This window comes from Sardina pilchardus, chromosome 14 (assembly GCF_963854185.1).
Source record: "Sardina pilchardus chromosome 14, fSarPil1.1, whole genome shotgun sequence".
Taxonomy (NCBI): Eukaryota; Metazoa; Chordata; class Actinopteri; order Clupeiformes; family Clupeidae; genus Sardina; species Sardina pilchardus.
The window spans coordinates 30,898,225-30,970,313 of NC_085007.1; the positions used below are offsets into that span (position 1 = coordinate 30,898,225).

Genomic DNA, 72,089 nt, shown 5'->3' on the forward strand with positions numbered 1-72,089 from the left:
TGAGTGTGTCGCGTTTCCACACCATGTCAGCGAGTCAGCTCAGAGTCTCAAGACCCAGACGGGATGAAGTCACACACTCACACACACACATATGGACAAGAGACAGAAACCTTAATGCAAACCAGCTGTGCCTTTCAGCTCCTGAGATAACCTCCATTGGAAATTAGCTTTTTTTATCGCCATATTTCTGCTCATCATTTATAATATCAGACTTACGAAATGCACCTTTCTTGCAATTGACAATAGGAAATCTAAAATGATGGCTGGTTATGATGCAGCTTTAGCTAAACATGCTGCAATACAGTAATACCCAGTTGAGATGTTACACACAGACAGCTGCGTCTCTGCTCCAGGAATATGTTACGCTTTATATTGTGCAGCAAAGCAATATAGTGGAAAGAAGCATAGCAAATTCAGTTATATATATATAGAACCATCTTATATATTTCTGATCCTGGGACAAAGACAGCGGATCCTGTTCACACCAACACACAAAGCAGTCATCAACAAACGAGTGACTGATAAAAGCAGTAATTGGAAAAAGGAGAGTAGAAAAAGACATTTAAAGGCAAGTGACAGTCACATGAGAAAAATATACAAGGAATACAAAACATACAAGGAATCCATTGCCTTCTTCCTGGGACAGGCATTTTAGTACAGGCCTATACACTAAAGCATTACGCTAGGTGTCCCAATCAGAAAATCAACAAATGAACAAAGTACAAAGAAGATCAAGACACAAACAATAAACATACAAACAAGTTCAAACGCTTAGTTTGGTGATTTAGGTTCAGCTGAAATTTCGGGTATTACTGTATTGCTCTATGTCAGTCATCACTGGCATTCTATATGAAGGAAGCATGTTGTGATTTTTTTTTTTCTGACATATTGAAACACTGGACAAAAGTAAAATAATTGAACAAATTGAAAGTACAACAAAAATTAAAACAATAACAGAATGTGGTGTAAAAATTAGGAAGCTAGGTATGCAATGGGATGCATGTGGGTTTAAAGTATGTTAAAAGAGTGTTTTTCATGAGTGTAAGATATGTATGCCATAACCAGGATATGTTTAACAAAATTTGAACAAAATATATGTTTGATATTAATGTCGAAGAAAAGGTCTATCTCCAATGAATCTATTTCCAAACGGAAGTCACTCCATGGCAATCTGAACAGACCGACCAGGGTGACTCATCAGATTGAGGAGGGCATTTCGAGGCTGCCAAAGTGAGTCAAAATGTCCAAGCATGTGAAGCATTTTAAGAGGGGCACAACTGCCTCAGGGGTTTGCAGACAGGAAGCTGTTAGGTTTCACTTTGAGAGGTGGCATCTTCTCAGTGTCAAGTGGCATTCTAAATTGCATTAAGGTTTTTGTTCATCTCTGATGATTTTTTTGTATTTTTTATCTTTTAACCTTTTCAGTTAATATGCATATATAGATGATATCCGGATTCCTGATAGAAGTAAGACATTGCCATGATCGAGAATGCACCACACATTATTTTGTAAATACTAGATCTACAAAACTATTTACAACACAGATATAGTTTATCTTTATATCACAGTCTATTGCATAATGGTGATACTCTTTAGTTTATAAATATTATAAATGTACACATAGTCATTAAGCAACATTACGTAATGTCCATCACTGCCAGAAATCAGGAATAAAAATACAAACAAGGACAAAAGAAATAAACAGAACCAATAAACAGCATCATCCACTCTCCATCCTTCTTGCACACGTCTTCATTGGGACGCAGAAAAAAGCAGCAAAATTCATCCGATTCCCTTTGGACCCATAACACTGCCACGGTCTGAACACACTCTCACACCACAGAAAATATTGCAAATGTCATCACAAGCACCTGTGTTTCCCTCCATTTAGCCTACTGCATTATTGCCCAGAGTTCCTCAAATCTGTGTGTAGAGACAGGTGTACTGTACTTTAAAGTGATATTCAAGTGCTTTTCCACTTAATCTCTGCCTGCAGCATCTGTGGCATACTGTCAATTCCAGTCAAGTTCTATAGACGTGAATGTCAATGTCTCTCTATTCAGAAAGACAGAAATCCTGTGACTTGAAACATAATGACACAATGAAAGCTAAGGTAAGGGAGGGGGTCATCAAATACTGACAGTGACTAGCTTGTTTCAGAATCCTAATCCTTACACTTGAGTAGCGCACACTATGGGACTGAACCAGGCTTGAGAGAATCTGTTACGCAGCAAAGTTGGTTCACTTCAAGAACACTGCAAAATAACATTTTGTTTCTCCTCTCTCACACTAAGGTCTCCTAGCATCCATGCATGATCCAGTGCCCTCTGTTAGCATTACTCCAAAAGACCCAGGCAATACAAAAGGTGGTCTACAGAAATATACTGCATTTACGGAATCTACAGTCTGATTTGCTCATATTTATGGTATAGCAACACTCTTCACTTAGGTGGGGTTTTCAAGTCCCAGGGTTTCTGTCCTTTATAGAATGAGGACTAGATTGTTTTACTGGTAAATGACAGAATGCTTTCAGTGGAGGAGATTGGTTCATACTGTACCCAAAAACTGACTTTAAATATGTGTGCTTTTTGACGATTTCCATGTTTGCTTGTGTTCATTTTTTAAATTTGCTGTTGTTTCCACAGTGATGCCAAAGCCACAGAAAATGAGGACTTATTTTGTCATCTTCTCTCAGATTAAAAAAATGATAATTAAAAAGTCATTGTCAGGATTCATGTTGCATTCCAGTTACAAAAACAAAAGACAAACAAAATAAAAAGGAAATATTCTCCTTATGTATGTGTTCATATATTTCAGAAAGGAAGACTCATGTTTATACTAGTTTTTAAATAGTCAATGCCAAATATTCTAGTTGGATGTACACATATATATATTCGCTTAATATACATTCTTAAGTTGAAGGGGAGATGTGTCTAAAATATAATACAAGGGCAGTCTGTACATAGGGTGTCTATGAGGTTTTCCTTTTTTTAAAGTTTGGAGAAAAAAAAGAAAAAATTCTCAAGTCTGGTATTCTTTTTCATATATCTTCATAAAAATGAATCAAAACATATTTAAAAAAAGAGGAAAAAGAGGAAATGAAAGTTGGATCATAAATTTGACGTAAACCGCAAATTCTTGTCTTGTTCTGTCTCTGTGCTGCTTAAGACTGCCGATTCTCTTCTGGAGCCTGTGGAATCCCTGTGCTGAGCAGCAGGGGGCGCTGTGCGCACTGGCGGCAGTGCTCCAGACGACATCTGGCGGAACAGGCTGACCCGCTGGGGCACGGTGCTGCGGATGCCCCCCTGCAGGGCCGAGCCCGGAGCCTGGGGCCCTGCGGCCGAGCCCGCCTGAGGGGGCAGCGCCGCCATGGACTCGCCTGAGGCGGGAGGCACGGGCCGCGTCACCAACGTGGTGTCATGTGGCAGGGAGGGCTGGGAGGCGGAGAGGTGGCGCACGTCTCGGCTCAGGCTGCCCGACTGCAGGGCCTGAGTGCTCTTGTGGACCTCGCTGCGCTGGGGGGAGGGCACCTGCGGTTGCGATGGCTGCTGCTGGGACGGCTGGGGTTGGGCTGGCTGCTGCGGTGGCTGCTGTGGTGGTGGTGGTTGTTGTTGTTGTTGTTGTTGCTGTTGTGATGAGGTGGAGGGCGATGGCTGTGCGGGGAGCTGCTGCTGCTGGGTGGACAGGGGCGGCTGGATGAGGGACAGCTGCGAGGCGGTGGGCGAGCCGTACTGGAAGGTGCGGCCGGCCAGCGGGGTCTGCACGGGGGGGCTGCACACGGCCGCCGTGAAGGAGCACGGCGACATGAGCGCCCCCTGCTGCTGCTGCAGCGGCGTCTGCGGGTTGGGGGAAGCCGAGTTCAGGTTGCCGATGGAGACGCTGGGCGCGGGGAAGATGCCTTGTATGGAGGCGGCCATGAGACGCGCGGTGGGGGCGATGGTGGCCGAGGCGCTGTAGGTCATGGGAGCAGACTGCTGGAGCGCGGCGGCGTAGGGCGGCTGCGCCGGGGAGTTAATGATGGAGTTTCCAGACATCGGTGTTGAGTTCACCCCCGTGACCGACTGCTTGCGCTCCACCATCATCACCATCTCCCGGTCCTGACGGATGATCTGCTTCAAGAGCTCGTTCTCCTGGGTGTTGAAGACGCCGGCGTTCAGATCCTTCTGGAACTTCTGGAGCAGGAGCGAGTTCTTCTTCCCTGTGAGGGAGCAATGGATAGAGGCATGACTTCTGCCCTGAGGCATGGCTTGGCTGGACAGACAGGACACCAGAGAGGGTAAGGAATGTCTGTTGTTATGGTGTGTTCCACAATGAGAGAGGGATGAACATGACTATGGAAGATACAGTCAATACTGTAACAGACAGTACAGACAACACAGCACGTGCTCCGTAAGTCTAAGGGGAAACTGTGTATATACATACCAACCAAGACTTTCAATGGTCTTAACATGTCTTCATGGAAAATGATTCAGTTCAGCACCAAGTTTAGCATTTTCATCTAATTTCCTTGTCCTCTACACACCAAAGACCACAACACAGAGAATCAACTCGAGACAAACTACAGATGGTGACACTACTATGGAGACTACAAAAAGACCAACAAGAACCACATGTCTACTGACTTTTAGGAGTCAACTAGAGGTGCAGGTTCAGGATCAACTGCTAATACAAAATGAGTAGAGTTACAAGTTCAGGATCATTTGCTAATTAAAATGTTAAACAGCTACTTGCGGCCTGCTGGACGGCTCGAGGCATTAACTTTACAAATTTAGATGAATAGCTCTCGACATGTGTGGGAACAGTCCGCATGATCAAACACCTAACTGTTCAGTTGAGCAGTGTTCATGGAAAAGAACACCTGCGTAGAGTATAAAAGAGCTGGCCTTGACTCAGCTCAGTTAAGGAATCGATGAAACGCTTACTGGACTATTATTGGGGTCCTTTTTCTAACCACCCCTATGACGCTGAGCAATATAAGGTTGGAAAGGGGGCGCTGAAAGTTCTGGCAAACAAATGACTGCTTGCGCAAAAAAGCATGAAATTGCTCTCATCCTGTCACGGGAGATGCTATCTCAGCACTAGCATGACGCTATTCTGCGATCAGCTAATCTTGTTTTAGGCGGCGGTGTTCACAGAGGTCGTGACTAAAGGCAGAATCAAGCCAGAGAGGAGCATTTATATCAGCAGACATTCTGCAAGACTTACAAAGCACCTCCCTGGCATCTATAATTAACTAACAGTCTGAGACTTCATGTTCAAATCGTCCCATTTGTCCTCACTGGTGGGGGGAAAGAGTGACGCTCCGATTGATCTGGGAATTGCTCTGCAGATGGCTGACCTTTTGTTGACGGTTGAGCTGCAACATTTCTGTTGAAGGAAATGACTGAGTAAGGCTGCGCTGCACTGAAGGCTTTGGCGCCAGGCCATTAATCTCCTCACTAAAACCTTGAGGACACTGGAGGTGCTTTTACCTTGGTGGGGCTGGCTGCCTATGATTGGTGCCACGCCGCCATCACTACTCAAGGTGCCACCGGCATTATGCATTCAGCCAGCTTCTGGATGGCGGACATTTTGCATACGGTTTTTATGAAGGATCAAAATCCTCTGAGCATTCAGCTGTCCCGGTACATTAAAAATGTAAATACTTTATCGAAAGAAGAAATGTCACGCTATACTTACTTCTCTAAATGATAAATGACTAGAATAGATTCTAAAATGAAAGAGGACAGAGATCAAACCACCTTCATTTCTAACTCTTCTCACCTTTTTAAAATTAGAAGTACTAATTCTTTCAGAAGACATTACAACTGTAGGCTCAGCAATCAGGTCAGTGATTGGTTTGGACTGTTAGTCCTCTGAGCTTGCCAAAGCCAATATAAATCAAAGGGACAAGATTTTTAATGAATCATTATAGTTATTAATCCAGAACACGCATGATAAGAGCAAGCCAATGGCTTGTAGCATCTAGTGACTAAAAAGACGGATCATTTGTAGAGAGCACTGGAAAAATAACCTCTTCTTAAAATGTCATCTTGAAAACCTATGTTCGACAGAATGTCGGTTATAAGTAAAAAAAACCCCACTGGGCTTTGTGGATTCTATAGGAAGAGCGACGAGTTGTAGTGAATAACGGAGGGGGCGCATAGTCACGAGACAATATATACTGTGAAGTTCCAGATAAAGAAGAACGCGAGCTTCCCTGCACAGTTCCCTGAGCTGTTGAGGCCAGACATGACTCTGCATTTCCCCAGCACACTCCCAGCACTGCCTCTTGTATGGATAATCAAAGGGGCAATAATGGCTGGAGGCATGCTGTACTCTGTCAATGCCAAAGCCTTTTGGCAGCCGTATGAATTGTGACAAATGATTTCCTTAAACTGGGACCACTCTGTGTGAGAAACGGATCGCTCGCTTATTCAGTCTGAAAAGGCCAGGGCCACACGTCCCATTTACTGACAACGTGAGAGAAACAAGAGAAATCACACTGTTTATACGTGCTCCTTTCCTCTCCTGCAGACAGCTACCCAACTAGGGATACTTACTACCACCACTGGGACAAAACACAGTCCAACACATCTACACACTTACACGTCATCTGTAAAGATGGTTGATGCATGGTAAGGAACATGTTTAAATTCTGTAGATGGAAGTACAACACATAAACATGTTATTTGCACTGGTCGTTGGTGCTGGGAGGGATAGGATGGGAACCGTGTAAGTTAAACGATCTAAGTGCAACTACTCCACTTCAAGACAATGTCTAATGCTAATTCAAATTTCTCTGACACACACTGGCCAGAGATATCAATGTTACGTTGCTATTTAGTGTGGCCTATGAATTCATCTCACCAAATTCCTACTGGGATGAAAATTGCTTTGTTAGGAGTTGATTGAAATTAAATTAACACTCTGACAAGGTCAAAGAGAAGCGTTCCATAGCATGAACATCTTAACCCGCAAAATATTAACCACACAACAAGATTGCAATCTGCAAATGAGGTCAAAGACATTTCCAGCTCCAATGCTGAACAGCGTGAAAACATTGTCCTCTACTGCAGGAAAAGAGAGCAACATTCTGAACATAGCTTTGGGTTTCACTCAAAACAACATTTGGGCCTCACATCCTCTGGTTGAGCTCAATAAAAGCACAACGCATTTAAGCTGGATTTGGTTTAGATTTGAAATGGTGCATGTCCAAACTTGGATCCAGAAAGACTTTAAGTAAACTTAAAAAGTAAACATATTTAATCTGAAATCTGTCAAATCCTTGGTGGCACGTTGGTGTGCTTGTCGGCTGCTTGTCTCAGGGGTGCTGTATACGGGCCCCGCGGCAGGCACGGGCCTGCTAAATCACCGGAGACAGTGGGCTGCTATATCGTCTGGGTGTCTTCCTCAAGCACTCTTATCCTCAATGACTATATCATGCCTTCCCAGCACAGGAGTGCTGGAGAGTGTTTTTTCTCTTGCTAACGGAATACTTACACAGAATTTCCTTTGTGATTGAGTGGCATCACTCACGTGTTGAAGCTCTCTGAAGAGTCCTTCATGTGATGATAAATGCCTGGATCGTCTAACGCTATGCTCTCTGCCCACTGCCATTACCTCCTTCTCTGATGAGCCCGGGCATCACAACCTGCTCAGACCACTTGGACTTGGACTACACAGAAGGGGCAAGGCACAACTCTGAAACTGGACTAAAATTGATTTGCAAGTTATAAAACATCACAGCCATGAGGCTGACGCCAAACTCATCTGGGGCTTAAAAATAGCATGCAATAAACTTAAAGCCAGCTTAGTGTTTTTTTTTGTTTTCTTTCTTTTCCCTGCGTCAACTCAGTTTTTTTGATGGGAGAAGCCCTCCCCTTGATCCTAAGTTTAACGTATAGTCCGTCCTAATTCCCGCACACAGACAAACATGGAAATGTGACCAACTAAACACAACAGTCGATTTGAACTTTGTTCTACATGGAAATGATGCCTATTGATAATAGAGCACACTGTACAACATACTAACACAGAAGACATTTATATAACTGTTAGAATAATAATTGGCATGCACCTAACATTATTCACAATTTAGACAACGCAGATTAATCAAACTTTGGGAAAAACATTTCAGCACAACACAATTTGTGTGGCATCATTGTTTTGTCATGCAACTTAATTTTCTTTATATATCCATGTAATAAAAAATTAAAAAAATTACTTCTGTTAAAATCCCATCTATGTGGGTGCTTGTCCGTGAGAGGAGAGTTGGGCAGGAGGTAACCCAACTGTGTCAGCCTGTGAAGCATTCTGCTTGTGTGGGAAAATTCGGATTGGGATGAGGCGTTTACCTGTTGCCTATTCGTCGGCCAGGACACTCTTGAAAACGAGATGAGCTCATCTCAAGAGGAACTCCTGGTCAAATAATTTTTAGATAGAGATAGATACATCAATTGTCAAACATGTCACTGTTGTCAATGTCATTCCTTTTTGTCTCTCTCTCTCTTTCCTTTGAAGAACCACGCAAGCACGTGACCAAATGCAGTCCATATACACAGTCACGTAACATCAAGCACCGATCATGACATTTTTGGTCTTTTCCCTTGTATGAGACAAAACCCCTTTTTGATTTCCAATTTTGCCAAACGTCCCTTCTGTTTTCAGAAGAGGTGTGGTAAAATACTGGTCACTCACAAATCAAAATAAACATGTCACAGGTAAATCTGTGACTCTGTTGCTCTTTTCTGGAGTGGCTAAATGGCAGTTGGAGGCTAGAGGGCAGTGATTTTTGGAAGCCTTCATCCCCTAAATCACACGAGTGATGGAGTCTAAGTGGGAGCCAGTCCTCTGACATTTCACCTCTTATTGACCCTATCATATACCATATCTCCCATTGCTTTCATCTCATACACTTGGCCAATTCTGGTTACAATCATTGTACATCTTACATTACAATTATTTCATATTTTAGATGACTAATGTCCATGATAGGTGGACAGATATTCTGATATATTGAAAAACACTATATAAAAAAATGCTATAACAACAAACAAACAAAAAAGATCATCAGTGCAAATTCAACCTTTTTCCTTAGTAGTTTTCTGCTGTGAAATATTATCCGTAGTAGTTGTAATAAATTATTATTATAATAAATTATAGTATCTATCTTGCCTCTCTATGGTCAGTCAGGGTTGATTAGTGGATGTTTAATTTGTGAATAACCCTTCAGACTAACTCATTAAGACTGACAAATATTTAATGGCACAGAACATTGATAACTGTCAATGTTCCACATATGTTCAGAATGTTTTGAATGCTCACATTTGAATTATTTTCCAAATATGATAGACTGAACCCAAATTAAGACTATAGGCACTTTCACTTAGAATGTTCAATTATGGCTTATCTGCCTGTCTACAGGTCAATCAGCGTTTGAGGCAAAGACACAAACAGGCATAAAGCTGAGGAGTTCCATCTTTGGTGGGCTCACCACAAAGGACATGACAAGAGATTTAGACAACAACAACACAAAAGAAACTACAACATGTGTGCAGCATGGGGGCTTCACAGTAAAGACGTCACAGTGGTCTATGTCTTCCAAACATCTTTACTTCCAAATAAAGTACTGGAGCTGCTCTGGCTCACTGTGTCTGGATGGATTTGATGACATCATCCAAAACAAATGGCATGACCTTTGACCTTTCACGAGTCACCTCACCCTAATACTATCTTCGGAGCTCTACTACGGTGTAACTTTATTAAACTACATTTATCAATTATTAATGGGTTGGAATATAGAGAATTTGCTGACCTGTTACTAATATAGTCAGTACTTTATTTGGAAACAAATCACGGTCATACCAGAACAGTGATTACATACACACAATAATGGAAGACATGTTTTAGCTACAAAGATGACTTGGCTTATGGTTAAATCCCACCAATGTACTTTTTGAATTCTCCTCTTTTTAACCTCTGCTACTCTAATCCTATCACATCACTTCAAGTGGGTCAGTTGTTCAAAGATTGCTCGTTCAATGGAAATTTCGATTCTCCCACAAAAGTGAGTACAACAGATCCCTTTTTAATACGGTATAATCCATATCAGACTTGTTTCATCTCCTACAACAGGAGCAAAACAAGTACTGAGGAATCTGGCAATCTGGCCTTTGTTAAGCATTATTATTGCGTGCCCCTCTGAAAACAAATCAAAAAAGATAGAAAAGAAAACTCTGACTGATTAACATTCTCTACGTGGCCAAACAGAGGTAAGCAGAAAGCAGGTAAGAGAACACTAAGTATGTCTGCTAAAACACATAGGGAGACTTTCTGAAGGACTGGCATTGTGTGTCTAGAGGAGCCAGGCGGATCCTTAGGGGCCCCTGGCAGTGGGATGTTAGAGCTCCAGCTGGGCCCCCTGTGGGTGGGGGTGGGGTGCTGCTCATACCCAGGTTTGCAGGGGAATGGAACGGAGGCACATGCAGATGAAACAAGCTTCCGTCCACTCGCCTTCAGTCCAGGCGGGGGTCGACTCCAAAACCCAAACCTCCGGGGTGACCTGAACCCCTCCCAGACAGCCGCATGCACTTTTGTTCTTCTTTTTTTTTTTTTTTTTTTTTACTTTTTTTTTAACACGATGACAACAATTTGGGTTAATGCATCATTTTTTTTTTCTTCAATTGTTATTTTTGATCGTAAGGATCACAGGGTTAAATGTTAATCCGGATGAGGAGAGAGGAGAATAGAGAGGTAGAGACAGAGAGCATACACACACGCATGCAGGCACGATGGCAGACAAGTGCGTTGAGGGGGACCAGACACACACCACACATGAGTTATGGCACAGGCAAGGCACTCATTAGAATGGGGCGCTAGCAGAGGGAGGGCTGGGCGGGCGTGAGGGGGCGCGGGGCCTTACCGATGCGGTCCAGCCGGTCGATGGCCACCGTCTCGAAGGCGCGGCGCATCATGGGGTACTCCTCCAGCACCTCGTTGAAGTGGTCCACGGACAGCGAGAAGAGGCGGCAGTAGGTGTCGGCGCGGACGCTGGCCGTGCGTCTGCCCTTGGTCAGCAGGCAGATCTCTGTGGAGGGACACACACACACACACACACACACACAAAAGTCAGAATGAAGGAGAGAAATGGCCGCTATCATCGTCATCACCCACGGGAGCAGATGTGAGACGCACACAGTCGAGACTGATCTCCACCCAAATGAATGTGGAGCGGCTGGGCGTGTTGTGGGTGGGAGGCCAGCATGACGCCCATGTGAATGAGCCTCGGGCTCCGCAGCCAACGTGTGCTGCTGTCGCTGCTAGCCCCCACAGCCCATTCGTCAAACGGCTCCGTGGCTAATGACTCCTCCACACCAAACTGGCTTGTGCTGAGCTGGCAGCATTAATGAGCACACGTGAAGCGCCATCAAGGAAGCGCTGCACCCGGAACCTTCTTCTGTAGCTGCTAAGAACAAACTACAGCGACTAGAGCTCATGCCTCTACTGGGGCCTGTTGCTAAACTCACAAATCATTTATTCCTTCATTCACATCACAACTCCCACCATTCCAGGCCACGCTCACCGCTAATGGACGAGGACCTTTTCCCACTGGCTCGCATGAGCTACTAAATCCAAAATATATTGAATAAATCGAAGGCTTTAACAATAATAGTAGAACTAAAATGATTCCCAAATGACTGGTTGTTCCATTATCTGCTGTGAAGCTTTCTGAGGAAATGGCCCCCTGCCTTGTGCTATTGTGCGACACCATGTGTCGTGAAAATTGTGAATATCCAATTTGGCCACCTCTGCCAATAACGACAGACGTTGTCAGTTTTATCTCGCTCGTAACAGCGCGCGTGTCCTGGAGGCTGAATAAAACATGGCATTAAATGGCCGTTTGAGGACCGATGCCCTTGACATTCAGAGCTCAAGTTGTGGTGTGCGCCGCTGCCAAAAGGCCGGCCTGCTGGACGCCTGGAAGCCACACTCCAGCTGGGGGTGTGAACAAGGTAGCCGCACGGACCTAATGAAGAAAAGCACAACGTGCTGTCTAATATACACATATACGGTATACACTTGGACATTACTGGGTGAGAAACGCGTGCGTTGGGATAGCAGTGAGGGAAACCAAGCACAGATGCGCGCGCTACCTAACACAGTGCTGGCCGCCCTCATAGCCTCTTACAACCATACGACTCCAATGGCCCATCAGGTCGCCTGCAGCGGAAGGGGGTTGGGGGGGGGTTGGGGGGGTCGAGGGGTTGGAGGGGGCAGCCAGGCATGCTGGCGTGACGAACAGCGCTTTCACACATGTCGTCCAGCGAGGCTGTCCACCGCAGGGCAGTGTGGGTAACCAGCCATGAGGCCATGTGCTTCCTGTGCAGATCTGTGTGGAAACACAGCCATGACCACACTTCCCCACCGGCCTTACTGCCTGTTTTCAACTAGACCTGGGAAAGAGTTGTTTCGCATGACAGAGATAGCCAGACAACAGTGAATTGCGTTTGGGAGTTGCTTGTGGGAGTTGTTGATTGAGTTCTTGTCTATGGGCTTGCATGCGTCTCTGAGCCACTTTAGGTTCAAATTTAGAAATTCTTCGAAGGGAATTCTTTGCTAGCGTTTCATTATGCAACTGGAAGGAGCTGTGTTTGGGGGAGGCAGCCATCAGCAGAGTTTGCTCCATCTCTTTAGCCTAACAGCAGTTCCCATGATTCAGTGGAGGAGAAGGATGTTCTTCCTGACAAGGCCAGCTGCTGTGGTGCCCAGTCAGCACTGATCTCCTAATGCCACACTCATGCCACGCAGCATAAATATCCCCCCACCAGATGGGCATCCCACTGGAGCAGGTGGCTGGCATCACAACTTAACATGGCAGAGAGGCCAGCAACATCCTCCGTGACACTGGGGGAAAAAGATTATCAAGGAGGGCTGGGGGGAGGGATTTCAATTTCCTTTTTCCATTACGGCATTATGAAACATAAGGGCAGCCGACAACATGCTAAAAACTACAGCCGGACACATGGACGCTGGTCAGCCACATGATCTGATCTCAGACCTGATCTCAATCATCACGTGGACTTGAAGACAAACCTGACGTGAATCCTAACACCCTGATGTTTAGCTAAACTTTGGAAGTTATTCAGCCTTATGTGCGAATCTTACCTCATTTTCTCTTTCAAGACCTCAATCAAACATCATTTTAATTCATGAAAAAAATATATTTGATAGATTTTGGAGCTCATGAAATTCTGTTAGAGGTTCAGTACAAATTATATCATTGAGATTGGCAGGCAAACTCTCACACCTCAATAAGAGAATGTTTGTAGTAACACGTTATTATATAATATTTTACCATTTACATGATGCAATTCAAAGTAATACTGCTTTGACGTCCTCAATGCAAACTGAATATATCTAGTGAAAAGAATAATACTTATCCAAAGAATCATCATATTGTGTCAACATTTCATTTTTTCAGATGAAAAATGAAAGGGAAAGCTTTGGGGGAAACATTAAAAATCAATCAAAACTCCTTTGTGGACCAAGCTTTAGCTTTTTAGTTCTGACAAAGAGGGAAAAGCATCTTTTAAAAGTCCGGGCTTAGAAGTAGCAGAAACGGTTCCTGAAATTGCACACAATCTGTCACTATTCTTAGAACCCTTTCCGTGGAAAATGATCTCATTTGAAATAAAAAATTCACGGCGAAGACAATATAAAACATTACACTGTGTCACGTAGTCCCATTACACAGAAAGGGGACACGGAGGCCAAATAAATAAATAACGGAATAAGGTAGGGTAAACAGCTTCGTTTTAAACGGATTGATGGATTAATATTTAATGTCAGGCCATGTTTGCTAGAGAGGGGGAATTACTCCCTCAATTACGCGAAAGGAACATTTATTCAACATTCAGTGCCATGACAACCTCTGCCTGTCCTCTGGGAGAGTTGATCTTCTGCTTGGTCCCCTCTGCCTGAACAGATGAACATTATGTAAGGGCTCGTGAACGCAAACCCATTTCCAGGACAGGAAAGTGCCCGATGAGAGTCTGTCACCACTCTGACAGAACCTCTAGAACGCTGTGGAACACAGCGGAATGAGCTCAGCATGGTCCACCAGGACCAGAGCCTGTTTACCTCTCAACTGACCTCCAGATACAAGTGACTCACCGAGGGAATCAGTGGAACATCTAAAGTGTGTTTACAGAGGAATGGAAACCTCAAGGGCTCAGCATATCTATTTGTAGATGCCTATAGAACACCTTTTAACCTGACAGATCTTCTAAAGTCTGCAGAAATCATCTTCACTTAACAACATTACCCATAACACTTTAGTACTTCATCCATGAGCCCAAGATTATCACACCAAGCATTCAACACACTCTCAACTGCAACACCAAAGGAGGCACTTACTGTAATTCATGGACTGATGGAAAATTGAACAAACATACCATCAACAGGGCCATGGATTAATTTATATTCTTCATCAGCGTTTGAAGACTAGCATGGCACATTAACAGCAAATTGGCATTCTGCTCTGTTTGTAATTACATGCTCAGCACCCAGCCATGGCCACACACACTGACCTCCGAAGTAGGAGCCGTCGGTGAGCTTCATCTCCTTGCTGACTTTGGTGATGACGCTGGCGACGCCATGCTGGATGAAGTACATCTTCTTCCCCACCGTGCCTTCGCGGATAATGTAGTCGTTGGGCTGGAAGACTTCAAACTTGAGTTTGCTCAGCATGCCCGTCACGAAGTTGGGATCCGCGTTGGCAAACAGGGGCATGGTGGCCACCAGCTTACGGCAGTTGAAATTAACAATTTCCTATGGGCACAAGTACAAGATAATGTCATTTCATTACAATGTTTTATCTCGCTAATGCAATATTGTAATCTAAAATCGATTTGGCTCTTAAATAGTTGACTGTCATATCCCTTTCCAAATTGCCCATTTCCAGCCGACAACAAACAACCAAAGGCCTTATCGCCACGACTGCCATGTCTCGATAAATTTGATACCTGCCTTGGCAGCAGCCAGACAGTTGTTGTGAATAATGAAGTTGTCTTGCTGAGTCTACCTTTAAGCCGACATGAGAGCAGAGGCTTGTTTACTAAGCAGTCTCTAATTTCCTGGGGAGGAGGATGAGGAAGTGTCTCTTAGCTCCAGGAGTGCTTTTCTAGTCCTGTTAGTTGCTCCTCCTGCGGGGGTCTGCGTGTGTGTGTGTGTGTGAGTGTGTGTGTGTGTGCGTGTGTGTGTGTGTGTGTGTGTGTGTGTGTGTGTGTGTGTGTTGGGGAGGAGGTCTGTTTGTTAATAGCAGCATAAGCACACAGAAGGAGCAGTGTGGCATCCCGAGCTGTGGGACCCCCCCGACCCCAATCACAGCCCTCCAAATAATGAATTAGATCCCACATCCTCCTGCTCACGGCCGCGCCAGGGGGAAACAAGCTTTCTACTTTATCTATTTAAAGACTATTTGTCATCGGGCGACATTCATAAAAATAGCAGCAGTGACCAGCTGCAAAAAAAAAAGGAAAAGGAAAAAAGTGTTGCAGCGATGAAGCATTAAGTGTTCTCTCACCTTGCAGCATCATCACTTGGGCTCATTCTGTCTTGTTATATCAGAGCTGGCAGAGTTATGAGGCGTCATGTTATTTGTTAAGCATCGCACACATCTGCATCCCAAGCCTGTCTTTCACTGGGACGAGCTTCAAGCTCCTGTACGTGGCTCTGTGATACATGGCTCTTTTTCCTGCTCTGATATTTTTTTGTTGCTTCTGTTCAGGGCCCAATTACCCAGAGGATTTACAGTGTGCGCCATTACAAAGAGACAAGCTATCTATCATTTAAGGAAGGGAGCTTAGCATTGCCTTGCTTTAAAGCTACTCAAATTGTAGCCCAACTGCAAGGCTGTGATGCGTTTTGCTGCATTCTAAATCCCTCCTGCATTGTAATGAGCACTTTTCTACAGAGCTCTGCTTGACCAAAGAGGTCTAAACTACTTAAACATTCAGCGCGCATTTTGTACTTTTAATCACAGCACCGACAGCCTCAGTCTGATGGACAGGCTAATGTCTTCCACTGCGAAAGCCCAGCTCTACCATTCTCTGACCAACTCATCAATATGTGTAGTCTATTCTCTAAATACATCAAACAACTGATTTGACGTAAGGGAAATGGATACTTGGAGCGGTGGCCTTTCTCGTAAAGTCCGCTCAAAAGTGTTCCCCCGACAGAGGGCATGCTTCATATTACCCATGACTCTCTGCTCCTATCCGATTCCCTACATTTTTCCCATACCAAAATATCAATAATCAGGCACCATGTAAATGACCTTAATCTGTGTTGTCGCCGAGGATATCGATGGATTAATTTCAAACAAATCGATGGCGAGAAGGCTCTGAGGTGTGAACGCGTGGCGTTGAGAGGCTGCAGCGCGGCGTCCTTGGGGACTCACCTCTTTAAGGGGGTCATTGAGCTCGTTGAGGATGTTGTCCTCGTCGAAGATCTTGCCCTGGTAACGATGCTCGTAGTAGTCGTGGATCTTCTGCCGCATGTCAGCAGGAAGCTTGTGGAAGGACATGTACTGCTCCACTTGCTTATACTGGAAACATACAGAAGGGCAGTGCAGTGCAGTGAGTTGAGAAACATTATGGAATGTAAAACATATGACAGATTATCATTCAAAATTGAAATGGAACCAATAAGACTGGGGATGGCGTGACATTTCAAAGGAAATGAATCCCTGCCATGTTTTCTCTCTGCCCTTGTGATATTTTGCCACTGTGCTTGAGTACGGATGGTTTTGTAGGGATGCAAAGCTACCTCACTCTCATATTTCTGAGCCTTTCCACATCACCACCTTGTTACCATCTTCTTTACATGAACACAATTCTCTTGCAAGGCCACATATGCATACACATTCAGTCAGGCAAATACATACGCACTTATTTCCAGCTGCACACAGACATAGCCATTGCCATGTGCTTTAACTAGCAAAGCAGGTGGCAGGTGAGGGCGCAGGTGTGCGTGCAGGTATGGCCACAGGCTTTTCCGCTGACACCAGCTGGCAACTCTGATAACATCACCATCTGTGGGCCTATCACAACCTCAGCGCCCCCTCCCCCCCTCCCTCCCCAAACCATCGACACCCCAACCACTGTCACTCAGCCCTGCAGAGGGACCTGTGATTCACAGGATGAGTTGCAGTCTGCCCTCACACTGGGGCTCAATGATGTCTCATGACTACAGGCCAAGCGGCTGACAAACCGGCCTTAGACATTGCTTATGACAGGCCATGTGCACTCACTGTCTGTTTAGCAGCAGGCTAGCTATCCTCTGCTATCCTTTGCTACCCACTGTTCTTAGTTGCAGCTTTTGCTCAATTTAGCCCCAAGACCCTTCTAGGAAATTGCCTCTTGTGGAGTACGGAAAAATGCCTGTGGTTTGTGCAGCTGCTTTTAAGGCAGAGGATTTGTAAACATTAAAATAAATAAATAAATGAAGAAATAAATAAATTAACAAATAAATAAACAATTTTCCGGCATCTGGACCCACATCTTAATGCATGGGGCTTAAATCTGCAAGTCTGTCTGAGTGCTCAATCCTGGCAGCCCAAACAATAGGAGCTAAATGTGACAGATGCCCTCTCACTCTCTTCTAAGCAGCACACCATTAGTCTGGAGCTCCTGAAAAATTAGCCACGTCTGAGAGAATTACAATCAGCCCATTTGGACTGGAATGACTGACCGGCTATTTAAAGCCGCGCAAAGGTGAAGTGGGAGCAGTGCACAGTGAAGCAGGCTTCAAAGGCCCACTTAGGTCTTGTCTGGGAGGTTCCGCCGTGTCATCTGGTTGGATGCCTCGGTGTGAAGAACACCATTCGGACACGGAGCGGGCGATGCGATCCGTTAGCACTCCAGACACGGAGCAAGACACGCGCAGGTGACCCGCCGCTACTCAGTGTGTGTGTCTGAGGAAGGGATCCACCTCCTGCATATTTCATTAAACAGTAGCGTCAGCATGTCATGCTAGCAGGCAAATAAATATGGGCTGTGTCAGACTTAGCAAAGACCTCTGATTTATGTGAGGGCTTGGCAGGGAGCCTGGACACCAGACTGGGGCTCCAGACTGTGCTGAGACACACACTTTTTCCGCAGCGGAAAAAAAAAGGAGAACAAGAACAAATCTTTTGGACCTCGTCCATTTTACAGTAATCAAGCGCGGCGCAGCTGGACAGCTAGGGGAGGCCGGCGGCCAGAGAAGGCAATCTTCAGCGCGTACGGAACGGCGGGCGTCAAGAGCGGCAGGCTTTCGGGGGGGTTTGTCTCTCGCTGTCGCGCTCTGTCTCTCGCGTCCACTGCGGTCCATCTCCGGCTCTCTAGGTGCAATCAGATGTGCCAGTCAGCTATCCGGCGACAGTGACCAGCCCCCTCGGCCAAAGTGACACAGGAGCAGACCAGCAAATAATAATTTGGCCCGACTGAGTGCACAGCCAGCAAAAGCAAATGTGCTCCTAACTGATCCGGGCACAGCTGCGGCGGGGTGATAAGGCAGGCCGTTTTGTTTGAGGCAAATTAATTTACACTGTGTACACAATAAAAGCCCACATTCTTCTCCCCCATTTTAAAGGCAGTTGAATTTCAACTTTGATGTGTCGATGATGATCACTTTGGCAGGGACTATGGCTGGGTCACTGTAGGTCATAGCAACACACACACACAAACACACACACACACACACACACACACACACACACACACACACACACACACACAAACAGACACCCACAGCCCCCAACTAATCCCTCTTGATTCACTTCAGGGAGGGATTTCCATCAAGCGTTGAGTTGACTCTCCGCCACCACGCTAGTCCCCCAGGAAGAGGGTTCAATTGTTTGAGGAACATTTGACACAGCATCACCCTGCTGCAGCCCTGTGTGTATGCTATAGAGTAGTGCGCCATTTAGAGACCAAGCTAAAAACGGCCACTCTCTCTGAATTATTAACAAGTCTCCTGTATCACTCACTCTTCTATTTGTGTGTGTGTGTGTGTGTGTGTGCATGTGCGTGCCTACGCCAAAGCATCTGAGTGCATTTGTGTTTCTTGCACCTTGCATCTTGACATTCTGCATCCAATCTGCATCTTGACATTCTGCATCCAAGCTTGTGTGAACACTTGCTTGTATATGCACAGTGAATGCCTCTATATGGATTTCCAATGAAATCCTGTGTCATTTTGGCTTGTGAGCTGTTGTGGACGCAGAAAGACTTCTACCAATAGCATCCATGTGTTGTGTGGATAGCCTCACCTCATGCTTAAAGGGATTTTCCGCCATTTTTGGAAACAAGCTCATTTTCCACCTCCCCTTGAGCAAAACAATTGATATTTACCTTTTTCCCGTCCATCCAGCCATTTTGTGAGTCTGGCGGTACAACTTTTAGCTTCAGCCTAGCATAGATCATTGCAACGGATTAGACCAGTAGCATCTCGCCTGCTACCATCATGTTTAAAAGTGAATAAGATTTCTGGTAATTTTCCCATTTAAAACGTGTCTCTTCTCAAGTTAGAAAGTGCAATAAGACCAACTGAAAATGAAAGCTGACGTTGCAGACTACTGGCACTACTACTGCTTGTTGTCTATGGGGACTATTTTCAGATGCTGCGTGATATCACTGAGCCCATGGTACGTTTGCAAGTTGCCTTGATTATTACGCCAGATGAGAGTGTAGTTCCATGTCAAATCAGCCTAGAAAAACGCCAGGTTTCATTTTCAGTTGGTCTTATTGCACTTTTAAACATGATGCTAGCAGGCGAGATGCTACTGGTCTAATCCGTTTCAATGATCTATGCTAGGCTGAAGCTAAAAGTTGTACCGCCAGACTCACAGAATGGCTGGATGGACGTGAAAAAGGTAAAATAATTGTTTTGCTCGAGGGGAGGTGGAAAATGATCTTATTTCCAAAAATGGCGGAATATCCTTTTAAGGCATACAGTATTATTTTTAAAAACAATCTAACTGCATGGCACGTTAGCAAGGTACTGTATATGGCACATAAAACGTACTACTATTGCAGAGTGCTGCACTGTAAATGCAATAATGGCTAGTTTATGTTACAGTAATAGTAAACTTACTTCATGTTTGTTATTCAAATTAAGTCTTTAAATATGTTCCACAAACAATGCCAGATGTTTTAGTGCTATTTTCATGATCCTATGCATGTATGCATGTATGCGTGTGTGTGTGTGTGTGTGTGTGTGTGTGTGTGTGTGTGTGTCTCTATGTTGTTGTGTTCCTCCAGACTGTGGTGCTGGACTCCTTGCGGGCCAATGAAAGCACTTGCATCAGTGATGAGTGTGTTGTGATTCACAGGGATCCAGAGGGCTTAGCTAATGAAGTCTAATTAAGTCCACTATGTACTCTGTGCATGCAAGATGCTGCTGTGCTCCCCCAGAAATAGGTCCTCTTCACAGAGAGGTGACATCAAATTAACCTTGCATCCTCGCAGAAGCAAAATGGTGGACGGCATTGAACAACATTAAGGCTCCTTCTTGTAATTTCCACAGGCAAGCAACGCTGTGAGAAAATGTACATCACCGCGTGAGAAGACAACAGTAAAAGGAGAGGGAGGTTATTTTCGCCCCTTTTCCCGATTATTTCCCCTCCCAAATGGGCCATCATATTAGAAGTGCTTCTGAGGAGAGGCAGGGTTATATTAGATGTCAGAACCAATCCGCCCGCCCGGCTTCATCCTCCCCAGGTGGAAATCAGGTGAAAACAGACCAGCCCGCTCCTGCTCTCTGACTCACAGGAAGATAAAATACCCCACTGCTGCCAAAAGCACTTTGTTCAACACAATTCCAACAACAGTCATTCAAGCGGAGGGAAATAACCAGGCCTTTACCTGGCTGAGCAAGATGCTGATGTGCTATTTGGCAATAAAAGCAAATGAAAGCTATTCGGGGTGGAAGGTCATGGGCTTGTTTGCTTTGGCGGCCACGTGTTTTGAAATCGGAAACTCGGTTAGACGCTCCCGCCCTCTGATAGCCGCGATATTAGCAGACATCATCTTTCGGACGCAGCCATAACAATACGTTGTCATGGAATAACATTACATTACATTATCCCCATCCCTTTGGAGAATCCGTGCAATACAACACAAAACAATTATCTGATGTGTTGATGGAGCTGCTCGGTAATGAGATATCAAGCAGAGCAATAGGACCAAATGGCCTAATCTTAGCTGAGGGACAGCGCTCAGGGCTCGCATACAGCACGCCTCATAATTGCATCTCTGCAGCACGCTGGCGCCTACGCATCCTCATATATTTCATATATACTATATATTATTTTATATGTGTGTGTGTGTGAGTGTGTATGTGAGTGAGTGTGTGTGTGTGTGTGTGTGTATGTGTGTGTGTGTTTGTTCGTGTGCGTGCGTGAGAGAGAGAGTGTGTGTGTGTGTGTGTGTGTGTGTGTGTCTTTCACTTGCTCAGGGCGTAGGCCACTGGGACTCAGTACCTGCCTCAGGCACAGGAGCCACACCTGCAGCCGGGCTCACTACAGGGGAGAGAGCTGAGTATGTGCTGCTGCCACTCCTATAAGCCTCCACACTCACATGGCTCTCTCTCTCTCTCTCTCTCTCTCCCTCCCTCCCTCCCTATCTCTCCCCTCTCTCTCTATATCTCTCTCTCTCCTCCCTCCCTCTCTATCTCTCTACCCTTCCTCCTTTCTCTCCCACACGTCTCTGTTTCTCTTTGGCTTCCCTGGCTCTCCTCCCCTGCACCTCTCGTCGGTGGAGCTGAGCTGAGCCGCCGTTCCCCCGGGGGGCTGATCTGAAGCGGGTTCATCGCCCGTTTTTGATCTGGGATCAGAGCCGCTCGGCTCGACGGGGGGAGAGCGATGAGAGATAATGCCCGTGCGTGCGTGCGGGCGGGGACGCCACCGTGCCACACCGCGCTGTGCCACTCTGCTCCTCCACAGTCATTAGGAGGGTAGTGCGTGAGCGGGCTCCTTCAAAGCACACATGTGGGCCACGGTTATCTCCCCACCCCCCCATCCAGGGCCAGAAGAGGCCCTTTCCACCAGTGGGACGGCCTCCTCGCCAGTTGCCATAGCGTTTGTGTTGTCGTGGGGATTAGGGAGCTTGGAAAACATGATTGTGTGACTCCGAAGCAAATGGCTTTGACTGTGGAGAGCTCCTCGTGGGCCCGAGGCTTAAAACAGGACAGGACCTGGCACAGAAAAAAACCCTATTGCACCGGTCTCATGTGCTCTGATGGCCACTCATTACCACAGACACACTATCAACAACACATTAGCAACAACGGGACATAAATACTGAGCATGCTGGGGGTCCAGCTCGCTGCTATTGACCAGAGCCTGTCTCAGCAAGGTCACCGCATCATCTTTAAATGAGCGATAGCCACTAATGCGGGGGCCATTGGATGTAAATGAACGGAACGCCTCGTCCATTTGCGGCTGCCTTGTCATTGTCACTTTCAAGGTGACATGGGCTCTGTGGCCGCTGGAGATAAGGAGGAGCATGCCGCCTCTGACAGGTTAATTGATGTGCAGTGTGCAGCGCTCTCCTCCTCTCCTCACTCTGGTGTGTGAGGCTACTCCACCAGCTCACCGTATCCGCTCTTAACGCACTCACTCTTTTTGCTTTCCCATTTTGCCAACTTTTCTGAACACCGCAAAACAGACATGATCTATTCAGCTGTTTTCTCAAATATTCATTTGCAGCTGGCGCAAAAAGCCGTCTGATTTAGTGGGCGCACACTAGGCTGTTTACTCCACAGCAGCATGTGTGGGTGCTGTCAAAGTGAATGGATTAAGCTCTGGCCCTGTACTGGGCTGTGGCGCATCATGGTGCTTATTTGCACCAACACATCCCACTCCAAAAGCCTCTCTTGAGACGGTGCACAGAGTCAGTGGGGGAGCTGTCATTAAACTGTGGTGGATGCATCACAACTCTGAAAAGACTCATTAACTGTGGACTGGACTGGACTGACTGTACTGTACATACACACAGAGGCTGCCAATTAAAGCCCCATCTCCATCTGGCTCCGTCTCTCTCTCCAGGATCTATACTGTATGTCAATCATCCAAATGGCTTGGGCCAGGAACAATGCATTGGAGAAACCTCAATAAGCATGAGCATTTAAGCCTCTAATTGAGGCTCAGACTGTACAGGGAGTATAATCTCGCCTCATCAGCTTTGAGGCCTGTAGAACATCAGCATAATCTATACTGTCATAATGTGTCAAAAGGAGCAAGGCCTTCAAAGGTCTCTGATTACCACATGAAATGATACCATGGCAGTGAATCACTCACACCGTGTGAAACACGTCTCCATCCAGAGGAAGTGTTTGCACTCGCACTGATGAATACACAGTTCTCTTGTTTACAGAGTATCAGGAAGTGATGACCTGACTAACATAATCCCCAGCTCTGTTGGCACGGTTTCAATGGCTGTTCATGTGACCAGTTGATCCATCTCCCCCTGTGCGTGTGGGCAGGCGTGGGCGGCCGGTCTTACCTTCTCCTGGTACTGGCGTCGGGACGAGTCCAGGGACTGGATGAGGGCGGTGGCGTGGCCCACGAACATGGCGTAGCAGGTGGCGCCCACGATCATGCTGAGCATGGTGATCCACAGATCGGACATGCTGACAGGCGCCCGGGCGCCGTACCCGATGCACAGCATGTGGCTCATGGCTTTGAAGAGGGCATAGGAGTACTGCTTACCCCAGGAATCATTCTGTGGAGGGGGGGAGAGAGAGAGAGAGAGAGAGAGAGAGAGAGAGAGAGAGAGAGAGAGAGAGAGAGAGAGAGAGAGAGAGATGAGAGGGAGGGGGCACAAAAGACAGAAGGATGGAGGGGAGGTTACCACATGAAGGACCTCAGGCAGCACGCGGTGATGGATCAGTGGAGCGCCGTGGAACATCCTGACAACATACCCTTCATGCTTCACGAGCTCACAGTCACGCAGAGCCAGCTAAACTTCTCTCTCGGTGTCAGTGCACGTTTTCCTCTATTTCTCTCTCTATCTCTCTCTCTCTCTCTCTCATTCCCTCTCTCTCTCTCTCTCTCACTCTAACTCAACGTCTTCCCGTGTCTTCCCTTGCGCCAGCTCACCCTGGTCCACTCTAGTCCGCGGGCGGCCGCTGGGTGCTGAACAATCGTTGGCTGTGAGCGCCACTAATCAACATCTATTACTCCGATTTGTTTTGTGCGGCTGATGCTCAGCTTTCCCCGTGGCCCGCGGACCCCAGCCAGGCGAGAGAGAGAGAGAGAGAGAGAGAGAGAGAGAGAGAGAGAGAGAGAGAGAGAAGGAGAGAGGGAGAGGGAGAGAGAGAGAGAGGGAGAGAGAGAGAAGGAGAGAGAGAGAGAGAGAGAGAGAGAGAAGGAGAGAGGGGAAATGAGCAGTCCTGGACTCAGTGCTCTCATGGGCCATTAGCACAGCTGTTCAGAGCAGGACTCACTCATAGGGCTGCACACACAGGAGCACAACATGGCCAAGGTAGCTTGGATCTCTACCAACACGGCAGGTCATGCACGCTAATCACTAGAAATCTTTATTAATTCAATGAGATCTTATTGTGTTCTTGTCGAATATCATACGTTGTATGTGAAGTGTTATATAATGTGGCAGGAAACACCCCAGTGGAGAAAAAAACATATGAATATTTTAGTTCACTGAGGAGGAAAATTGGGCCTTTGGGGAATTGGGATCCTCTCTGGGATGAGGAGGAAGTCCAACTGACTCATCAGTTTGTAATCGTACACAAGTGATGCACAAGGCGTAATATATGTGAATATACAAGTGAATACAAATAAGACATTAGTCAAATCCATTTCCTGTTTTGAGTACTAAAACGGTTGCTTTGTCAACATTTCATGTTAAACCAAGATGACTAATCAGAAACTAAGGGCTGCATTATTTCTACCTTTACTAAGGTGTGTGTGTGTGTGTGTGTGTGTGTGTGTGTGTGTGTGTGAGAGAGAGACAGAAAGGGTTGGCAATATTACTGTAAAAGAACAAATGGTTGGGTGTGTGTGTGTGTGAGACAGAGAGGGTTGGCATTATCACTGTAAAAGAACAAATGGTTGGGAATGCGTGTGTGCGTGTGTGTGTGTGTGTGTGTGTGTGTGTGTGTGTGCGTGTGTGTGTGTGAGATCGGTACAAGGCTTTCTTTGAATGAGGAATGTGACAGCTCTGAGGCAGAGTCCTGTAGTTGTTTCCAAGTTGCTGACTGTTGGAATCACTGTGTGTCCTTTGAAGACAGAAAGTGCTGAGGAAGCCTGGCATTTCTCACCCGATGCAAAACTCCAGCGGAACATTACCGTAAATCTCCTCCCTCTCCACACCTGACACACCAGGGTGTGCTGCTGCCACCAAATACATCACATGGCAGCCCTATAATAACTCCTGCACATGCTGGGCACCTTTTAGAAAAATCGGATGATAGCAACTGTGCCATCAAACAGCAACGTTCACCCCTCTGTTTGAGCATGAAGGCCAATCCATCATCCAGACAGAGGTAATGGCAAATTTATGGCTAAATTAGCTCCTCCGCTGACTCACCTATTAATATGAAATCTAATCTCCACGCTGATTGCTTGTTTCTTCTGGGGATTGATGGGAAAATGATCTGATAATTACCTATGCTACTGTCATCAGGAACTGAGTCTGGACTGCTTGGACTATATCACTACCTGTGATGGTGCACACCAACATATGATTAGGAAACTGAACATGTCAAAAGTAACCATGTTTAAAGCTGAAATATGTAAAAAATACATTATACAGATATATTTTGTGTTGCACAGCAATTTCATCTAAACGTTGTAGAACCTTTGCTCTAAAAAATATTCAAAAACATATTTCACCAGTTGAAACTGAGTGTTGTGACCTGGGTAGGACAGCAACAAGGACACCCCATTAAAACCTACAATTTCCTTTTCTGTGTGTGCATGTGTGTGTGTGTGTGTGTGTGTGTGTGTGTGTGTGTGTGTTCGTGTGTGTTCGTGTGCGTGCGTGTGTGCGTGCATGCGTGCATTCATACATGAAACATGTGTATCATATAACCTGTAATGACATGATGGGCCTGTAGACTGTGTCTATTCTTCTTGTTGTACAGACATTGTGTCAGTCTTTCTTCGCTCCACATTACTATAATTGCAGTAAGACAGTGGGCTGGGACAGAGTATCAGATAGCAGATGAGAAACAGCTTATCACTATGCTGCCATAAATAACTTTACATGACAGAGGCTCTGAGATATTTCCTCCTGGAAACGCTCTCCGTAATCTAATAGACAAAGGAGATTCAGCCAGTCAGAGTAGCCCTGGAGGCATCTGCATCACATGACCCGAGGGTTAAAAAAAAAAAAAAACAAGAGCATAGCAACATACACAACATGACATGGGGATCAAGAAATGGGATGTATTTACAAGGCTGCGTTTTGAGAGACTATAAAATAAATATTTAAAAGGCCGACTGCTTTCTTGCCTTGAGTGTATTAGCACAGGAGGGGGCTTAGCGATAAAGACACGGCCACAGAGGCGGCTAGTCCCTGAATGTTGCTTTCTAAGACCCGCCGGCGAAGAGTGAAGAGTGATATTAAATCACTGCTTTTCACATTGCTGAGAAGCTTTCACCGATACAGTAAACTGTGGATGTGCCCCAACCATTACTTGCATCATACAAATATATACTTTGCTCTACAAACGTTTCGGTACACATGACAGTGCTACTGTCAACGTGTAGAATTCACTCGTGTTGTACATACTGTACATACAAAATGACTTATTATAAAAGAGTAATTATTTAAGATATGAATGTTGAAACAGATCATTTTAAATTGATTGTTGAATTACTTACATTTAAGACAGTGTTTTAATGCAATCGTAATAAGCAGGTCTATGAGTTACAAAAACAAAGCCAGCTCAAATTTAGCATCAAATATCACATCTCCATACTGCTCTTTGTGCCTCAAATGACTTTTATCTTTTCAAAAGGGGGCTTTTTGTACAATACCATCTGCCTCTCACTGCAGCCTATGGGAATATAAAACACATTTGCCATGAAAAGAGTAAAGAGCTTTTGGGATTTGGACACTAAACTAGGCAGAAGAATTAGCATCTCTGTCAGATGTCAAGTGTTTTCGTCAGTAACCGTTTATCACGCTTGTTATTTCTCTCCTACCAACTGGCAGCGGCGGCCCCATCCAAAGCACCATGTGTGATAGAGTGGTGGTCAGCCGGCGGCCACTCTGAGCTCTGGTGTGAGCAGAGGCCAAGCTGCCCGTCATGTCACAGTCACCAGGATGGAAGAGCTGTGTGACCGGCGAGGGGACTGACTCTCATTTTTTGTTGGTAAGTAACTAACGGCTGCTTCTGCTGTGTGTGTCAGAGTACACAGTGGCACCCACAACATCACCCCAACACCACCTTCACACAGGACTGAAAATTGTATGCAAATGAATCATGCTCAATCAAAATATGAAAAATAATTCAGCAAGCCAGAGAACACTGCTCTTCAGATGCTTCGCAATCACAATGAGAAACAACACCCCTCCCTCCCACCCCACACACTAACACACACAACAACCCCCCCCACACACACACACACACAAACACACACACACACACACACACACACATGAATACATGTAACATGGAGAAAAGGAATAAATCTTAATAAATCATATTTCTTTCTTGAGGTGCATTTATCATCTTAGATAATATATAATATATAATTATTTAGCATTTAGCATATGACAACATTTTTCAAGTGATGCTATAAAGTCATTGGTTGAGAATAGATAGGGATGAATAGGGTTATTTTGGTTATTCTACACTGTGGATTGTAATACGGTGGTAGGCCATAGTGCATCTGAAAGTCTGTGAAATAAAAACATGTAAGGAAAGTTGATCGTCTCTTCAGGCCTGCAGGCGTTTGAGGAGAAAGTGGCTTGGCAGGGTGAGAGAATATGTATGAGGCTATCCATTCTCTATGGAGCCTCTTCAACACCCCTGCTAATAAATCTGGCCATAAAAATTCAAATGAGCCATAACAAACTCCTCATGCACTCTTTTGCAACACACACACACACACACACACACACACACACACACACACACACACACACACACACACACACACACACGCACACACAGAGACAATGTTCTCAAAAGTCAAGTCATTAATTCAGTAGCCATAGCCCAACTGAACAGGTCAGCCTCTTTCAATACATCATTAGAAGTTATGCAAAAATGTCCAAATATTCTCCAGTGAGAAAGTTCTTATGAAAACAATAGTCATAATGATTTTGTATGCATCAAATGTGATAGAGAATCATATCCCACTCAGGGTGTGGGGGAGGGGGTTGAAGGGGTAGAGAGCTACAGTTACATTTGCCCCCCCCCCCCCAGCGTCCCCGTGTGAAGGTGTCTGAGCTGCAGCCCAGGTCTGAGGGCTGAGCCTGGTCCCCTCGTTATCACGGCTGGTGATTAAGTAAAAGCAGCGCGCACAGAGGCCCGGGTTCCTCTGGCTCCATTAGTCATGGAGATAATAGGGCCCGGTCCTGTGCCGCGCCGCGCCCCGCCGCTCTATCTGCAGGCCCACACATCACCCGCACACACAGCCTCCCCCAGACGTCAGCCGGCCGCCTATCTGCGCGCCCAGATTAAAATAGGCCCAGTGTTCGCAGGAGCAACCACAGGCCAGACTGCAGCGCCGCCCATACCACTGGGCCGCAGCAGCCGCCCGCTGAGACAAAGGGAGCGACAGGGTGAGGAAGGTGCGGTCTTTGGGAGAGCACAGACAAAAGATCTTTTTTCTATAGTTTTAACCGCCGTTGTCAAATATGCAGCATCGGTGTTGTTTGGGAGGTGTTTGGACAGGGAGTCTAATTCTGGCAGAAAAGTTCCCCCCTCCCCGACAACATCCAAAAGTTGCAGCTTCTGGAATGACGTCATGGCGTTGTGTCAGGAGAGATCAAGGGCTGCGTTCACACACACCTGGACAGGAGGCTGATTAAGGCTGGAGTGGGAACGCTGATGCGCTCCGAGAGGTTAAGAGGCTGGACACCAGGCCGGCCGTCTGGGCTTTTTTCTCGATCCAGGACCGCCGAGCCAGGGTGAGCATGGCAGACCTCGCCTGAGGTCCAGCGCCCCGTTTCGCCCGGCCGGTCAACAACAAGCCCAATCACCATCAGAGGTCAGCAGCATGTGTGAATCACACAGACGCTCTGGTCCACTCTGAGGGGAGGCCGATGGTCATTGCTTTGCCCAGGCCCCAGCTCTGCCTGACTGGAATCCCAATGAGTCGATGCACAAGTAGACTAATGAATGCACTGAAGAGACTATTAATCCCTGGACACATTCCACAGAACATTTGCACCACCAGCACCACACTACATTTGCACTCTCTGAGAAACAGAACTAAATGTGTCTAAATTATGTTCCTATAAGTACTACAGGCTTTCCTCACTTGCGGACAGTTTTCACCTCTCAACCCTACAAGAAGATTTGTGAAATTTAAAGTGGTTCAGGACTCATAATTGTGAGGAAAAACAGTTAACATCTTTAAATCACAAATTAATTGCATTAGTAATGCTTGTTTGTCGATGGAGAGTAAAATTTAAATTGACACGAAGCCAACATGAATGAATGAAACATTCACAACAAAAATATAGCAGGCTATACTATATCACAGATCCATCTGAGAATTAGAGCTCAGTCTGAGACTGTCCAGTCATACTTTTCATGCCATCAAAATAAAATATGGTACAAAAATGCTTGCAAGTAATTCAGCATCATTGCATCAGTGCTGCGATTGCATCTTCCCCGTGCTACCCACAGCTCTTTGATGTCCAGTGCATGGGCTCCTTTCATATTCTATGGGCTAAAGAGCAGATCAAGAGTGCTCCTGCAGGCCCTGTCTCTGGACGTGCATCTCTGCCAAGTGCTTCCTGGTGTGAGGAGTTAGCCGCTCTCCACTGTCCGTGCTTGGAGTGACCACCGCCACACACACAGACTACTGCCTGCCATGTACAGACATGGCCCTGCACACACACACACACACACACACACACACACACACACACACACACACACACACACATGAGCAAACACGGTCATGCACAGTACATGCACACACACACATGCACACATGCATGTGCACACATGCACGTGCACACACACACACACACACACACACACACATACACTGATGTCCCACTACCCACAGCATGTGAGGAGCTTTATTCATTTCTTCATCAGCATTGAATTTGCTGTGCAGAGATTCCCTTATCTAGGCTTGGTATGCCACACAAACATGGCAAAATAAGCAACTTCACTGGATATACTCTACCGAACATATGGTGGTATAGCAAACTCAAGTATTTGGAAAAAAAAGCTCTGTACTGTATACTTACAGAATATATCATTTAAATATATTTCTCTGGTAGCCTACACACATTATTATATTTTTTCCATAGCAAGGACAGGAAAATGAGTCACTTCCTCAACAACTTTTGATGGAATAAATTAAAAGTGCTGTACACCAGTGGCTGCATTAGGGCAAATGAATTGAGTTGTATTCATGGGCTGACTTGAAAGAGACTTCCCACCGCATACAGATGATGTGCCAGGGTGGGCCTGGTGTGTTGTTCACTGGTGCTGATGGTGAGAAGTAGTGACAGTTATAGCCTGAGTGTGTGTGTGTGTGTGTGTGTGTGTGTGTGTGTGTGTGTGTGTGTGTGAGAGAGAGAGAGAGAGAGGGGGGAGAAAGAGTATGTGTGTGTGTGTGAGTGAGTGTGTTTCATGTGGGATCTCGTCCTCCACACAGGCAAGGGATGGGAAGAGCAGGAGCAGGAACCTGGGGCCAGCATTTACAATTAGGACCCAAGGGCGCAATTTCAAACTCCGATCTCATCCCTCTGAAATGAGGAACTAGCGGCGCTTGACCTCTCTTTTAGCTCAGAGCACACACACGCACACACACACACACACACACACACACACACACACACACACATGGACGCACACATATACACACCCACCCACACACACCCACACACACACAAGCACATACACACATAAACAAACACACACAGCCAGAGAGAGCGAGAGAGAGAGCAACTTCATGTCACAGAGTGTAACACTATCTATTTGCTCTGTAATGTACGTAGTTCAGATCTATGCTTCGACAAAACAAGTACCTGGCCAATGCAATTACTTTACGGACAGTGTTGAATCATGTTCAATCTCGTCTAGCTCTGAAAATTGCCAGCACTGAATGAGATTGTAGCTATAATTCTATTGGAAAGGAACAAATGTCAGTATTAACAGCCTTAGGAGATCAAGAAGATACCACGCCAATAAGTCGACTAATTGCAACTCAGGAAAGTCATATACACACTGTGATATTTCATGATCTGCTCAATGCTCCTTTGGAGCACTTAAGAGGGTAATCACGGAAGTGAAGACGGAATTAGTGTCTGAATGCATCATTACAATTACAGCTTTCCAAAGAAATTTTTACACAATATTGTGAAACTTATAATGAATCCTATTTTGACCTGCATAAAAGCAACATTTCTTTGTCCAAATTTGGAATATCAGGCAGTCAGCTGGACACAGTTGAATTGAATCTCACCTCTGCTGCCATATTGCTCACATTGCAATTCGTCATATTTATGGCACCACAACTGGCTGCACTGCAATGCTAACTCTGATGCGATTTTAATCACTTTGGGGAATGAGCACAATGAGAAACCCCTTCCATTCCCACATAACTAGTTTAGCTCCATTGGCCCATGAACGTTTCGCCTCATGTTCTGTACTCAGGGGCTTGTGAGGTAGGGCCCGGGGTGGCGGGGGGGTCCAAGTCTAAATGAAGACTGATCTCGACCTGGGCCATAATAACAGTGCCGGATGACAAATTCCAAATGGATGACAAACTCCAAATGGATTCCAACCTAAACTTAGAGTGGTGACGGCATAAAACCTCCACCGTGTAACATCAAACAGCTTTTATCATATTGCCACCTTCTCCGGGATTCTTATTACAGTCATGACTCTTCAGTCAGGTTGACAGAAAAAAGCCCAAAGCAATTCAAATTCACATCGGAGATAGGTTGGACTGCTTTCAAAATGACTCGAACATGTCAGATAAAACACTACTAGTGATGTAGAGGTGAAGATTTGGATAACATTTCCTGTGCATATTTGCTGAATTCAGTGAGATAAAGTGTAGAAGTTACACGAAAAAGATGACACAGATTGTTTTTGGCCCGAGAGCCAGAGCACTTTTCTGAGGAAGATGACGTGTCGACAGAGACACCATGGATGATTCAGCAGCATCCACCATGATTTCTGAACATGAAATCACAGCAGACACACAAGAGGAATTTTGTAAATCTGTAAGTTTCATCTCGGCCCCGCAGCTCTCAAAACAAATAACACAAAGCTGTTGCGTAACTCCGTCCTGACCGCACCTCCGTTATTACCTAATACGTATGCTACACTAAATGACCACGGCAAACATGAGATCAGGCAAAAACGATTTCCCTCGTGTCCATCAAACTCCGTCTTTTGAGCTTTGTATATTGTTCCAAGGGAGAAAATAAAACATAATCTTGGTCAGACAGGGCAATGCTCCGTCCCAGAAAAGCTCTCTGCTTTTGAACCATAAGAAGCTTATGAGGAGCTCATTTTGTGCAGGGACCATCCTGGCTGGCTCGCCAAAATCAGGCGGTAGCTCTATATCAAATTACTTTTTATATGTTAATGATGTTGTTTTAGTCTCGTCGGATACAGTCAGGATAATGAAACTGATCTCCTCCTTTCTGGACAGAATACACAAAGCCAGAGCACTATTCTGAAGCTCTAAGCACATTATTTAAAAGCAGAGGTACGAATACGGCTGAATTCATTTTGCATCAGTTCATTTTGATGTAGTTAGCAAACAGGCACGTGTGAAAATGAAGCCGTGTGAGAGAGGACATTTAATTCCCTTGGAAAGCAGTGGGGTTGGGCAGGTGTGAGGTCTGGGTGGGTGACTCATCCTTATACCACTTACTTAAGTATTCGAAAGACTTTTGTGTGGTTTCCAGGAACTCTCCAAAACCTTTAATCCATAGCTGGGCTTGAGGTATATGGTGATGTTTAACCTTGAGCTCTACGAAGTGACGGTAATTGAAGAGTATAGCCTAAGGATAGCGATATCAACAATTTAACTGAACCAAACATTCACTGGCTTAAAGAAAATTCTCAATCCTTTCAACCGACTGATTAAAAAAGGCAGCCATTCCATACCATGATTTATTTCTCTACAAAGCCGTCCGTTGATTTCATCACGCAGTCAGCTCTTAAGGAATGTTGAACTTCTCAGGTCGTACATATAATGCAGTTCTTTATTCTGCTTATCACTGCTTCAACACACCTTGGCTGGAGGACATTCCATGCACCCTTGAGCAGCCATTTAATCAAGCCCAGCGGCCATCAAAAGCCACTAGAACTCAGTGACATTTGATGGGGGGAAAAAATCTCCTGATGAAAATCTGACTTGAGCACATAAAGCAGTCCGTCCAGTGAACAGGAAAAGCGAGAGTGGAAAAAAACGTGTGACACTTACCACCATGCCATTTAAGGACACCCAGCAGTCTGGGGGGAAGTCCTGCAGGAGGGGCACCAGGAACTGCAGACAGCCGTCCCAGTGGCACAGCAGCAGCATCATCCCGATGAGGTTAAAAATCCTCACCACCGCACTGGCCAGGTCATAGGTCATATGGAAAATCTGGAAAACGACAAGAGATCGAATAAATATAAATATGGCAAATCAATACGCTTTGAATGCAAAACAAGGTTACTGAAATGTGAAACACTGCTTGACAGAAAATATATACAAATATATGTATAACAGCATGTGATGAGTCACAGAACGCTGCTGTAACAATCTTACTGTATTCATTAAGTATTTATATTTATAAGTATGTGCAATAGACCTTCCTCAGTTCATCTACACAGACATGTCTCTAACACTCTAGCTATGAAATACATTATATTATATATAAACTGTATAATAAATTAGATTATTGTGCTATCGTAAAGATTTCATAAAACATTTGTAATGTGAGCTTCAACAATGAGCAGCTGAATTTAAAACACTCCTAACGAAAATGAACAACTCTTATATATGGCTAAGGTTATGACACTCGACCGCTACTTATGATAGACAAGATGTTCTGATACTCAAGATTCCTGCTGTGTCCTTCTGTTTTATTGATCCCATCTAGACAGTGAGCATGCATGTCAATTAAATCTCCATCAAACAACCAGGGCACGCCACAACAAGTGATTCACAACCAGAAATACAAAGAGATCACACAGACGTCTGAAAGGGAGACAGCAGAGCCGGATTTCTCTGATATTGCAATGTAGATAGCCATCTCAAGCCAGAGAAATGGGGACTTATATTTTCCTCAGAACCCCCAAAGTCAGCCATCGACCTGACTTTGAGCCTCAGACTGGACTGAGGACAAAAATCCATTTTTACCCACGAAGTAAATAGACAACAGACGAAAATAGGAGCAATGAAGGCAGAGATAGCCAACCAGAAAAGGAAGGAGTGAGAGAGAGATGGGGGGATTTTGTGCAAATCTCAGCTCTACATGGACATCTTAAAATATGTACTGTAGTAAACAACCAAATATCACTGGCATAATACATCTGAGAATATTATTTCCTTCAGTAGCCAGAAACTAAAACAGTGTTTAATTTCTGCCATGAGGAGATCTTACACACACTCTTTATCTGTGACAATTAATCAGAAATTCATTTGGCAGATTATGCCAGTGTGAAGGTGAAGTTGGTGTCTCCACAACAAGTCTTCCCACTGTACAGAGAAGATGAGAAGCTAGAACAGATCCACATTAGAGCCATTCTTCCCGCTGTACAGAGATGATAAGAAGCTAGAACAGATCTACATTAGAGCAATACTTCAGACTTGTGGTTTAATCAAACCAAGGATCTATATAAAAGAATGCAATCTGCACCATGGTTGAATGAGTCAGTGTAAAAGAGGTTGGTGACATTGGTTCTGGACAAAGCCAACTCTCTCATGCTGATGTGAATGGGTCATCAATTCAGGCCCTCTCATTTGCATATAAAATCCATTATTTTGTTCTGCTTATTATTCTACCCACTTTGGCCCAAGCATGATTCCTCAGTGTGGGGGAAAGCGATGTGCTGTTTTTGCATGATAAAACCAGTCTCCACACATCCACAAACCAGAATGGATGGTGGGCTGTCTTATCTGAGTGTTGGGGTAATTGCTATCTACAGTACTTTTAAGGTGACAAGATTGCTTTCCCCATAAACTCACCAATGCATGGATTTTATGGCTATTTTAATAGGTTCAATATGGGCGCAATGAGGGAATCGTGAGTTAATTTCACACAGAGAAGAACCCACTGACAGGGGAAGCTTGTGACCTTTAGTTTAACTCAAGTTAGCCTCTTAATCAGGGCAGAGCCAGACTTCAGAAGTTTTGGTTTTAGTCATGGTCACTGGTCCACATGGTCTGTGGATTATGAATGATAAAAAGGACCAAAAAGAACCATATGTTTACTCACAGTCTGGTTACAAAAGTCATAGAATAGCTGATACTGTTAAAAACTCATGTAAAAAAGAATATGACATGATGTCAAATACTTGATATCTCTCCACAAAATGTTTTGAATTGTGTTTTCCACCATAGCAAATGTTATTTTACAGCAGCATAACTTTTTGTGTGTCATTAGTTTGATATCTTATAACTGCCCTGAACACTTTGTAATTATTATTTTGCCATTTATTCTCCTTGACATTTAGCATTACAGCATTAGCATTTAGCATTGCTAAATCTGATCATGTGGTCACGACAACAAAGCAAGAGTCTAAAGTATATCTGCAGTCCTGTTAATAACCATCTTGGAGGCTAGACCAAGAGGACAAGATATTGGCACTAGAAATTGTTTAGAGACTCTGTACAGTGACACCTGGCAACTCTAGACATCTCTGCCTGCATTTGGGTTGCTCAGCCCCGGGGCAGTTTCCCAACCAATTACTTGGAAGCCAATGCTCCATGTTTACATCCTGGCCGTGCACATCCACAGCCCCATATTAAATGCACTGCTTCCCCCTGGTGCAGAAATATGGCCACCGGTGAAGACAGCGCAGCAGCGGCATTCATCAGGGAAATAACACAGGCCTTCACACTGGGGGGAACAGGCTGTGGTCCTCACGTGGAGGTGAACTGCGCCACTAAGGGCCTCCATGGCAAAGGTGATGACGTAGCAGGAAATTGATTTACACTCAAGGTTACCGACACAAGGGCACACATCACTTACACAATGGACGGGCTACTCTGGTCAGCTGTTAACCTCTGCTAAATGGTATGTATTACAGTGTCCAGGTTTAGAAAGTAAAACAATTACCATTTAACATTTGCTTTGGATTTGGGTAGGTCAAGAACTGACTTTATATTTTCAGAATAAACATGACTATGAAAGAGTAAAAGTATGTGAGAATAGACCAGGGGAAAATCATCTTTCTAACAATTCTCACAGTCCTTCACTTGAAATAAATCAACTATCTATACAAAACATCATTGTGCCCCTTGTCACTTCCATATTGATATTGATACATCACAGTAATTGTTTTGCATACAATAGGCTACATAACAAAGGGCTTAAGGTCAAATCATTTATCAGTCTAATGGGGCAAAGTCAGTTTGAAAATCGATTTAGTGTATCAATCTTCAGTTTGTGTCATGTGTTATATTTTGAAGTTGATGTGGTGTTTTAACTTGTCTTTGTGAAGTAAGACTGTGGCATTAGAATAACCATTGATGTTGTTGTTACAATATATTGGTCTATAATTGTCTTTCTTTCTCTCCTATATTTTGCTATAATTAGAGCCATTGTTGTCTCCTGCGCCCGTCTTCCCTCCTCAGCGCTCCCTCCCTCTCTCCAGTCCCTTCTCTCCGTCCCCTTGGTCCTGTCCCTCTGCTGCCCACCCAGCGGACATCCCCTACCGCCGCCCAGCGTGGCACTTGACCGTGACGCAGTGCCGACAGACAGCTCAGAGGATGAGGAGCCCTGGTGCCCGGCGCAGGTGCCCACTCCTGTCCCTCTGTACGCGGCCACCCGCCGAGGCCTCTGCTGACACGGCACCGCACGGCGCCCGGGCCAAGGCCGTGCCAGGGGCAGAGGCGGGGCGCGGCGGGTTCAGACGGGGCGTCCGAGGCTGTGCGCGCTAGCGCTGCTGTAACTCCATTAATCTCCCCCAGCCGTTCAGCATGGGCCCGGCACCGCACCGCACCGCACCACACCGCACAGCACGGGAGGGGACGCTAAAATTAGCCGCAGCTGGCTCCGAGGGGTGGAAGTCTCAACAGCCTTTTCCCAACTCGAGCCTTTTCATCCTCTTTTTCCTACGGATGCAAACACTGTTTGATTACACACTTACTGTAGACGCACACCAGAGAACAACACATGAGGGGGAAATAAGAGGGGAAAAGGAGAGAAAGGGGAAAGAGGGAGAGAGAAAGAGAGAGAGAAAAAAGGAGGGAAGAGACGGAGAGAGAGAGAGGTAGGAGAGGCAGCTATTCCTGCAGGACCCCTGAAAAGAGTGATAAACAGGAAAGAGCACATAGGCCTATTTGAATTGCTAATGTTTCACACCACTCCTCAGATATGAAGAGCCCCTGACAGCCTGTCTGCAAAGTCTGCGTCAACGACAGATAATTGAAAACACAACAAAATAGACAGAGAGGGGAGGGGGAGGGGAGACAGGGCCAACCAACGAATCAAAGCTGTTGAGAACGAGCATCCTTTTGTGTTTGCCTTTTCATGGCCTTAACAGCCTCTGTCAGGTGGCACCTGCACAGGCTTGGGAATAAGCTTGCAGACCTCTCATCCCAAAGAGTCTGCGGTGTGCTCTGCTCTCTGTTCCGTTTACATAGCAACACTGTACTGTATAAACTATCAATATCAGTTCCAGACATGACTTGATAAGTCACATTCAATATATGCCTACACAAACTAACACATCCTGACAGGTTTAGCAACCTTTAACAACAACAACAACAACAACAGCCTTTTTGTACTGTAACATCTTTACTGTGCCCCCCTCCAACCTGTTGGAGAATGTCTGTCCCATAATGCAGATGGATTAGGCGGGCTATACCATTGGTTTCCTCGATAGATTTGTGTATAAAACCCAGTTAATCCGAATTAATGAGTTTATCACATAAGGTGCTACACCAAACACACAAAAGACAGCCATGTGTCTTCATTAACAAGGTCAACATAGCACCAAGTCGAATGTGTGTGTGTGGGGTGGTTGCATGTGTGTGTGTGTGTGTGTGTGTGTGTGTGTGTGTGTGTGTGTGTGTGTGTGTGTGTGTGTGTGCGTGCACTTGTACAAACAAAACACACTGAGAGGCGAATGGGGAGAGCATTTGTATCAAATGTTTCCAAAAAGAAGAGCGTCCCGTGTCTTTTGTTTTGCTGAGCACTGATACTAAGTTGTGCATTTTGCTAGTGTTGAGAGGACATTAGTTCTCATGATTGCACAGTGCTTCTGAAGAGAACATTACTCTACAGACAGGATTTGCCCATGGCTGTTAGCTACTGTTACACGGCACTCTCTATTGTAGGGGTTGATTTAAGTGTATTAAACAGGCAATCCCTTAATACTTTGCACATCACCCTGGCAGTGAAGTCACCGATGGTGAAATCTTCTGGAGGATTCAACTGCCAACATGCTTAAGAGTATAAAACACATTTAACTAGCGTCTCCCTGTGTCAGCAGGGAAAGTGGAACTTGCAGGATCATCAAATATACGATCTCCATTTTTAAATTACACACGGCAATGATTGACCTCCACGAAAGGTTATGAAGGATTAACAAGGGACTAATTTGCCTGGATTAAATCCACCACTCGTTATTACGTTGGCAGATGACAAACTGTTTCCAGGAAAATGGCTTTGGCTTAAAATCCCCTTAGTATACTTTTGTTATAGAAACAATAGTTGCGTTGAGTGGACTATCCAAAATATACTGGAAACGAGGGGCAATTTTCAGTTGCGTTGTTGGCAATCCAATTTCAGTTGTTTGCACGGCTTGCATGCTTGGGAAGAGATGTGCCTCGGGTCACAGATCTAAGAACCCAATGCACCAAATGAGGCAGAATCCATCTCAAGAGCAGGAAATATGACTCACAGTATTTTTCTTTTCCCCTTTCGGCAGCTTTTCGTCATTAAAACGGAGCGCTTCTGTTTGCACCCCTCCATTAAATAAATCATGCGTGTGACATCACGGGCTCTTTCAGAGAGTGTGAAACTCAGCGAGCTCCTGCCGAGAGGCACACAGAAGTAGCCCCAGAGGAGCAGCTCCACAGCAACATCTAGCGCCTGCCACCCAGCCAATCAGCACGCTCCCCGCCAATACACCATGTGCTCTCTCTCTCTCTCTCTCTCTCTCTCTCTCTCTCTCTCTCTCTCTCCACAGCACAATGGCCATCATGTGAAGCACACCAACACAAAGGCGGTCCAACCCTAGAAGCAGTGAATCACTGTTGGATATGGCTACTCATTTTGCAGACTGTTATGCCATTGATTCTGTAAATACAGTTTTCCACAGTTTAGCCTGTGGAAAAAAGCCTACCTATCTCACCAACTGACCCAACTGTTATTTGAATACTGACATTTCCCTTCCACAGACCAGCTCCCTGTTTCCTCCCATATGTCACAGGCCGCTTCATGCATATGGAGGAGCTGTGATCACTGAGGATAAGGCATCCTCCCAGCACTCTGAACCGAGACTCCACCATATCTCTCTCTTATCAGCATTAAACTAATTAACTTCAATTCATATGAAAAGCGATCAATTCTCTCCTCAGCTCAGTAGTTCAGTAAAGTATGATAATCCGGTTTATGGGCAGCACTCTAATCCCTGAACGGCACTCACTTTCTGTCTCATAAAACTGCTATATCAGTGCAGACACCGGAGGTTCTGTGCGCCTTGTTTGATTTAGCTGCTAGGTGAAGTCCTTCTCGAGTAAAACTGACCTTGATATTAGCTGACCATAATAATTGTGTGGGGAAGAAGATCATTAATTAAAGACAAGGTAATCAATAGAAAAACAATTAGTCCCTGGCATCAATAAAATACACTGTGGTGTAACACAGCTTGTTTCAATCCGAGCAAGGAAATGCGCTAGAGGACTGTTAATATGCAACTTACTCTTCTTTCAGCACATGAAGCGCGCCGAGGAAAGAGACAAGACAAATCAGATAGCACGAGCTTTAAGTGTGTGAAATGAAATGTCTGATATATAAAGTCCATTCATCAGATTTCATCACTTCCATCAGGAATGATCAGGGGAAAGAATCAACTAGGGGAGCAACATTAATAGAGATAGCCTGCTGTCCATGGCTCTGTGCATTATTTAAATAAATGATCCCTCTTTGGAATGGGCTTGAATGAGGAGCCACATCATTTCAAAAAGCCTCTCATCTTTCATCTCATGTTTTTGTTTATATGAGCCCTCCTAACTACACACACACAAGACCACACATATACATACATGTATACACACACACACACACACACACACACACACACACACACACACACACACACACACACACATATATATATTTCCAGTCCCTGACACTTTGATTATCTTCTCATCTTGTTTGTGTATCTGTTTGCTGTTACAGTACAGTACGTCAGATTATCTTGGAGGAAAGAGACTAAGCCATCTTGCCAGGTAGTGGACTCAGCACACCCCCATAAATCATCCCCTCACGTCAAAGATAAACATGTCAAAATCTCACTCTTATCCATTCATCCATCTCTCCATACATTCACACGTAACATGTCTATCTATGTCTATTCAAGAAGGAATAAATTGCCTCAGCAGTCGATGTGCTGGTGTCCAGGGCACACACGGTCATCTCAGGGGGGGACGTTGGGATTGAACATTCATCTCTCCCCTCTCTTGCCGTCCTCCTCTGCACACTTGGCCAGCTCCGGGGCGGCGGGCGAGCGAGCAAGCTGCACATCTATTTTGGTCGCGTGAGCGTGATAACCTCGACTTCACTGCTGCCTTAATCTGTTTCCATTGCGAGGCGCAGCTCGGCACCAGAGGCCCAGAGAGACAGTCGGGGCTCACTTCCTCCACACGGACGGCCTGCACTCAAGAGTCTGCGTGAGAAACGACGTGGTCAAAACCCATGACTTTCTTTCTTCTTTTCGAGGAAACTCAGCAGCTTGAAAAATGAAAGAGACTTTCAACGAGCCAAAACAATAACTTTGTTGAAGGGACTGAAGGGCAAAGAAGCAGAAAAAAACCCTTTCAAATCCAGACACTGAGTCATGCATTGATGTAAGATTTATGTGGAAAACGTGCCAGAGTCAACACCGAAAATATATCATGAGACAAGGGTTTCATATTTCAGTGCTAAACAAAACTAATTTATGGCTGTAGGGTGGATGGTCTATTGATTCCCCTCTGTAAGACGATAGCAGAGACAAAACAGCTACACAGGTCTCGCTTGAAAAAGCAGTCACTCGCAGCCCTGTCCCCTCTGTGTAGTGAAGGAAGACAAGCGTCCAGTTCAGTTGATGACATCTCCAATACCTGCTAGATGCACATGTAGCGAGCCTACTGCTCCTCTGGGTCAGAACTGGACATTTAGTACAGCAACATAGCACATAGTGGCTGGCACTCATCAAAAGGACCGCTTATCTGAATCCCCCTCCAATACAAGCTGTGCTTGATTACAAAACTAACTCCTCTCAAGACCATACTGTATGAAAACATGTGCAAGACAGCAAAAGTTTGACTTGAAATTGCTTGTTTGTTCTAACTGGGTTCTTCTGCTGCCTCAGTAACTACTTGCGCACCACCTAGGAATCATTTCTCTGATGTTCCATTTGGCATAGGCTCTGTTCTCAGATCAGGGCTCACACTTGGCATGTTCATATTTCCCAGTCAGAATCCATCTTCTCTTTCTGAGCCAAAGAAGGAGGGGGAGCCATCACGCATACGCACAGTCATTTCTGAGGAGGGAGCAACCGAATGCTGACTGTCCCAACCTCAACCCAGATCCAGTAGGGAGGAGAGGCCATCCACCATCCCTAATTACCCCACCCAAAATTACCACACTTTAAAAATTCAGCAGCAGCACATTTAATGGTTGTGTCAGCTGAGTGATCACACATGACTGAGTTGCCATATTCCTGATCGGTTCCTAAATAACTCACTAACTCACATCCAAAACACAGATCTCCCATCCAGCCACAGCAGAAGACAGAGATAGAAAGCACTGAGAAGCTTTCATCTCCAACACTCTAGTTTCTCATCCTCAATGACAGGATACATTCTACTGATTATGGGAATGCAGTGTAGGACAAAGGTTTATATCCGCGATTGAAACAATATGTTACAATGAAAACAGGTGCAGCTCTTGGCAGCTTAGAATGCTGTTTGAAGTCTTTGTGACTGTAGCATGCAGAAAGAGAAAAACAGCATGCTAAATAGTTATTGTTAGAATAAATCCCAATCCAACCAAACTGTAAGAAGACCCAAATAAAGGATCATCTTCATGAGGCACGACATAACAATATTTGACTTTAATGAAGAACTGACTTACAGTGACCTATAAAGCATTTAATTTGTCCTAGTAACAAGGGGAATTAGACAAATATGGGAATACAAATCTGTAACAGCAGTAACCAGCTTGATTTGAAACAAGGAAGCGTTGTTTTATTTAATCTCAGACTTATTAAGGCTCAGTGATCATACTGAAATTTAGCCGATTACCAACTTCAAAAAGATTTAACAGGCTGCTAGCTAGCTAGCTAGTACACAGCATGCTCATTATATCATACTGAAATGACAAAAACATCTATGCACACATACACCCCCTCTCTTTTCTCTCTCTCTTTCTTTGTCTCTGTCTCTCTTTCTCTCTCTCACACACACACACACACACACACACTCTCTCTCTCTCTCTCTCTCTCTCTCTCTCTCTCTCTCTCACACACACACACACACACACACACACATACACACACATAGCACTCATATAGTGTTTTCCACTTGAGGTCCCATCTATGCATCCAACTATGGAGTCTTGATATACCTTAAGAGTATGTCCTCTAAAGCCTGTGTCACTTTCATTTCTTGGGGTGTGCCGATAACAGTCTGTGATATCTGTGAGAGGCTTTAAAAGAAACAGTCAAAAGCCAAAACCTTGACATTGTCTGCTAAGTAGGACTCGTGTGCTTTATTTCCACAGGAAGAGAATGCCTTGGGGATTGGTTCAGTTGCACTGAGAATGGCTCATATCCACTGAACTCATTAATCCAAGTGCATTAGGCTGCATGCCAACAGACCTGAGTCCTGACCTTTTATAAAAGCATCTGACAGTGGCCAGTGGGGCTGGACGACACCCATTCACAATGGACAACGGGACTTAAAGTCAGATAAGTCCCTTTCACTCTTTAACAGGGCTCAAGGGAATCCTATTGTTGCTTCAGCCAGTCACCTGGGGAGTTTATCCTTGGCAGGGTGGACAGGATGGGATGGCCAGAGACAAGAACAGAAAACACACACACACACACACACACACACACACACACACACACACACACAAACAAACGCATATAATGTGCAAGGGCAAAGCTTGTGCCATTCAGTTGGTTAAAGTTGGATGAGTTGGACATGTACTTATGTGAGAGGGAGTGGCTTGAGAGAGATAACAGGAGGGAGAGGGGCCAACTTGTTGGACTGCAGTGAATAACTGGCTGCTTCTGTGTGCACAAGGCCACTAAGACTGCAGATCTATCTGTGGTCAACCACCTCGTCACTTCCAGGTCTCTCATGACTCTTGGACCTGGACAAGGTTGGGACACTGCCCCTTGCACCACAGCATCCAGCGTTTTTGCTACATGGAGTTTTAGCGGTAAAAGGCTAAAATGCTACAACCATTTTATGGCCACTGCCCCTGCCACATTCAGGTCCAGGTGCCCGTGGGGACTTGGGTTCAGATCCCACCTGCGGTCATTTCCTGATCACGCCTCGTCTCTCTCTCTCTCCCCTACTTGCTCCCTTGCTCCTCGTCACTGTCCTACAGGCAAAAGCCCCAGCAACTGCAGTGCTAGTGCGGACAACAGTTCCACAATTCACTGTATGGGTATTATTCTTTGTAAAGCGCTAGCGATATCCATCAGTAGCTCTTTTGGAGAGATCAGAGGCACTGTAGTGCACTTACATTAGCATCACCAGAGAAAGTGAGCAGTTTGTGAAATCTGATTAAACTTTGGATAATGGCGTCAAAAGCATAATAGCATAAAACCTCAATTTGGACATAATGTCTTAATATTAAATAAGCAAAAGAACTACGCTGGCAGTGTAGATGAGTGAAATGAGAGCCAAGCATGTGTACACAGTTAACTCATCATCCAGTCGGCATCACCACATTAACTTCATTACAAAGAGGAAGAGGCATCAATTGGGCCTAATCACTTGATCTATTACAGCATCATCTCTGTCTCTCAAGCATGTCACAGTGCCACCTCAAATGATGAGATCCATAAATATGGGCAGCCGCAGCACTGAAACACTCAGCCACGATTAAACATGCATTTCAGCATGAATCTGCTCTCACTGGCCCTTGTTCTGGAGAACGCTAGACTACTTGCTCCACAACCTTATCCAACCTTTCCAATGCCTTCATGTGCTGCAAATCACACAGACTCCTCCCCTCCCCTGTGTGCTTATCGCGTCTCAATAGCCTATCCCCAGCTAATTAGCCAACCTACCAGCAGATAGCATCAATCCCATCTCAGGGGTGACCGCAAGTGACCAATACGTCAGTGGATTTTCTTTGCTCTCTCTCTCTTTGATACAGGCAGATATTGGTAATCCTGTTAATCGAACAGTATTTTTACGTTTTTAAGAGTTACTTTCCTGTAATATCCATGGCACCACTGTAGGGGCTTACAGACCTTCCAATCCTTAAATAATGAATCATGTTTCATTAATAATATTTGAACAAGTACCAGAATGACATAGATGAGTTCACCAGACTGACTGGCTGTTTACATGGCTTGCCTGCAGTGACGACTATGTAATCCCTAAGGATTACCACTAAGGTGGAGGTATTCCCTGCAAGGCCATGTCTGAAGGGAAGCTACACATACGTGTGTGTATGCTACTCGGCATCTGCAAAAGGATGCATTCATAAAAAGAAGACCTTTAACAATGGCTGTGTGAATCCCTGCACTCGGAACAGTGCATTCCACTGGGAGAACAGTCTGGTATGGAGGAGCAGGTGTTACTGGCTCAGCTGGTATGACTCAGCATTTGTGAGCACTCTGTGCTTGGGCTGTGTGCCTACCGCGATTAGATATTACAAGAAGGCGGGTGTTTCAGAAGCACCCAAACCTGCTCAGGCTAAAATCCCAGACGGGAAAGCCTGGAGCGCCGCGAGATCCCATACTACAGCTACATTATCCCGGGGTGGGAAAAGCAGGAGTAGGGTGCAAAAATAGCTTCCGTTCCAAAAATGGAAGTGTCCAAGTCCGATTCCCCTTGGCACAGCACCACGCAGCGAGCTGCAGAGGATGTACTCCCAGTAATTGGATCTAGAATAGCAGTATCTCCTCAAAGGAACCTCCAGTGAACATATCTTTGGCTTCTCTTTAGAGGGGGAGAGATAATGAGCACGGCATCAGCTCTTCCAGCCTCCGCTCATTTCTCATTCTCTCTTTCTCACTCACCAACACACATGAATACAATAATAATAATAATCATAATAATAATTATTAAATTCATTTGATTCAAAATATGTGCACTACATTCCAAAGTTTGTAAGGAAATTGGTTGCTTTTATGCTCCTGAACCGCTGTCATTTTGGTTGGACTGCATGGCGGCCATGCATATACCTGCACTCACCGACTCTCTATGCAGCCTACCTGTAATCATGAGCAATACGCTATTACAATGAATCTGATTGTGTGGCTAAGGCACTCAGCGTTGATGACTTGAAAAAGTCTTGGAGTGGTTGGATGGATGCAAAGTGCCAACCAATTCTCAGCCCTGGAAGCCATATGTTTTCTTTATTTATCTGCTGGGCATGAGGAGATTTACATTTCTCCAGGCTCTCCCACAAGCCGTCTTGAGCCCCGGCGGATGCGGCGTTTGGAAGAGCGTCAAGCGCTTGTTTGTTTCTGCCAGCAGGAGATAGCTGGGTGATGGCGCCGGCCGAGAGCACATGGAGCACTTTTGGGGAGATGAATTGTTAATTGAGAGGAACTGCAGTAAAATTGCATTAGCATCGCCAGAGAAAGTGAGCAGTTTGTGAAATCTAATTAACCTTTGAAAAATGGCTTCAAAAAAGCATTAAAAAAAAGGGTCGGTGGAAACATTTATCTATCATGACACACGTGTTCACCGTCAAGCGGGTGCCAACACCTCTGTTCGACGGCATCCAATTACAATTATGAATGCACACTCTGGCGTACGTACGCACGTCAGGATCAAAAACAGATTTAATATGGATGACTAAGGCATGGTCTGCGCAACTGTGCGCCCTCCATCTGAAATGTAGCGAGCGCGTCTGGGATGGGCTAATAATAACTCCCTATAGCACATGGCCTGGCTGTGGCTGTGGCTGTGGCTGGGGATTCCTTCGGCTTGCCCAGCGAGGGCTGATTGTTCCCTCTTACAGTATGCGAGGAGGCAGACGCAGGCCGCCCAGTCACATACAGGCGCCGCGTGAGCAGGATTTGCGGCTCCTGAAGACAGCGGCTTTCACACGCAATGATGAGGACGGAGGGGGCGGATCTGTTCGGGCTCAAGAGGCTTGTGTCTGCAGCCGCCAGCGCACTGCTGGCAATCTCGCAGCCAATTACGCTCGCCCCTGCGTGCTCGCTCACGTTCGCCTCTCTTCCTCTCTCTCTCTCTCACTCCCTCTCTCCATCTCTGTCTCTCTTGTTCTGCCTGCCGTGAAGTGGTGCCACCCACATTTTTTTCTCTCATCCTGTTGGCTCCTTCTTTATTTGAGTCGATGCTCCATTTCTGTCTGGGGCGCTATTCTTCTCTGCGTTGTGGACGAGACAAAGAGACCCTGTTAAACAGTGCGGTCCTGACAGCTGTTTGCACTCCACTAAGGAGATTCATTCACAGTGCGGGTGTCGGCGGCCAACACAGGCCTAATGAGGAGCACAGCACCTTTCAGCACAGCTTGCAGCAACAACATGACAAATGTGCCCCCATCACCTCTGCTGGTTATTAAATCACATTGGGACTGTTACGGGGCTCAAAAGAGCACAGAAACGCTCCAAACCCAAACTGTAACACGGCGTCCATCGAGCTCTCAGTCCGCCTAATTTTTATTGGACGCCCGAGACATTTACTGCAAAGTAAAGTGGCTGACAGGGCAGGAAAACAGGCCGGGTGATTCACAGTGTGCTGTGCGGGCCATCAGTATATCTGGCCAATGTGACTCACCGGGTGGCACAGGTTCCCTGTCACAGGCCAACAGCTTAGAGGTCTGGACCTGTCACTTCTTAAAACCCTCACCCCTCAGTGCGCGTGCCACTGCTGCCAGACATGCACTAAGGCTCTAAGCCCTGACGCTAGCTGGCAGAGTTGCTGAGGCAGCTAACACGCTATGGACTTACACACCTTCACCTGTCAGGACCTTATGCCTCCGGTCCCTAAACAACGCACGAGCCAAGTGTCCTCATTCCAACTCTCTTCCTCAGACCGATAATGCTTCTTTGTTCCATCGTGTTCTAGATAAACTGGAAAAATCTTGCCTGTACAAAAAACATTGCATGAGTCTAAAGTTCTGAATATTTTTTGCAAGAGTTTAGTTGGAGAAACAAAAGGTTGGAGGCAATGGCAGAGAGAGAGAGAGAGAGAGAGGGAGAGAAAGAGAGAGAGAGAGGGAGAGGGAGAGAAAGAGAGAGAGAGTGCAAGAGAGAAAGAGATTGATGTGAGGTCTTTTTACTGAGAGGTCAGTCCTTAGCTGAGCCCTAGAAAATGTCCCCAACATCAACAGTGTCCTGGAAAAGCTGGGTGAAATTAGGTCTAATGGCTGACCTCAGCACAGATCTGCTTGCATACTTCAGTGGCGTTAAATACTGCTCCAGCCCCTAGCCCATGCCCCTGTTCAGTCAACCAACTTGATACATAGGTCAGTTGGCTCGAATTTTCCCTTTTCAGATCAATTTACTCCGCCTAGTGACGGCTCATTCCGCCTGCCTGTCAGGTGAAGAGGCTCTTAAAGAGGCAGCGCTGCTAAGAGGCTCCAGGGATCTGCGCACCACACCGCCTCACCTAACCTTTCCCCCAACTCCAGGAGACGCAGCAAGGTAAACAGGGCCTGTTAGGACACAGCGAGTGGCTCCGTGTCGGGGGATGCGCCGGCCGTGGCCTGGAATAACGACCGCGCTGAGCTGTCACCTGCACGGCGGGGGAGCAGCTGTGTGTGTGTTCAGGGCACCGGCTGGACCTAACCTGGCCACCTCACGCCGAGCGCCGCTAATGTGCGCCAAAAGAGCCGGTGTGATGAGACAGATGTGTCCGCCGTCACCATGGGGATGCGTTTCCCAGCATCCACCGCATCTGTTCATGTGAATGCTAGTTTTTCTTTTTTTTTTTTTCTCTCTCTCTCTCTCTCTGTCTCCAAATCCAGATAAGTGAGCACTCTCCATCTGCTTCCTCATCACTCTTCCTGTCTGTCCTTCCATCAAGTTTATGTGGCTGTTGGCACTGATCTCAATCAAAAAGTCATTGGAGATAAGCAGTTAAGAGCAATTCCAAATCTGTCCATCTACAATGAAAGAAATGGGGGCAGGGGGGCGGGGCTATAGACAAATCTGTATATGAACACATATACAACAGATTGTATAACATTAGTAGTCAGAAGCATCGACAGTTGAAGTCAACATGATGTTCATTCTTTTTAGTTTCCCCTAATGGATGGCAGGGGATAAAGACGAAGGCTTAGCTCTGTCTCATCCCACAAACGGAATACTTCTATCTTTCTTCCATCAGTCATTTATTCTCTCTCTCTCTCTCTCTCTCTCTCTCTCCCTCTCTCTCTCTCTTCGCTGTAGAGTGGGTGTGCCCAGCAGGAGTGTATATCCGGTAATAGGAATATTCCAGAGCCTCGTGCCCATTACCACGGCTGTTGTCTCTGTAAATAGACTGTTGGATCCATTTAATCCATAATAATCTCACATGATGGCTGAAAGTAAAAAGAGATGATGCCGGCTGCAGAGGTCGTCCTCATTCAGATGGACACGACTGACCAGCAGCGTTGAGGCATACACGCCGCCTCTTCTCTGCAGCGCTGCAGTCAGGTGCAGTTTGTCAGACGGCTCCTCTGAGACTGTGGTCAGCAGCACTGGGCACCACAGGGGACTGTGCTCTCCCCTGTCCGTTCACCCTCTACAACATGCCACACACACAGCTCCTCTGACCACAACATGACGCAACGGGTGTGTTGGAGAAGGACAGCAGGGGAGTACTGGACCCTGGTAGAGGACACAGGTCTAATGATCTCCAGCTGAACACCTCCCAGTCTAAAGAGATGGTGCTGGACTTCTGTGGGTCCAGGCCCTCTGTGCTACCTGTCTCAAGCCAGTCCTATCTCCTGAGGAGACAGGGCTCCTTCAACAATTGAAATAGCTTGTGAACAAAATGATATTGCCTATTGGACACGACACTACCTCTCTGCCCCTACACTAAATCACATTCACACAGACAGTTACAGGCTACATTCTGCACAAGCTGTTTTGATATCCTTTCTCTGTACAGTAATTCTTGCCCTTGCACCTCTATGGACAAATACCACAGCATTTCACTTCATCACCTTTACTAACACACTCCTTCAGGTTATGGCATTATTTCCCTGTAGAAATATGGTTCATCATTTCACAAGTGTAATTTCATTTCATCTAGCTATGTATTCATCTACTTTGTAGTCCAGGCTCTTGTGTTCCTTTACAACAGCCTCCTCAAAGCCTATCGATAGATCCAATTCCACCCAGTGTTTTAGCTTGAAGATAAGCGAGGAGAGGAGAGAGAGAGTGTGTGTGTGATTTATCACTCCCTGCAGCATCAACACTCTGAGCTTCAGCTTCCTCGCACTGTTTCTCAACGGTGGTTGGGTTTGCAAACAAGCACACATGGATGTGCTGCTGATCTGGATTGTGGACAGTACATGAACATGGCAGAAAACTCCTACTTTAAACGCAGCTGTTCAGAGCAGATTGGGGCCATTTGGAGAAAACACATGCACAAGCACACACATACATACTGTACATACACATACACTCACCTACACACATACAAACACGTGTGCATGCACATACACACACAGGCATACATTGGGACACACACACACACACACACACATACACATACACATACACATTGGTGGAGCTCTGTCCATTCTCTGGCAGTGAGCTATAATGTGTACTGAGCACACAAGCTCATCCTGCGATAAGCCTCCATGTTGTGCTATCCTGAGGTTGTCAACCCTGGCAACAGCTCGATAACAGCACAGTATGTGCCAGCACACCCATTCAAGGGAATAGGACTCCGGTTAAACAATCAAAACATTGGGACAGGGCGGGGGGCAGGGTGATTGCTGGGGGCAGGGAGGGGAGAGGAGGGGAGGGGAGGGGAGAGGCTGCTAGTCCCTCTCTAGCGGGAGCACAAAAAGATGGTGTCATGGTAATTCAAGTTCTAATTGTGAAGGAGAAAATGTGTTATCAGAGAAGGGCCCTATAGGGCGATAAAGAGAGCAGGGGCCTGTCATGGAGATCCAGCGGGCCACGCAAGGTTGACCGCTATCTGGACCTCACTGAGTACGATGGGCGACGCCTGTCCAGAAAGCATTTCTCACACAAACAGGCAGCCGCGTTCGGCTCTTTTGTTCAGGCATACCTGCGTCATTGCCATCCTTTTTGGAGCGGGATACACAAGTTTGGCTCCAAGAACTTCTTGCTGGCGCCGTTGAAAAAGCCGAGCGTGAGCTGTTTCCTAATTAAGGTCAGTTGTGAGGTCCACGTTCCCCCCTTCACGGCAGCGCTCCAGCACCGTACCGTGTTTCAGTTGGGCTGCTGCCAGTGTAATGCACACTTCCTAATGAGCTCGCCCGCCCGCCCGCCCGCCACAGCAACTGCACCAGATACCCAGACGCCAGCCGCTCCATGGGCTGCTATATATCAAGATCCCTGCCCTGTTTACAACAGCATTCAGCCAGGCCTCGACAATGTCCTTCTCTATACCAGCACAAGTGCCTAATTACTAATACACTCGATACACTTACATGTGATACACTTACAATTGTCTGAATGATAAATGAGTGTTGGAGTGAAGGGAAAGGGGCAGCTCTCCTCTGCCTAAGATGGCTACATCTAGGCTGCAGCTCGGCTGAGGAGTGCTGCCCTCTTCACTGCAGCTCCACTCAGTACTAGAACTTGAGCCGAACAGACAGGAGAAGAAGTGCTGCTTCTGACCCATCCGGCGCCTTCTCGGCCTTTACAGGTGATGCAAACCATGTGATTCAGCCCTCGACTGGCCGACACTCATACATGCACCCACACACACACACACACACACGCACACACACACACACACACACCACACCACACTCATACCCAGCACTCACCTCCTCCCACTGATGAATGTATCGGATGAGTCGAGACAGTCTCAACAGGCGGAGGAGACTGAGGATTTTTGTAAACCTCACAATGCGCAGTGCACGGGCAGTCTTGTACACCTCTGAGTCAAAGCCTTTCTCCACTATTAGAAAGATATAATCCACCGGGATGGAGGAGAGGAAGTCGACCACAAACCAGCTCTTCAGGTAGTTCATCTTGATGACCTTGGGGTCTAGGATGATCTCGGAGCTCTCCTCGTTGACAATCCCCGTCCGGAAGTTCATGACCAGGTCCACCATGAATATGGTGTCCGAGGCCACATTGAATATTAGCCAGGTGGTGGAGGTCTCTTCGGAAAAGAATGTTATTCCAACAGGAATGATGATTAGATTTCCCATCATCATGATGAGCATTATTAAGTCCCAGTAGAACCTGACAAAACAGGAAACAGAGTTTGTAGCAAAAATGTTCAATAAACCGCTGTGTTACACAGCACTATTGCAGCTATCATTCAACGGAAGTGCTCAGTAGCACTTTAACAACAGAACAGAACTAGAATAGCTTGCATAGCGCTCACACATACTCTCAAGCAAAGCGGCAGTGAGTCTGTAACACATAATAAGGCAGCATTCATCATACAGTACCTCAATCAGAATAAAAGGCCTTAATCAGTCTCACAGGCAGCCGTGTAGGACTGCATTGTAAGAGAGTGGTCTCCTCTAAGGTCAGGAAGCCACTCTCCTGCAATCTCTCTGTAGATATGTTTCTAGATGGGAAGTGTGTGCTCTTGTCCGTGAACAATGGGAAAGGTCATGAATGGTGCTAATATGCGCTCCCTGACTACAGCAGATTGAGTTGGTGCCACACCACTGGAGTGTCCGTACCCTATGGCAAAGCAGATATGATGGAGCGTTCTTAAGCCACCTGGAACAGCCTGTGCAGTAAATCTTGCACACCTGTGCCACATGTCAGATATGCCAAGGCATATATATATATATATATATATATACTGTATATATATATATATATATATATATATATATATATATATATACAGTATAGACACTTAAGAAAGACCACATAGTCTGTCCTACATGTTCACATTACTATGCCATACTTGTATGTTAAGGAAGAGACCGAAAAGAGATCATGTTTATGAGTCCTACAGTAAACTGGTTCCAGATAATGTTCTGGTGATAATGGTTATAGCTTTTTAACGATAGCACCGATTTGTGTTTGCTATATTCATATGTTTCAATGCAATTTTGTGAAAAGATCCTCTTTACCTTTCAAATAGCATGTTATTACTTCCATTCAGAAAAACCTAATCTCAAACAGGCAATATCTGAAGCCACTGCATGTACAATGCACCCGTCTTTGCTCCTCAACAGAGATAAAGAATAGACTTGCTGTTGTGTGTTGAGAGTTGAAATACATTATCGTATTAAAAGCCTTTTTGTGAGCTAATGCTAATCGCCTCCATTTGACATTAAATTTGCCACAAACTGAACTCTTTCACCAAGGGTTTGCTATTTGCTTTTGCTGAAATGTCAGACAACACTGATGGGTGATAATTCAGACCCCCTACTTTACCAAGCATATGTTAACAGTTTACTCTTCAAAATGATGAAACAGAATATTACATTTTGTATCTCATTTCATGTTAAAATAATACTGACGCAGATATCATCCATGTATGATCTGTAGCCTGTTTGATTGTCAGTGAAAAATAGAAATGTCTCCTTCCATTTGCACAGTCTCAGTATAGATCTGAAGCATCATCTCTCACAATAATATGAGCGCAAACACCACAATTTAAATAGAGATCTCACAGGCATGCGTAACTAAACGTTACTGTGAAATGAAATGCAAATACAGTTTTGCAAATCCCTGGTAATGTTACAGAGCCTGACATCTGGCTCTTGGGACATTGAATAGGAGTGAATCAGCATGCCTGAACGAGAGACAGGGAGAGAGAAGGAACTTCTCGCAGGTCCTCCTAAACCAGACCGGCCCTTTAAGGGTGAATGCGAGGTTGAGATTGGACACGCTCATCAGAGAGCAGTATGAATGTAGCATTCCTCTCTCATGGTGTATACACACAGCAATGTGTCTGTCTCTCCATAGATGTGCGTACGTGTCTGTGTGTGTGTGTGTGTGTGTGTGTGTGTGTGAGAGAGAGTGTGTGAGTGTGAGACAGAGAGAAAGTGAGAGAGGGGAGAGAGGGGGTTGTCTTGACGAAATGTCCCAGCCACTGATAACGATGCACATCCATGAACTAAAATAGATGCTTTCAAGAATCCTATCTCCCACTAAAACCCTGGCTGGGGCCTAGCAGCAGCAGAGCCACTCGGCTGTAATGGAGCTGCTTAAATAAATGAAGCCATAGGCCTTGCTTTATAAATATCTGCAGATCATGTGTCTGATAATTGTCTCCACTCCAACTAAATGGTCATCTCCCCGCTTAATAATATCCAACATGGATGTACATTTAACCCTTCACCACCCCATTCAACACCTCACCATCCAGGTGAAGCTTCTGGGACGGCAGCAAAGGGGGCAGTAGTCCAGTCTGATTCATGGCTGTATTATATCATGCAAATCACATTGAGTAGTGCACTCAATCAGAAGGGAAAAAGTGGCCCCTGGCTAAAGCAGCATTGTAAACCAGAACCAAGGGATCAATTATTGAATAAATAGATAGACTGTTCAAAAGAATACACACAAACAATGGAGCCCCTCGTGGTGTTGCTGTTTTTTTACTGGGCTGCTGTTACAGCTGACAAGCGCACTGCCTGCCTATAATGTCTGCCCTGAGGGACTATGTACCGTCAATCACAGACTCATCATTTAACACATCCTGCCGCATCACGCTGCAGCCGCGCACAGAGCAGGTCTCCTTTGACTGCTCCACTGTCCTGCCGCCCGTACGCCATCATCAAAGGCCAGACAGTATACACGTGATCCAGTCCTTCATCTCAGAGCCAAACAAGAAGAGCACCGTGTGGCTCTGACCCCACACTCAGAGGTCAGGGCAGGCTATACAAATTCTGGACATTTTGCCAGAAAACACTGGCATTACATCTGAATAATCTGCATCGATCCCCAGGATAAACATGGGCTAATCTGTAACTATTAGACATGCTAAAAGCTATGCACTAAAGGTTGGAGAGTTATTTTGGTATCAAGACAGCAGGTTTTCATTATTTTGCAGCCAGTGCACAATGTTGACTTTAGGGGCATAGTTCTGCAATATCAGTGTCGCTAAATAAAGAGAACCAGAGGGCATCAATTTTGAGTTGCAAGTCAAAAACAAAGCTTCATTAGACTTGGGACACATATCGGAACTGCAAGAGGGAAAAAACACAGCTAGACCAAAAAGTATAAATAATGCATGCTAAAGTTGCTGGCTCTAAAAATAGCCTTTAATCTTGGTTTAGAAATCAGAGGGAGCTTTGATGTGTGTGGAGGAGTGTGCTCTCCCATTCAAATCAGATTTTCTATGACGACTGTGATTAATTAATCAGCTAATAATTCTGAACAGGCATATCAGTTAAACAATGAATGCGTGTCACCGTGACACCTAGATTCCCCTTAAATCACCGGAAATCCACCTGGGAGATATCCCAGCGACCCTGAGTAAAGACACCATCAGGGCCCACTCGGACAGGTCCTCCACGGGCACCTACTGTTTTTGGCGATAAATTAGCTACGCAGCGAAAGCATTCTGATGAAGACTGCAAGTGGCGAAAGCATAGCACCAGATGACAGTATGTCCTAGCGTTGATGGCTTGATGAAAGAGACAGAGGGCAGACTTTCAGCACAAGGACAAAAGCTCCCCCCGAAAAGACTGGGGCCAGACCCCGTCTATCTATAAATAATAAATATTACTAACCAGCCATTAATCTTTAAGCAGTCTCAGTATTAAGAGATGGCTGGATTGAGTTTCCTAGTGCTGTAAAACCCTACAAAGAATTCATGAATGGTGTTGTCATTCACTGAGATGTTGTTCATTTTTATGTCATCATTAATTTACTCATGTCATGTCACTCCTAGACCCTTGGATGTGTGAGAGTAAAACAAACATGTGATCTGAGAACGTATCAAATATTGCAAAGAAAAATGAATATGCTAGTGTGCAATTACTTTGTCTTAGAGGAAAACACAATGGAAAAGCCTGCCAACCAGTGCCACCAGTAGGATATCTAACTAAATGTGTGGGTCTAAAATAGCCATTTGGACCCAAGCGTTGGCCTTAAGGGAGGGGTTCTTTGACTTTGTGTCTTTAATGTTCTCTCTGAGCTGTGTGCAGCCCACTCTATCATCACAGGAGAAACATGGAACACTTATGAATTAGTGAAACTGTGATCTGGGTTAAGAGGCTATCGGACTGAAAGGAGGATGTGACTTGAGAATTCCTAAATTAAGGTTGATGAAGCAATTCAAATGTTCCTGAGACATCTGCAGGTGAGAACTGTTCATTTATCTTCCAATGGCCCAAACACCAGTGTGTGCAGATTGTTTGGATAACCATGACACATCTGATAAATAACATGCATTCCACAAGAAACACTGGTCTCACACATGCCCTTTGTGCACTGTCTGCAAAGGACAGTCACGTTACATCACTGTGCTCCTGAACACAGTAAGCTTATTGAGTGTCATGTCACACCCCTAATCCTCTCCAGGCCCTGATGGCACAGGCCTCTAAACACTGCCATAGCTGAGCGTCCAAATATGAGGATCTCATGAGTGATGTCATGAATATTACTGAAAATATGGCAGTGACTGCTGTTGCAGGTTCTGTCCTGTCCTGTTGACTTTACTAGCACTGTTCCTATTTTCTATCATTGTGATTCTCCCTTTCTGCCATCATGTTAAGGGAGGCATCCTGGCATAGCTTTAACATTTGGAAAAAGTATAATGAGTCCCTTTTTCATCCTAATGAGACGTGGCGTGAAGTATTGCATTAGAACGCCATAGTCGTACAAAATGAAGCGTATGTATCCACTTTGCCCTCTATTAGCCTCCGTTTCAGCACCCTGGACAGCGACGAGGAAGAGCAACAGCCGCGAGGAGGATCGAACGGGAGAAAATTGTTAGTTTTTGGCGCATGCCTGAGCTGCCGGCCCCGAACGAGCACGAAACACTTCATAGATTCTTTAAGAAGTTGTTGCCAGGGAAAACGTGCACGTGAGACGTGCCGTCCCCTCGACCAATGCACTACAGGAACGCATGGTCACGGTCCGTTCAACCCGGCTTCAAGTAAACATTCTCATTTGAACATTCCGTTTAATTATTTATCGCAATTATTAGTCCCTCTTACAACATGTATCATTTACTCACATGCAAAGGTTATCAGATAAGAAGGGAAAATGTAGTAGCCTACATCTAGGCCATGCCTTGTTTATAGCAAGCTAGTCCATAGTAATAATCACACGTGAATGATACGTCTTCTATTCCAGAACAAATAAGCATAGAAAGACCACATACAACCCCAAGAAATGACGATTGCGCGCTGAGATGATCTTTGCTATGTGTCAGTAAGGTGTGGACAGTGCAGGTTTTACAACTGACCGAGAACTGCAATGAAATATCAAAATATGATGGCGCAGTGCTATTGACCCCTACATACTTTAATCACTTTGATGTATTGATGGAATAAAATATGTCATAAATTCGAGATACGTGATTGATTGAACTGATATTTTTGACAATAAAACAGGCTTTTGTATCGATGTTTCATTTTTTACGGATACATCCCCATTGTATTCCAAGTCCTTTTGCGTATTGAATGGGCAAATCGCTGTATGCCACATTAAATCTCTGAAGATGGAGGTTGTTATAAACTACTTAACAGATACCTATGTCTGTAGGCTATTAACGATTGCCACTATACTGGTTTGACGCAAACCGGTGCCCTATAAATAACTGTAATCAACGATGATTATTTCAGAATGGTGTGATAATGACAACATTTCAGTAACATAGAGACCCTGACAGCTTTGTATTTCCATTGAAGACCGTTAGCCTTTTACACACTAGCCAGCATGTTATGTGCACCAACGTGCGAGTGCTCATAAACTGTCTGATTTAGCGGCAAGGTAAGACAATAGACAATAGAAACCCTTATTGTACCATATTAGTAGAGTTTGAATTTGATCCTGCTGCTTTCCTTTACACAGTCTGTGTTTACCAGGATGACATTCACCATCATCTTTGACAAGGGCATCACAGACGTTTCTGTCGTCGTGCCACGTTTCTCACAGGTTCATCCGAAGACAAATGCAACACCTTGATGTTCAAAATATAATGTAGTATGTAGTAAGCTGTAGTATGTCACGGCTGAGAGCGCGTCTCTGCAATCTGCTATGCGCACACGTACGCGCGTAATGACAGAATGGAATAGTGGTGTGTTGCGGACCAAAGTGTGGCATGGGCTGAGGAAGGTGACATTCCACGCCTTACCTAAAATCGCTATAGGGATGAATGATCCAGTATCCAGCCGTTTGAACCCTCTCCTGTTCTTTCTCCACGGCTTTCTGACTGCCGAACATCCGCAGGGAGAACTTATTCACCCCGGGCTGCATCATGGCTCCAAACTGCCGCTGCATGAAACTGTGTTGCCTGGCTGCTGCATCTATATCATCGAAACCGACCATGGTTTCCTCTCGATCCCCCTTTACACCCACAGAGTTACCGTGGTCTTTCATGTTCTGGCTCCCCATGTTGTTCTTCAGTATGGAGTCTTGCCTCTGAAACACGTTATTCCCATCCGCCTTCTCCTCTTTGTTGCTGGCGAACGAATTGGATTTGTCATCCATGTTTTCAAAACGCACTGTCTCCGGGAGGGGAGGACAGACTACGCGCAAAACTCAAGAGGAGCCGCTGGAAGCTCTCTTGTTTCATTTGATGTCCTTCAACTGCTCAGCTCCGCTGCCTCCTTTGCGACTGGTGCAAACTGAGACAGAGTTGTCGTGGACCTGGAGAATCAGGTTTCAAGTTAGCGCCACCTACCGCCAGTTCCCCGCTCAGTGTAGCTCACCTCAGCTTGGCCGCGGCAGCGACATAGTGGCTAAGGATGCACTGCAACTCCAAAACAGCACAGATGTAGTTAGTATAACGTGAGGCAAATATCAATTGTTCAAATCAGTCATTTGTACAGACGAATTTTCTAGACGAATTTGCTTGGTATTTACAAGGGAAAAATATTATAGTCTAGGCTACTCAGTTTATGTAGCGACCCCCGGTGTCTCTATGGTGACCCCAGGCATGACTAATTTCATCTCCATCAACTCTATGTTGAGCTGTGTCTTTGTGTATTTTTATGTTTCCAATGGACACAAAAGCAGAATATAGTAGCCAGAAACTGACTTAGTATTTCACCTGTCAAAACTCATAATATCAAACTAATTCCAATCACCTTATCCCATTTCTGTTTTTTAATTCAGACGTTTTCACAACCCATGGGCTTATGTCCTCTCTTAATCCAAATAAGAGTCATTAGGAATGTTTTGATGAGTACATGTTTAATTAAGCATGGGAACGAAACCCATAGAGGACACGCGGCATCTGTCAAGTCAAATAACTCTGAATGTGAAACTCCTGGTTGAGCGTCTCCTGTCATTATCCTGCAGATCAAATAAGCCCCATAAGAGCATGGGGATGACTCACTCTTATAGACCTACAGAAAAGTTGGAGAGTCCCTTTTGAGAGGTTACCAAAGACTCTGTGGATGGCTCCTGTTGCCCTTGGTCTCCTCATGCAGAGATTAATTGGAGGGAATTTTCCACATGTTGCTCTGCTGCCCTGTCTAGAGGGCACATGGATACATCAGCCGCTCAGTGCCAGCACTGGACAGAGGGTGGGCATGGGGCCAGATGAGTCCAAGCCTAGAAGGCCAAAGGATATGCCTCCCTCTCTCTCTCTCTCTCTCTCTCTCTCTCTCTCTCTCTCTCTCTCTCTCTCTGCTGCATTGCATGTGCGTTGAGTATATGAGTGTGTGTGTGTGTGTGTGTGTGTGTGTGTGTGTGTGTGTGTGTGTGTGTGTGTGTGTGTGTGTGAGTGAAATTCAATAATTCAATACAGATCTTTTTTTCCCCTCACCATTTGTAATAAGGTGAAGATTGGTTTGGCTTTGGCTGAGCATGATTAATCATTACTGTAAATTGAATCCCAAAACAAAATTAATCGAAAGCATTAGAAATATTGTCTTGCCTACAGACTTATGCATATTGATACCTATCATATAAATCTGTCACCCAAGAAATGTTTGGCATGAACCATGAAGAAAACTGCACAGGTTTATTTATTTCTCCATTTATTTCATTCTAACACACATACTGTACTACCTTTGTCACATGCCATAACGTAAGCATTCTGCCTGGATTTCATATAAGAATAACAATAGCGTAGCATCATATATTTTTGGAGAAGGCATTGTGTAATCTCCCCAGTGCTATCAGAACTGAAACAGATCGCTTGATATCTGATTGTTTTCTTCTTTCAGCCAGAGTTGTGTTGGATTAGTTTGCCTGCCAACTGTTTCCCTAACCAATCGCAACTGGTCTCAGAAGCTTGTGTAATTTGCAGCAGAGGGGAAAGTGTTGCATAAGTTGAGAACTCAAGGTAATTTAGATCTCAAATGGACCGAAATGAATCAGGGACATCCAGATCCGAAGCAAACACTATGCTGAAAAAATGGAAGAGCTCTCACTGGGACTGAGACTTTGGTCTCTGACCCGAGAATCTCTCCACTCTCTAACAGAAGGTGCTACTGAGTTCCCATTTCACTGCTCTCACACACACATGTTGGATGCCAGTCTACCCATTACTACTCTACCACCTTTGGCCACGTACAGTAAGTCAATGTACTGTATGAATGGATGATACGAAGGGTGCAAAGAAACAATAATGAAAACTAACACTTTTATTTTTGTATTTCCCACAGCAAGTAAGTTCCATTCACCTGCCATAGGTTGGATTCCTCCCCAGGGATTATTGTCACCCCACAGAGGATGTTCCACTTCCTTTTCACGGGTCTGTTTGCAGTCATCATACCACTGAGAATGATGTGAAACACGATGCACTTCCATGCCAGCCATCTCTCTACCACAAATAGACCAAACTTCAAAATGGGAGCATCACATTACTAAAGGGCTGTTCTTTTCTGCAAGTCATTCAGCCTAAAGAATAAGACCAGACGGAGTGTTAGTCATTAAAGGATGCGGCTATCCGCTCAAATGTAGCCCATCCATTCATGTTTCCTCATACTCAACCCAAACTGATAGGGAACATCTCTGGAAAGTAGGGCAGCTCAGAGCAATGAAACATATTCTTTGAGGGTTTTCCCCCCCTGATGCTCATCTCACACTCACAGTGGCATTAGATGGAAGTAAATACCAAACATTCTACTTGCTCCCACTAGGCCGGCAGGCCAGTGCTAACTTAAGTGTGTAAAAGAGATCAGGTGGGGTCCCATCCCATCCACCCATTCCCAGCCACTCTCATCCCAGACTTAACGCCTGTGCATTTCACTTGCTTAGTGTAGTAATCCAAAGGATTGGCAAAGTATTTTTAGAGCCCTTTGTTGACTTGATCCTTTGACGGCTGTTGAGCTGGTGAACCACGCACTGGTGGCCCAAGCTCCCGCAGCCGTCCAAGGAGAGGACAGTAATTCTGCCCTGGTGCTGTAGATGCACTTAGTATGCATCCGTCTGTGGGCTCTTGACTCCTGAAGGAGGAAAGTCATGTGACTTAATATTCAACATGCAAAGAGCACCACAATGGCTGTAACTTTTATAGTCAAATCATATAGTTCTATATATCATATATGCAAATGTCATATTATGCAAAACTTGTCACATGTCTGTCCTCCATGGGTTACCTGCACATGTGTTATTTGCTGGAGTAATTGTCAGAAAGCAGTCTACCTCTCCTCTCTCCATTCCTAGCCCACTGTCCTATTGAGCCTGTTCTAACTGTGCAACTGACATAACTATTTCCCATTTATGGAGAACCTGATCTAAAAGAAAGATGATGATAATGATAATGATAATGATAACAACAACAAACAACAAACCACCACCACCACAATATTAATAATAATAGTAATAATAATAATTATAATACTAATATTATTATTATTGTTATGGTGATCATTATGATGATGATGATGATGATGATGATGATGATGATTAATAATAATGATAATAATAATAATAATAATAATAATAATATTACTACTGTTATAACTAAACAAACCAAATGTGAAGTGAAACACAGCTTTCCATATTGTCAGGCTTCAACAAAGAGCACCTCCACCTCTGCTAATTCTTGATCTTGCAGCTGACACTTGAATAAGCAGGGTCAAAAAGGCAATTAAGTGACCTGTGCTGCACAGGAGATTTAAACATCACCAGGGAGTAGGGAGAGGTAAGTGGGCATAAAAAATGACATTGTCCTTCCCGCACACACATCACATCAGGCCTGGGCTTTGCTGTGTGGGCATTACAGTGCCAGAGGGGAATAGAGAGCTGGTGAAGGAGGCAACGCACAGAATGGATGGGGGGAAAAGAGCCATTAAGCCCAGAGTGTAACTCTCCTGGTGTCTTTTAGTGTGGAAAGGGGTGAAAATAGAAAGATATAACACTTCAGAGCAATTAGTGCAGAAGGTTATCATTGCCAAATGAGATGAAAAGGAGAGATCAGTCTACAGAGCCTCCATAGGTTTGACTGGACATTTCCAACTTCTCCGAGTCAAAGGCCAGCCCTTCTGAGCGAGTGTGGAGGAGTGCTCAGTGCCACAGGTGCCCACAGCACAGGGAGGGCGGCGGCCGAGGGCAGGACACACCACGGTCCAAGAGTGCAGCCTTTTAGACTCGCCGTTACTCTGCCCTCAACCCTGGGCACAGGGGGCAGAGGGGGGCTCATGCCTCTCACTTGCTCTTCTCCAGCTAGACTGGCAGGTTAAAGGAGAGAGTAGTGGAGGTGGGGAGAGTTCTCTCTACGTAAGCACTGGAACACCACATCACTTCCATTAGTCCCATTGGCCCCCGCAAACACACACACTCTCTCTCTCTCTCTCTCTCTCTCTCTCTCTCTCTCTCTCTCTCTCTCTCTCTCTCTCTCTCTCTCTCTCTCTCTCTCTCTCTCTCTCTCTCTCTCTCTCACACACACACACACACACACACACACACACACACACACACACACACACACACACACACACCCTTGTAAATTAATTCATCCAATATGTTTTTATTCCAATATAAGTTCCACATCCTTTGAACAATCATCAGATCATGATAAGATCAGATTTAAGGTAGTTGTCCACGAGCAAACAGTCATTAAATTCAATTCAAGTTGAATTTGCTTTGCTTTAGTCATATCTCCCTCCCTTCATGTTTTGCCAGCATGTGGATGAAATAGTCATCAAACTGGAGTTCTAAACTCCTCCCCAGTGAGCCATTACAAGGAAACGCATGAGCAGTGCCAATGCTGCTCATTTCAACCTCCGGTTATCTAAACCATTGTTTTAAATGGCTCTTCTGTCTAACAGCCTTTGCTTGTTGTTGACTTTGTGTGTAGAGGAATATTCTATCGTGATCTCGATCTCAGACTGCTTAGCTCAGGAGGAAATATCAAAAGTCTGTTGCACAAACACAAAAACAATGGATAAAGAGGTTAGAGAGTAACGATGAAATGCTCTTTAGCGACAGAGTGAAATGGAAATGACATTGTCTGTGTTATTACCGAGCTGCCTTCTGTTCCTGTTGCTCACTGGCTGGGTCTAATCTTCTATCATTTCCCTACAAAAAAAAAACAACAGTTCTTTTTAGCTTTACCTCTGAGATCCGCACTGTTGCTTTCTGTTACATCATCCCCAAGTGGACAAAACAAATATCAAAAGATCAAGTGTTATTATGATTCTGTGCTTTATTGAATTTCGCCTATCTGTTATGTGACAGGAAATGACACTCAGTACACACAATCCAGAGGGCAGCTCTGTTTTGATAGCCTCACTTCATCAGGGTAACACTATCCTCAACAGCTCAATCCTTCTCTTCCTCACGTCACTTGGCTGAGCAAGGACCTCAAGACTGGGAGGCTTATTACAATATGTTGCACTCAAGTGCCTTCATTCTGGGCCCATTCAAATTCCCATTCATCAAATGTACTGGCATGGGCTTAATGAATGGATGAGTAGACTATGGACTGTAAGAGTCTGTTCAGATTGGATTGAAACAAGTTCACGAAAAAATAACCCATGCAGCTGTGATATCAAAATGTTCATCACAATAGGCTATATCCCATACTGTACATACAGTACATCACAGACATCAACCACATGCGTTCCTGTGTTAATGGCTTTATCTTATTTCATGTGAGCGAGACAGAGCAACACAATTACCATCCACTGCTTACTGCCCATCACTTCACACCTGTTGCTTTCCAGTGTTAGATTGCATATAGAACCCCTTTTCATCTGCCACTGTAATAAGTTGGAGTCAGGCATGTTCACTTTTTGCATCCATGATCCACTTACCATTACTACAACTGCTTAGGTGAATTACAGGTGGCAAACCATTCCCTGCTTCTAACGGTGAAGGAAAGTGTCTTTGGCCACCTGTTGTGTTCCCTCTTATGGTACATGCTAGCAAGAGGAAAACATGTTGTATTTTTTTACCATCCACTGCTTACTGCCCATCACTTCACACCTGTTGCTTTCCAGTGTGCTTTCCAGACTGCATATAAAACCCCTTTTCATCTGCCACTGTAAGTTGGAGTCAGGCATGTTCACTTTTTGCATCCATGATCCACTTACCATTACTACAACTGCTTAGGTGAATTACAGGTGGCAACCCATTCCCCGCGTCTAACGCTGAAGGAAAGTGTATCTATGGCCACCTGTTGGTACATGCTAGCAAGAGGAAAACATGTTGTTGCTGACAGGGCAGGCTGTTTCATGTCGTGATGGGTTGACCTGGCTCAATAGAACGCTTCCTGTGTCATCAGCACACACATGCAGCTGGAGAGCGTCCGTCTGCACTGCGTGTCAGTTCATTAGTAGTCTGGTAATGTGTGACTAATTGTGAGAGCTGCCTTGGCCACTGGCAGGGCAATAATCCTTGGCCATCACAAGTGGCCACGCCTTTGGCCACTGTCAAACACATTAACTGCACTGGGCTGTACAAGACACAAGTGGAGCGGGAGGAAGCTGGGGAGGAGGCAGAGCAATCTGTGCAGTCAAGGGTCAAAGGGAGTTAATGATGTGGGATCACTTTTTTTGAGGGTGAATGTGGAAGGCAGTGGACCGACGCAGAAAAACAACAACACTTGATCGGAATTGTTTCTACATACACAAACATAAGCTGTGTGTAGGAACACCTTAATGATTGAAATACTCTTTTTCATGTTTCAAGCAGAGGCTTCATAGCACATTCAGAATACAGTCATAATGAAGTCACTCCTGTCCACATCTTCTGCTATAGCATAGATTTGAGCTTGTTTAGCTTCTAGAGGTCTATATGGGTCTACAGGGTTAATGAAAGGTTAATGAAGCTGTTCAGTGTAGAATAGAGGGTCATCAATGCTGGGCGCTCTCCTGTAGCATTTAGGTCGGTGTTCGGTTCTTCCCGTATCACCCTCAGAGCATTTTGCTTTTCTGGCGGACACACCTGGGCAAAAGCAGCCGGTTATTTTCCACTGTGCCCCAAAGCCAAGATCAAACACAGAGCGAGCAGGGCACTCACTTCTTTAGGTGAACAGCGTGCTAGCAGTGGCTGACATTTAAATAACTGCTGAGCGCCTGTGCCACTAGACTTAATGACTTGATTTAGGGTGAACACACACACACACACACACACACACACACACACACACACACACACACACACACACACACACACACACACAGACACACAGAGCAGAGAGAGTGAGAGAGAGGGGGGAGAGAGAGAGAGAGAGAGAGAGAGAGAGAGAGAGAGAGAGAGAGAGAGATAGACTGACTAAAGCCTTTTCAAAAAGTAAAAAAAAATGTCAGGCAAGGATGATGGGCCAGGGCTGGACAAGGGAGTCTGTCCTTGATTATGTAGAGCTCAAGTTAAATAATGAGCAGAAAGCTGGAGATTTTAGGGGCTGTTCCTAAAAAGCCAGACTAATCCAGACAGATCTAAAATGCTTTTTTACTTTTTTCACAGGGTCAGACCAGATGAATCTATGGCAGTTGTTGTTTTTTGTCTCTTCGGTTTTTTTTTTTTTTTTTGGGAGGGGGGGGGGGGTTTGGGTGGGGGGCGGTTAGGGGGCCAAAATACCAGGTGGTGTCAAGGAGAATTGACATGATGAATGCCCTCTCCTGATGCTGTGAAAGGGGGGGGCTGGGCTTTACTTAACATGAGGTTAAGTCTCTCTCTCTTTCTCTCTCTCTCTCTCACTCTTTCTCTCTATCTCTGTCTTTCTCAATCTCTCTCTCTCACTCTTTCTCTCTATCTCTGTCTTTCTCAATCTCTCTCTCTCTTTCTCACTCCCTCTCTCTGCGTGTCTGTCTCTCTCCCTCCCTCGGGGCTTCTGTCTGCTGCCTCAGCAGTGGTGAAGGTTGAATATGAAATGCAGGCGCTTTTCTGTCACGTCTTTCATTATCATGCGCAGGGCCTTCATGCATAGACCCACCACTGGCTCACCCACATCCAGGAGCAAGGAGCCACACATCAGACCTGTTCAGATCAAATAGACAAACACACGGAGCTGAATGGACAAGACAATACTCTGGGTTAGATTAGCCTGCAATGGCAACTGCATATCAGGTACATACATGCAACGTGGTCTCACAGCTGATGAATGTTCCATTCATACTAATTCTGTTATTCATAATATTCTTTATACGACGTTCAACAATATATTGATCCAATCTTACAGTAAAAACAAAGTTTGTAAAATATTTATTTCTCTGTGTGAGGTAAATGTGTGAGGCATTTTTTTTTATGTTATTCGCCTGAACACAAAGTTCAATCCCCTGCAACAAGTTTCATTTGATAAATAAACCCAGTGCACTGCATGGATAGTTGGGTCCACATTCACAAAGTATTCTTCTGGAAACTCTGAAAATCACAGTCATATTTGTCATTATTATAATTATTTGAAGAGGGAAAGTACAGCAACGTTACTGTTAATTAATGCTAATAGACCTTGAAAAGAGAAAACAAATTGCATTGTCTGCATCAAGGAATTCATGTGCATATTTGGCTCTGTTCATTTGCAGTCGCATTTTAATTTGTGATCATATCAGTCAGTTATCAATGAGCTTGTGGCTTTTGTGTTCCCAGTGATTGTTATTTTGGCTGCTGTCATGAAGCTTACTATACCATACTACTTTAACACACAGGATTCTATTTTTGGTCAATGAATTCTTAGTGCTGAAATCAAATGGTCCTTGACTCAAATTATCCAGTTAATTGGCTTAAATGCAGTTTATATGCTGGATGACTTTTATACTTTTTATGTTTCACCAACTTTAATTCAGGACTATTAATGGACCACATTCTATTACAGTTACCGGTACCTTTATCAACCAGATGGATAATGTGTTAAATTGGGCCTTTGAGAGAGCAGCTGGTATTTGCTGCTTAAAGCGCTAGTAATGCATTTGATTAATGTTTTTATAACTTCCATGATTATTTTACAGATGTCATCACACATATTGTAGCTTTTTCACTCAAAAACGGATCACCAAAGAACAGTCGAAGAGAATATGCTCTGTGGTGCTGTTTACCAGAGACTATTGATTGGTTAATAATAGTCTCAAGTGGCCTATTGCTCTCTGTCTGAGTACCATCTTAATTGTTTCCCATTATCTGCTGATCATGGCACCTCATTGCTTTAAGTTCTCTCTCTTTTAAGTCCCACGTTCCCTGTGAAGTTGACTAGCCTCGGCCACACATATATTTCCAATGTCCTCTGAGATTCACTGATTGCATCGTGGCATGCTCGGACAAAGAGGCCTGACAATGAGAACATCGCCTCGCTCTCCTCCAAGACGAGTAAACTGGTTGTGGCGCCCGATGGGTGATGTCTCTTCATGTGATGTACTCGGGACTTTGAATCCTCCACATCAAAAGGAATTGGAGATGGGGAGCGCGGCAACATCTGGCCGGGAGGCTGGAGCCTGGCAGAGGGAAGGTTATGCAGGTGTTGCAGCAGATCCATCACTGCCACAGAGCAGGTGGGGGCTGCCAGGGGTGGGGGCGGATGGGGGACGGAGGAGGAGGAGGAGGAGGAGGAGGAGGGGGGCTGGTGCGGGGGCACAACATGGAGAGGGAAGAGAGAACAACCTGGCCTGTGGATGAGCTCTCTGGGTTATTTGTCTCACATCCACAAAGTTGCTCTTCCCCTGACATACACACACACACACACACACACACACACACACACACACACACACACATAAACAAGAATTAGCACACACAAGCGTGCATACACAAACAAACTGTACACAATCCCAGGCACACATTCCTTCAGATGTATGCTTCCCAGCCAGCGTGCGGTATATAAATAAACTCACCTTGCTTTACATCCCTGCCTCCACCGAGACTGTGCGGCTCTGACAGGGATGAGGGGCTTGAAGTATTGCAGTATCAGGCTTTTTCTTGACCTACTTCTGCTCTTTTTTCCCCTCTTTGTTCCTGTGCCAAGCTGTCATTTAGAGAAGGAAACAGCATGTACGCACAGAACAGCATTTGCCAGGCTTAATAGAGGGAGTGATGCAGCCACGTGCACACTTGGCTCTGAGTCACCTTCTGTTATTCTCTAAAATCGCCGGAAATTTCGGCAATATAGAGGGCTGCAACAAATCTATCAAGCTTGAATTACACAGCGTTTACTAAAGGGTTACATTTCCAATTTGCATACAAATGGTGCTAATGTCCTTCAATTGTTGTTGTTTTTTTAAACCACATGATTTATCTTCAAGAGTATTGGAATCTGTGATTATCATAACTGCAGTATGCTGCACGGTGGCATAGTGTGATTTACTGGCCATAATGTCTTGCAAGATCAGGAGGTCAAAACCAACTGCCATCTGCTACACAACACATTTGAGTGTTACATTCACCAATGGACGTTCAGATTTGCTTTATAGCTTGGCACAAACATGGTGCAATTCTGCAAAGTTTCTTCTCGCCCTATTGTCATACTCACAGATAGACTCATGTGATATTTAAAACACGTACATGCTGTAGGGACACAGAGCGATGACAAAGACATCCTCTACATGTGGGCCTGATAATCATTATCACCCTGTCAAAGTGATGGTCCGCTGTACATTACTTAGAGCTCCATCTTGGTTTCGTGCCCTCTCGATGGAATGCAATATTCATTGGCCACGGAACCTTAGCAGAGGCTGGATAAGCATCATCAGGTCATAGTCATACACCCAATCCTGAATATTTTATCAGCCAATCAGAATCACGTTTTCAATTGCAGGTCATAGCCATACACCAAACCCTGAATATTTTATCAGCCAATCCGAATCAAGTTTTCAATTGCAGTGCATCCTGACCCATACACCTGCAGTGTAGAGTGACTCATCTCACGACGAGCATCTTGGATGACTCAGAGACGCTGATTGTCTGCCGGTGAAGGTCTGATGTAAAGCGATCCTGCAGCTGAACCAAAGTTTTCAGAGTCTCCTAAGGGATTGTGGCTTCTGGGGTGGGTTGAGAGCCTGACATTCTATAACTGTGTCAGTGCTGTTTACAGTCATAGACTTTTCTCACGTCATTGGGTGCGTGACGTGTTTTTTTATCATGAAAATTTGTTTGATTTTTTTTGATCTATACAATTATTATTTTTTTTACTAACTCTGTTCTACATCTTTATCCAGTAGAACTTGCATGACATACATGAGCTCAGACACTCCAAACGTGAAGCACAGTGGACTAGTGAGCTGAAACTGAAGTCAACCGTGATTACTCATTAATGCCGTTTTTGTTAAGCTACACCACTTAAACTTCAGCTCCGCGGTTTTAAAATGGACAGACTTGTCTGTGCCTGTCAGTGACCCAGAACAGGATAGGCCTTTGGGCCTCATGCCTACAAGGAGACATTTGTCCCAAGCTGTTGAAATGACATCAGCCAGGAGCTCACCAGAGACGAGAGCAGTTCCAGGTACACCTGCGTGCTCTGCCCATGCTGGGGTTGCCCGACTGTTGGCAGGTGAACAGACACTGATCCACATGCATCTTTGAATAGCCTGACAAGAGAAGATGGAGCTCTCTTGATTTCAATTACAACTAGAACTAAATACAGCAGATCACTTGGTCATGCAAAAGTGGGTCAATTAACATAAATTTGTAAGCAGATAGATAGTTCTGTGTTGTTGTACGTACTGAGCATAACAGTCCATTAATGATGCACATAATTCTAAAATCAATTTCCAATTTTACAATTTCAAATTATGTTCTGTCATTTCGTAAGAGATACAACATTATTCAGTGTAAATTTCTCACATCATTTCCATGTGTGCTTATAAATCAATGAAACAATATCAATCGTCAATAAATGCTATGCACATGTTTATGGTAATTGTGTCTTGTACATATTAACTTAACATCTCTATCTTGCCATCCACTTCAATTTCAGACTAGTTCCCAGTGAGGAAATGATGACTGATGATTTATGAAGCCCAAAGAGGGCTCCATTAGAATACAGCCATTTTATTCAAAGCAATCTGTCTTCAACTAATCAAATGCTTTGTCATGTCTTTTCAAATGTTCCATTCAACATTATTGTTATGAATGATCATGGGTTTGGCATTCAACCTAAAAGTAGGAAATAACGTGATAGGGTCCATTTGTAACGTCACACCTAAATATCATCGCAGTGAGATATTGAAATCTCTAGAAAAATAAAATAACATTGAATAAGGATTGTATCATTCCTTTATGAATTAATTGTGACAAAGGCCTGCTTCTTGGGTCTGGTAGAAAGATTTGTGACTGAGACAGGTTGTTGGCTCAGTTCTACAGCATTTAGATCTGGAAACTACAGTAGGCCTATAGCTCTGCAGAGAGCAACATGTTTTAGAGGGCAGCTCTAAATGCTTGTTTTGCCATTGTGTGACCCACTTCAGAAGTTCTGGCAGGAAATCTGTTATGACCACAAATCAAGGACAAGAGAAAGACACAAGTCTTACTGTCTGGGCCGCAGGCTCCACTCCACTGCCCTCCTCTAGTCTAGCAGGAGTCTACATCTACTCCACAGCCTTCTAGTCTAGCAGGAGTCTACATCTACTCCACTGCCCTCCTCTATCTAGCAGGAGTCTACATCTACTCCAATGCCCTCCTCTATAGCAGGAGTCCACATCTACTCCACTGCCCTCCTCTATAGCAGGAGTCTACATCTACTTGCTTCTTGCTTGATTGTGGACAATGTGGCCTAACTCCAAAAACTCCTCAGAGGCTGTTATTCTTTTATTGAACTGTTATCTAATCTATCCTTTACAGAATTAAATGTGCTCCTTCCTGCCTAACAGGTCCCTCTGGTAGAATAAATGTTATTGTTTACCTTTAAAGGTTCTTTGAGGAATTGTCTTTTTTAGTTATTTTAGTTGACCTCTGAATGGAGTGTGTGGCAACATCATTTTGTCATTATTTTGGAATGAGTCTCCCTGTTGTTTGTCTTTCCTGAGTGGACAAAGCCTTTAATCCACACTGAGCCCACTGAGGAAACTGCCTCATCAATGATTTACTGTCTAGGAGGCTGGCACCCAAGGTCAATCAGCGGCGCATGAATCAATGGCTAATGACACTATTAGCTCATCAACCTTGACAATTCCTCCGACCGGCCCGCTTCAACCCGCATTGTCTGGACTCATTTGGGAGATTCAGGACCTCTTGTCTGTTTTCATCAGCGCGAAGTCAGTGAATTTCTTGCATTCATAAATGAGATGAATGGGAGTGCTTGACTAAAATCTTACGACATACTAAAAACAGAAAGTCATTTTACCATATTCAGGTGTATCATTTATTTGTCATATTTCAATCAAAACATCCCACAGTATGTGTGAACCAGCTCCAGTGGCTGGCTGGCTAGGCTATTTGCTTTCATGTTGCACTTATTACCTCTGTGAAGCAATGGCCTGACAGATGTCTAAATTCCCTGTTTTAGCATATGGCCTCCATCTCCACATGAACATTGGGACACACAGCCCCGAAATGCCTCATTTGACACCAGGAACATGCATGAGTTGAATACACTTAGCTGGGTGTTGATGGGCCAGCCTGGTGTTAACGATTCTGTGACAGAAATAGCCTCTGTGTGTGTGAGCCGCAGCCAGGCGTCTGTATGG

General features: G+C 45.0%; 1 protein-coding gene across 1 annotated transcript; it reads right to left on the reverse strand.

The window, feature by feature from the left end:
* Nucleotides 1-3,110: 3,110 nt before the first annotated feature.
* On the reverse strand, nt 3,111-58,569 carry LOC134101151 (potassium/sodium hyperpolarization-activated cyclic nucleotide-gated channel 1). The gene is made up of 8 exons (XM_062554736.1): nt 58,214-58,569; nt 51,753-52,176; nt 33,635-33,796; nt 23,529-23,747; nt 16,442-16,588; nt 14,571-14,811; nt 10,904-11,068; nt 3,111-4,198 (listed from the first exon to the last, which is right to left on the reverse strand). Exons 1-8 carry the CDS (start codon nt 58,567-58,569, stop codon nt 3,111-3,113), a joined length of 2,802 nt encoding a protein of 933 aa, XP_062410720.1.
* Nucleotides 58,570-72,089: the final 13,520 nt, after the last annotated feature.

Bases quoted from the DNA above. Each gene is read 5' to 3' on its own strand.
- LOC134101151 (XM_062554736.1), bottom strand. From the start codon at position 58,569: ATGGATGACAAATCCAATTCGTTCGCCAGCAACAAAGAGGAGAAGGCG. The intron at 52,177-58,213 runs GTAAGGCGTGGA...CTGTTTTGTCAG, and splicing joins CATCCCTATAGCGATTTTAG to GTTCTACTGGGACTTAATAA. The intron at 23,748-33,634 runs GTAAGTGTCACA...CCCCCTCCACAG, and splicing joins TGTCCTTAAATGGCATGGTG to AATGATTCCTGGGGTAAGCA.